The sequence below is a fragment of the Phaseolus vulgaris genome, chromosome 9 (assembly GCF_000499845.2).
Source record: "Phaseolus vulgaris cultivar G19833 chromosome 9, P. vulgaris v2.0, whole genome shotgun sequence".
Taxonomy (NCBI): Eukaryota; Viridiplantae; Streptophyta; class Magnoliopsida; order Fabales; family Fabaceae; genus Phaseolus; species Phaseolus vulgaris.
This window is the reverse complement of record NC_023751.2, coordinates 28825015-28896587: the sequence shown is the minus strand read 5'-3', so window position 1 is coordinate 28896587 and position 71573 is coordinate 28825015. Positions and strand designations below refer to the sequence as shown.

Here is a 71573-nt window from a genome sequence, read left to right as displayed (position 1 = left end):
CTCTAATACAATAAACTAAGAAAAAAATTAAAAAAAAAATTAAAAATTATTTAAACCAAAACATGTTTAAGTACTTACAAGCAAATATAGTCCCGTCTTATTTTAACTCTTACCACTTGTTTTTATTAACTTTTATCTATGGTGTTTTTAAGTAGTTGTTACCTTATTGTTTTTTTTTATCATGATGGTTTTTTTTTTTACCAAAATGGGGTCCGTTAAAAAAAAATTACAAATTTAGACACGACTTCTGCCATGTCATACTAAAGTCGTGCCAACTTGGTACGACTTCTGCCCTGTCATACTGAAGTCGTGCCAACTTGACACGATTTATGTCCTATCATACTGAATCCGTGCCAACTTGGCACGACTTCTGCCACGTCATAATTTTTTTTTTTTTTATTGTTTATATATTGGGTAATAAGTTATGTAATGTTAAAAATTAATTTCTTCTCATCATTACGTGTTCTGTAAAATCATTACTTCTCAAGCTATTTATTTTGCAAATTCACAACAATAATTCTCTATTTATTTTCCAAATATAATAATTTTTCATTTATCTATTTATTTTCAAATTCAATAACAATTTTCTTCATTTTTTAATTAATCAAGTTATTGTATTACATTACCGTCAAACATGATTCATACACGATTATCCAATTTTTTGTTCCTTAAAACTAACAATCTTAGAAAATTATGTATCAAATTATTTTTTAACATTACATAACTTATTATCCAATATATAAACAATAAAATTAAAAAAAATAAAAATATGACGTGGCAGAAGTCGTGCCCACGACTTCTGTATGACAAGGCAGAAGTCGTGCCATGTTGGCACGACTTCAGTATGACATGGAAGAAATGGTGCCTAATTGGAACGATTTTTGCATATGAAGTCGTGCCGAATTGGCATGACTTGCCTAAATTTGTAATTTTTTTTAAACGGACCCCATTTTGGTAAAAAAAAAATAAAAAATAACCCTATCATGGTCAAAAAACCTACCTTATTTCTATTTAGTTCAATATTAACCTATTAATAAAAAATAATAAAGAATATTTTTAATTTAAATAATTAAATTATTTTTAAGTGTAGGATTAAATTAAGTAATATATTTATTATTCTATAAATATAACATAATGATATATAATTTAGTTTGATAAATAATTTTTGTTTTTAAATTTTTAATATATTATGAATAATAATGTTTATTATTTTAAATATTAATTTATAATTTTGTATCATCATATGTTTTCGTTTCAAAACACAAATTTGATAACTAAAAATAACACATATAACTCTAATGATAACTAAATAAAATAAATGTACAAAATAATTAATCACTCTGAATGATAAACAACATTTATCTAACTTATTTAATCAATTCAGCCTTATTTATATAAATACAAATGATTTATGCAATTGCATAAAGTAATAATATCATAAACTAACATTTTTCTAATTTACCAATAACACAACTTCTAAAAATATCCTTTTCACCTTCATCAACTTCTTCCCACATGATAGTTACATTTATATAATAAAAGTTATCAATGAAAATTGTAATCCCAATAATACTTAAAGTAATTTGATGTTGGCACTATATTATTAAACATAATTTTATCTTTGTACTAATAATTAATTCTTTGATATAAACATAATTGTATCTTTTTGTATAATAATCAATTCTTATAAATTATTTGTGATTTAACATCATCACACGTGATTCATCATAAATCATTCTTCTAAAAGTTATCATTGAATCACCTATATGTGATTCTTCAACTACAAGAAAATCATGAAATAAAAACCAAATTTTAAATACAAAAAATAATTAGTTGCTATATAGTGACTAAATTAGAGACTTTTTTAGAGACTAAAAAAAATTGGTTTCTAAATTAGTTTCTATTATTGTTAGATGGTTTATAAATTAGTGTCTAATTAGCAACCAAGGTTTTTCCTACCAAATTTAGAATCTAAATAATTGGTAGCAAAAACCTTGGTTGCTAATTAGACACCAATTTAGAAACCATTTAACAATAATAGAAACTAATTTAAAAACCAAAAAAAAATTTAGTCTCTAAAATGGTCTCTAATTTAGTCACTATAACAACTAATTATTTTTTGTCTCTAAAAATTGGTTTTATTTCATGATTTTATTGTAGTATTCAAAAACATTCTCATTCTCAAATGTTCATTCCACATAAAAAAAAAAAGAGTCATTAAACATCATATAATACATTTACACAACTCATGAAATTTGAGTAAAACAATATAAAAGAGAAGTTTCTTAAATAAGGGTGGTAGCTTGAGCTCTAGTTTCTTCAGCGTTATCCCTTCAAAGGAGAGAAATTTTCTTAACCTATTTCTTTTAAATGTCCAATTGTTGCTTGAGTATCACCAAAATGCTTAAGTGTCATCAAAATACCCAAAAAAATAGATTTTTAGAAGAGAGAATTGATATGGTTACTCTCTTGCTTAGCTTGAGTGATGGAATTCCTCTATTGAGTGACATATGATCGTCTGATCAAATTGGACAAACTTCACAAACCAACATCTTTGATATCAATTAAGCCAAAATAAATAATTTTCAATCTAAAACAAGTTCTCCTTAATATATACTACTCAAATGTACTTATTTTAATTCAATTGGATTCAAAACAATTCAAGTTGTCAAATAACATAATATTTGTTCCGACCGGTTGACCTGGGACGTTTTTGTGCGCAACCTCACCCGACAGCTTGAGACTCCTTCCCACTGGTTACCTGTGGATTACTGCAAAGAAGGACAAAAGGGCGCCCTAGCGGCCGTTTGCACTCCGACGCTCAAGTCAGCTAGCAAGAAACACCAAAACTCTACACCTCCGTATCGGAACACCGTGGATGGCACTCTGAAGGTGGTTAAAAGAAACTGTGTCTATTTTCTCGTTCTGGCAAACAACCCCTCTCCCTAGTCCCTTGTGCGTAGCCTCAAGACTCGAGCAAGCAACTAGAGTGTGTTCTAGGAAAGTCTGCCAAAAGTTCCAACCTCGTTTCCAACATTCAAGGTGCTATTTAAACTACTCTAGCATTTAAAGCGTCTTAAAGCGCATTTAATTATAAAACGTTCAACGCCTTTAAGACATTTAAACCGCTTGGAGCATTTAAAGTACCTTAAACGCTCGAAACGTAAACTTTATTAAATAACTTTAATTACTTATACCTGACAAATTGACGTTTCTATTCTGACTTGGTTGCTATTACACGTGGAGGGCCTCACAACACCGTGACCCCACTTGGGGGTGTTCCCTCATGTGAGCCCTCCTACCTGGGAGTGCATCTGCGCAAGGGGTGACCTTTTAGGTGCCAACTCATGCCCCCAAACCTCTAGTCACTCACTTTGAGAGCGTATCTACCTTCCTCTCGTACCCTGCACCTGGCTGCCCCTGGGCGTGACCCTTCTCATGAGTCGTAACTATCCCAAGGGCTTCTCTGGGGCGGCGTGGGCACTTCACGAGTCAGATTGTTCTCCACTGGCGCTATTATTATGGCCTTGAAGCCACCTTTCTCTTTTCTTTAATGCTACCCCGGGTTATCGGGGTTTGAGGCCTTCCCACGGCGTCACTCCCTCCATGGTCTTTCCTACCCATGGGTATCGGGGAGCAACGCTGTGGTTGCCTTGCTTTTGTGACATTTTACCTGGGCGACGCCCTACCTTGGCGACGCCTACTCTAGGCGACGTCTTATCTTGGCAACGCTTCCTCTTGGCGACGCCCCGCCTTGGCGATGCTTGCACTGGGCGCCACCTTACCTAGGCAACGCCTTATGTTGACTTTGACCTCGACGTTGACTTTGACCTTGACTTTATCAACGCCCGGGTACGGGACGATACAATATTCTAATATCAAATTTAGATATCTAATAAATTAAAACTATATTAATAAGTCAATCCAAACTAACAAATCTTATTAAAAAAAGTTTACATAAACCTAATACACCATCCATCAAATATACACGTGCACAATTAATTTTCATCATAGATAATCCCTGTAAAAAAATACTTCTCATTTAATCATCAAAATCCACAACACTCCAAATTAATCATCCAACAACTAAAATTCCAATTTCAAAACAAAATCAACTAAAATCCACAAGAATATATCCTAGGGTTTTAATTCTTTAAGGTTTTATTCACACAATATAAATTATTTCCCAAATAGAATAAGGTTAGCTTCTCTCACCTTAAACCTAAACTAATATAGATTCATCACTTCAACTTAGATCTTGTCGAGAGATAGCATCATTAGGGTCAATCATTGCATCTAAGGTATTGTCCGCTTTAGAGGTCAGTGCTCCATCACATTTTTGTCCTTAAAAGGTGCCTCGGTGGGTTGGAGAATGAAGGAGTTTATAAATTGCCCTTAGCCTCGACTCTTGAGCGATGTGGGACTATATTGGCATATCAAAACAAGTCCCCCAATTGAGTTCTAAGGGGAGGATTCCCCTTAGTTGAGGGGCTAAGGAACCTTTTCAGCTCCACGATGGGCGCCAATGTTTCGATCTCAAGTCTGAGAGATAGCATCGCTAGGGTCAATCATCGCATTCGAGGTATTGTCCACTTTGGAAGTCGATGTTCCATCATGGTTTTGTCCTTAAAAGGAGCCTCAATGGGTTGGAGGAGGAAAGAGTTTATAAACTGCCCTTAGCCTCAACTCCTGAGTGATGTGGGACTATATTGGCGTACCGGAACAGATCTCACATGCAATCTCTAGAGAGCTTATTGAAATGGAGAAATGAGATTTTCTTCTCTTTTCTTTGCTTGAGCTTCATCAGTTTACATGGGCTCACGTTGTTTTTCAAGCATCTGAACTTGTCTTTGTACATCCATTGTTCACCTCTTTCCACCATTCCCATTTTATGAAGAGCAACTTCCTCAATCTTATTATAAGGGTGCATTGTAGTAGTTTCCCCTTAAATAAACTCCATAGTGCTCAAAATATTTTGAGAAAAAAAATACAAAGAAAAATTTATACATAAAATATTTTTGCCTTCAATTCATAAATCATATCACGCGAATGCAATTGAATGTCATTCTTAAAAACATAATTATACATCATGTCATCCTTAGACAGTTGTGCATGGTTGCTCCCTCTTGGAGCAAAAATCCAAACAATGACAAAGGCTAGAAGTTTTTCATCCATCTTCTTACCTCCTGTATTAAAATTTTGGAAGTTGGTTCCTTGATCAGATTTTTTCAAATAATCCAGTTATACTTATTAAAATTTCCTAGTCTTAAAAAAAAGCAAACTCACATTCTAACTTGAACTCACCAATGTTGGCCCAAGTATAATTATCAATTATAATTTCAGTACCCTTAAAATTTGAAATTAATATTCCCCTATACTTGTGACTCAAGAAAAAAAAACTCTTACCAAATCAAGATAATATTCATCTTATACTTCAACAAAATTTTTGTGTCATTAATATCTCAAAAGTGTTTGAAAGTAAATCTTTCATTTTTAAAGAAATATAGAAGAATAAACTTATGAATGATTTTTATGTCATTCCAAAATCCAAAATCTCCTGTATTTTTCTTTTTCTTCCTCTTCACTAATCCATCCATCATTTGATGTCGGAAGCTTTGATAGTAAAATGTTTTGCCTTTTTAAGTTATGAAGGATATGTCATTATCTAGAGAATTTTAAGAAAAAGAAAAAAAAAGTGCAAAAAGATAAATATGCTTACAAATATTATTTGATTCCAATAAATAGTTGAATATGTGACATAAACATTGTCATAAATACGAGAAAATAAAAAATAAAATAATTATTAACTACTAATCCTTTATCAAGCTATTGGACAACTTGTTCAAACAAATAATCTTTATATAAACATTGTGAAACAAATAAATAAAAGTAAAACTTTAGCTTGATTATAAATTCACTCTGAGACTTCAACATATTTTTACCAAACCTAGTTAGTTTGTAAAAAAATATGAATAATTTATTAAGAAAGAATACTTAAGATTTTAAACTTAAAATTTTAAATTGTTGAAAAAAGTTATATTGAAAATATTTATAAACAAAAATAGTAGTGGAAAATTCATTTATAATCTATTGCAATTAGTAAAATCTTTATAAACTAAAGAAGTATTAAAAATAAGTCAGAATTAGAATGAAATAATATAAAATGATTATCTTTTATAATCTTTTTCTATACTATTACTTTTTGGTATTACATCTAAGTGATTTCTTCTAGACTTTGTAAAAGCATTTAGATAACACTTTTCTTTATTAATTCAGTCCTTTTATATCTGCAAAAAAAAAAGTGTGAAACTACCATTCTGAAAAAAAAAATCATATTTTATCTAACTCTTTCAATCCTTGGTGATTTTGTTATTTACAATCAAAATTAGTATTAAAATATGTACCGATATGGTCGACCGACATCATGACGTGTCTCGGTCTCCCTGTCCGAGATGACTGAGACATGCGCTGATGTATCTCAGTCTACCTGGTCGACACACCACGCACAATCAGACCAATCGACACATATAACCATTAACGCTCAAATCAAGGTTAGTGAAGCTAAACTATCATTAAAAATTAGATAATGTAATCCTAAGTGTGATCCATTCTACTAATCAGACCCAATAAGGTAAGTCCATTAAAATAATATAAATAGCACACATTTCAAGGAAAAAGGTACGTCATTTATTACTGTGCACCTACCCAAATGTCGATCACCCGCTTTACTGACTTGAGCGTTAGAGTGCCTTCTGCAAGTACCTCCCCCATTTGGCATTCATCCGAGACTGAGAGGCGAAGGAAAAGTACGAAGGTGAGAAGGATCCCAACGAAGCCCTAGTAACCTGTCCAATCGAAGGAGGAAGACGAAGACTTCAATAATTCTCATCTCCCTACAGGAACAAAATATAAATATTGAAAATACTGTATGTCAAAAACAAATTGTAAGTGTCGAAATAATATATATATATATATATATATATATATATAAAGAGTACAAGACTAAAAATAAATTAGCGAGTTAAAAAGTAAGAAAAAATTTAATGAATGACACAGTATTGCAATCTATTTTTTTTTTAAGAACTGAAAAACACAAAACTGTATTTACATACTTAAAAATATTTTAAAACTTGTTGAATAAAAATAATGCTAGAAATATGTATGAAAAAAATATTAGTATTACGAATAACATGAAATCCAAATGTCCAGGTATGCTTAAATTTAGAATCTGATTTAGATTATTCAAATCTCTTATAAAGTTGACTTTAATCGATTTTATTGCTTCATTTGTATTTATTTAATGAATTGATACACTAAGTTTTTCACTATAGGGCAACAAATTTATCAACAACTTCCTCACCTACACTAATTAAAAGGGTACCATTCTATTGTGTCAAAAGTCAACTTTTCCCCCAATGTTTTGGTGTAGAGAAATAAAATAAAAAATAGAAGAAAGTTTTTTTGATGAAAAATTCTGTCATGTAAATAAATAGTAAATAAAGAAAAAAATATAATAAATAATCATTTTAAAAAATTTCTTAAAAGTTTTTATACACTTTCAAATTTATTCCCTTAATTTTAAAAATTCAAAATTATATATTTTAAAAATATTTTGAAATGAATTTATTTTTTTACCATACAATAAAATCACTTTTAAATAGAAATAGACATGTTTTATAAATTTTGGTTTTAAAACTAATTTATAATAAAATACTTTTCTTCTCATAATTACTTCTGCTCAATTATTTTTGAAAACCCTATTTGTTTTTTTCAATTAATGAAGTGACAACAATACCGTACAAGTTGATTTTTCCCCGCGCATATGTCAAACGATCACAGAATTTAAATAAAACTGAAAATCTGAGCGGAACTTTCTATGTTTTCTACACAAAACTACATTAAATACTGAAATTACAAGTTTACCTTTCAAACCAATCAATGCTGTCCACGTGGTAAAGGCATTTACTTATGGACTAAATTTAATCCCTCTTTATAAATTTTATTTTTATATATTCTGAGGGTAATTTTTTTACAACAGATTAACTATTTTGTATAAATAATTTACGTTCGTATTTTATTTTTATTGTATTTTAATTTTTTTTTATTTCAAATCTAACAATAGAATAAAAAATATTTTTTTATTACAATTAAGTCCAATATATATATATATATATATATAATACCTATATTTCTGCTAGTAAATGTATAATCAGTTTTTTTTAAATATGTAATATGTTTTGATAACTTTACTGACTAATCAGTTTTCTTTAGGCATAAAATATATATTCTCTATTAACTTTGCTACATTATCCCGTTTATTAATAAGACACGAAAACAATGTGAGTGTCAATTAAATATTTATATAAAAACTAAATTCTTATCTTTTACATGAAAATTATTTAAAATGACAACATACAAGTTTTTGTGTGTGTCTAAAGTCTCAAAGTAAATTAATATATTTATTTATGTTTAAAAAATAATTGTGTAAAAAAGTAATTTATTTTTAAGTGATGATAAACAAATATTTTACTAGAAAAATTAGTTATTCAAGTTTCATTTTATTATAACTATCTTTCTAGAATTTTTTTTCTCTTTTCTCCTTTGTCTTCTCTCTAAATTTTCTACCCATTCCTTCATCATACTAACAATTGAAGCCATCACTAGACTCATGACAATGAGTAGGGTATTGCCCATTCAAAATTTTGGTTAGAGTAAATTCATTTTTGCTCTTGACATTGAGTTTTATGATTTGTCTGGGTAAACACGTTTTCAATAGAATCCTAAGTTAGAAGATCTAGATGTGAAAATGACATGGTCACAAACTTCAAATTTTCCTGCAGGGTTTATGTTGGTGAATTAAAATGATTTGACTGATATTGATTTTAAAAGTATATATAATAGACTCTGATAGTTTGGTAATGTACATGTTGATTGTGATGTTGACGAAGTTCTTGAATGTTTTTGAATTATATTATGAATCATTTGAAGTGTAAACACTGATGAATGTTGGTTGTTGAATTGATATTTTAATGAATCTTATCTATAAATCATAAGTGTATAGATATATACATGTTGACATAGGAATTCAATAAGAGTACATGTCTAATTATGATCAAGGTAATATCATTTTATCTTATGTTTTATAAAATACAAATTGGAGTATTGGTTTTTGGCAGAAAAGGTTGAAAAATAGTCAGTTTTATAAAGTTTTATTATGATATTCTCGTTCAACCGATAATATAACAAGAAAAATTATCTTGCTCTTGGGTCCATCTTTGCTCAAACAAAAAGAGTATTAGAATTGAGTTTGGTCTTAGCCTCATTTTCGCTCAAACGATGTCATTTTCATTCAAGCTAGATTATTTTCGCTCAAGCTAAAAAACCTTAAACTTTGAATTTTGTTTTTGGAATGCTATTTAATAATAGTTTACTGTTCTAATTAAATCATATGTAGATTTTTATTTATATAGGTAGTTTAAACAATTAGTTTATGTATTTATGTGATTTTCTTTTATATCTTGGGATTATTTAAAAATCTAAACTTTTGTGTGATTGAAAGATGTACTTATAAGTGATATGAAATATGAATCATGTGAAATTGCGATCGAGATATAGTCTTTTCAACAAAGAAAATATAGTGTTGAGGTTGTTAGGATATGCATTAATTAGGGATTCGTTTAGAATGAGGTATCTTATCTCTATCTAGTGGTGATAGTTGAATGAGGTTTATCTGATTGGTAGTTGAAAAGATAATTAGTTTAACCTGTCATATGAATTAACAATATCATATGAGATGATTTAGTACTAAGATTATTATGCACATGATTATGTGAATTCCACAACGGTAGTACACTAGGTGCAAATCTCTAAGTCTAAGTCAATGCACGAGTCTTCCGAAAGTAGAGTTAAATGTTTATGTAGGTTGGTCAATGGATTTCTAGCATGATAATGTTGAACAATAGATATTAATAGACATTTGATTATTTAGTACACGGATATGGATGAAATATTGTGATTCATAGATTTATGACATTGAATTGGATGAAGCGTGATGATTGATGTGTTGTGATGTAAAATTAAAAGATATGTGAACATTGTTGAATGAATACCGATTATAATTGCAGTGAAAGTTTTAAAATTGTAAGCTTACCTTATTTTGTTGTATGTGATTGTTATTTTCTTTTTTAAACCTACAACATCAAAGCAAAATTACATGTAAATGGATCTCAACACTTCTTGGAAGTTGAGGAGTTATTGGAGAATATTTTTTTTTTATCTTTTGATATATATATATATATATATATATAATTCTTATATAAAAAAATAATATTCACATACTGTATTGTAAGTATATAAATTAGATGTATATACCTATTTATTAATTAGTATAATGTAAATATTCATATCAATAAAAATGAAGATGTTACATCGTAGTACGATCGTTTTCTTTCTCTGATTCTCCTAAATAAGATTATTCAAATATTTAAAAATTTGATTACTCAATTAAAAAAAAATTAAACAGACAGATCCAATATTTTAAAACTAGTTATGTTTATAAAATATTTTGACATAAATAATATATATTTTTATTTTCTCACTTTACACATTTTCAAGAGAATTAAATTCAAAGTTATTACGATGATCATGTTCCGAAAACAAACTACTTTATTAAACATAACATATAAAATCATGATTCTAAGAGTATATTATTTTAAATTTTATTTGAAATACCTGGGAATTATTAATATAGATTCAAACTTTGGTTACTATGTTGTATTAGAAAACTAACCTTTTATAATTGAATACTATTAAAGTTCTTGCAAGTATAAAAAGATTTAACACTTATATCTAACAAAAACGCTCCTTTATTTTGTTTTATTTGACGTTGAACATTTTTACATAAAATTGTGGTAAAAAAACTCTTACATAAAATAAAAAAAATGTAATAAAATGTTTACAATTTATACATTTTTAATATATATATATATATATATATATAATAGATTCTTTCACATCTACTTATTTTTATTTTCTCATTTCGTAATAGATGGTCAATGAGAAAATAAGAAAAAAATATTTAATGTTTTGTTAGTATTGTAATAAAATTATATTCAAAATGGAAAAAATTTGCTAAAATGTTTAACAAAGTGGGGTTAAAAAGATTTATAATTGTTATGCTCATCATCGTGACTCTCCTATTTAATTATCAATGGTAACTCAAATAGTAGTTTTTTCATAAAAATTACTGTTTGAAAAAAAATAGGTGAATTAAACTTACGAAACAATTTAGTTTAAATGAAAGATAAATACATCTTTATTTATATATTTTTATAAGTTTAGTATTTATAATTAATATTAATGCAAATATTTTTGCACCATTAATTGTTTTGAAATAATTTTATATTATATTTAAATGATAGTAAATTTTTTGTTGTGTGTGAATAGAAGACATCTGTCTAACCGTTTTTATTTTAGAAAAGTGATTTTTTTTTTATAAAAAACAAAAAGTAAGAAAATTCAATAAAAAATAAATATAAAATTTTCTTATCTTTGCCTTTTAATAAAAAGTTAACCATTTAAAAATGTGATACAATTAAATATGTATTTAATAAAATTAATTACAATTGAAATAGTTGATTTTTTTAATAAAAAAGTATTAATGTACTGTATCATAATGAAGTGTTACAACAATTTATTTTATATTATATGTTAAAGTAATGCATAAACTTAATTTATACACATACAAATTTAAATAATAAAGATTATCCATTGGTGTTAAAGTTGATCTAAATATATGCTAAGAGGTGTTTATATTTATCATCTAATCATAAATCATACTTTAAGCATTTTCTTTGTACAGTAACTACTCTGAACACGTTTATCTCTGAAAATGAAATCTGTTAAAAAAAAAAAAAATACAGATAAAAATCTGAAGATTGAAAAATAAATGAGAAAATAAAACGTGCAATTAATCTTAAAAATATAATGGAAGAGGAGAAGACGTTTTAACAATGCTAATCGTGATTAAAAAGTAATCCAGTTTAATTAACACGCGGGGTGACATTCATTCTGCATCAGGTCTTTTATGATGATTTTTTTTTCGCAAATAAATAAGAAATAATAAGTAATAAGTGTAAGAACAGAAAATAAGAAAATTCTATAAAAGAAAAGGAAAAAGAAGAAGAGAGAAAGTGAAGTTGAAAGGGTGAATGAGTTGTGAGTGGTTACTGACTCACTCTGTGTTTCTCCTACATGCTTACATTTACAGTTGCATTTGCAAAAACTGTTTCTGCTTTTGCCATCTTGCTTCTGTTCTTTAGCAGCAGTTGTTGTTTTGTGTTTTCACCTGCAGTTTGAACATCACTTCAGTCTTGGATCCCAAAATTTGGTGTCACAGCCATTAAGGTTGTCCAACTTCACTGCAAACATTTTTCTTTTTCTTGTTCTTTCTTTCTTTATCTTTCTTTGTATACTATGCAATATGCTTTAGTGCTTGTGCTCTCAGCTCTCACTGGTTGTGCTGTGCACGCCTTCTGCTGATTTCTGAGCTGTTTTTTTATTATGTTTGCAGTTTGACAAAGTTGGGAGGGGAAGAGGAAGTGGTTTACCATGGGAGACAAGTCCCAAGTATTGGAGGCTGTGTTGAAGGAAACTGTAGATTTGGTAACAGATCTGAAACACTCTACGTCTCTTTGAGTCTCTTCCACGCTGTGCCTTTTTTGGTTTCATTGATGGGTTGTGCTGTTTTTCTTTCTTTCTTTCTGGTGTTTGTGTTTATTTCTCTGTCGAATGCAGGAGAATATTCCCGTTGAGGAGGTTTTCGAGAATCTTAGATGTAGCAAAGAAGGTCTCAGCAGCGAGGCTGCTGAGGAGAGGTTGGTCATTTTTGGCCACAACAAGCTTGAAGAGAAAAAGGTTCATAGTTTTAGTCTTCTTTTTCTCTTTCCTCTTCCCGTTCTTGGAATTTCCTTTTGTCAGACGTAGAATAAGTCCCACTAAAAAGTTTGAATTTTGATGCGAGTGATGTTTCTGGGTGTTTTTCAGGAGAGGAAATTCTTGAAGTTCTTGGGGTTCATGTGGAATCCTCTTTCTTGGGTTATGGAGGCTGCTGCTATAATGGCAATTGCACTTGCCAATGGAGGGGTGAGTTGAGCAAACTCAGCTTTGGGAGTGCTTAATTTCCATGATGGTGACTTGTTTCTGATTAGTTGATTGTTCCTTGATATTTTTTCTTTTGCAGGGGAAGCCCCCTGATTGGCAAGATTTTGTTGGTATCATCACCTTGCTTGTCATAAATTCAACAATTAGTTTCATTGAGGAGAACAATGCTGGTAATGCTGCGGCCGCTCTCATGGCTCGGCTTGCTCCGAAAGCTAAGGTGTCAAGTCTAGCTTCTTTTAGTTTAATACTTGATGCTTTTGATATTTATGTTGTAAAATCTTTTCTTTGCAAATGATTTTCCTTTTCCCCTCATAGTTTCATTCCTTTTTGTCTTTGTTGGATAGGTTCTTCGAGATGGTAGATGGAGTGAACAAGATGCCGCAGTCCTGGTTCCTGGTGACATAGTTAGCATTAAACTTGGTGATATTATACCAGCTGATTCTCGTCTACTTGAAGGAGATCCTTTGAAAATTGATCAGGTGTGTGGACTATTCTTGCCTTTTTCATTTTCCTTTAAAATCATTAGTTTATTGTTATATCTGTTATATATTCCAAATGGTTCAGTTACACCATGCTTTCCCCTCTGCTGTGCACTTTTTCAGTCTGCTCTCACTGGTGAGTCCCTGCCAGTTTCAAAGGGCCCTGGTGATGGAGTGTACTCTGGTTCTACCTGTAAACAAGGAGAGATTGAAGCTGTGGTCATTGCCACTGGCGTTCATACTTTCTTTGGGAAAGCTGCTCACCTTGTAGATACCACTAACCAAGTTGGACACTTTCAAAAGGTAACATGAAGGCAGGCACCATATTTTCAGCATCCTAAATGTTGTTTTTGTGCTAAGGGATTTCATTTGTTCTACTTTCTGCTGCTCCTGAATGCTGTTTTTGTAAAGAGAATTCATTTGTTCATTTGTTATTTTTTTCTGCCGCCGGTTATTTAGGTCTTGACTGCTATTGGGAACTTCTGCATATGTTCAATTGCTGTGGGGATGGTTATTGAGATTATTGTTATGTATCCCATCCAAGATCGAAAATATCGCCCTGGAATTGATAACCTTCTTGTGCTTCTCATTGGTGGAATTCCAATTGCCATGCCCACGGTTCTCTCAGTGACTATGGCCATTGGTTCTCATAGGCTATCGCTGCAGGTTAGTTAGGTTCAATTGAGTATGTTTGGTGGACATTAGCTAGATATAGGGTTAATTGGTTATGATTTTTGTAGGGGGCTATCACAAAGAGGATGACAGCTATTGAGGAAATGGCAGGCATGGATGTGCTTTGCAGTGATAAGACAGGGACCTTGACATTAAACAAGCTTACCGTTGACAAAAATCTTATCGAGGTTGGATGCTGAATTGTTTTACATGCACTGATGAGACTGTGACTATTGAATCACATGCACATTTTCTAATTATTTTTGTAAAACCAATAAGGTTTTTGCAAAAGGCGTGGATGTGGATACTGTTGTTCTGATGGCTGCTCAAGCTTCAAGACTTGAGAATCAAGATGCAATTGATACTGCCATAGTTGGGATGTTGGCTGATCCAAAGGAGGTTAGTCATTGATATGTGTTATTCACCATGATTCCTTTGCAGAACATCTAATTTTTGTTCTGTATTCATGTTTGTATATTCATTTTCTTTTCTATCTTGCTGTTATCAAGGCTCGTCTCGGTATCCGAGAAGTCCATTTTCTTCCTTTCAATCCCACTGATAAGAGAACAGCATTGACATATATTGATCGTGATGGTAAAATGCATAGAGTAAGCAAAGGTGCACCAGAACAGGTACTTAGTGGCATTGTTCTCATGAATTTCTGTTGAAGTCTTGTTTATTCTCATTCTGATTTGTACAATTTTCCCTTGACTGCTAGATCCTTAATCTTGCACACAATAAATCAGACATTGAACGTAGAGTTCATGCCGTTATAGATAAATTTGCAGAACGTGGTTTACGAACCCTTGCAGTAACATTCCAGGTAATTGATTCATTGCATACTCGATTACATGACACTTGACTAATTTATGTATCTGTACTTTGTGCTTTAGATATTTACTTGGGTTTCTCCATTTTATACAGGACGTCCCAGATGGAAAGAAAGAGAGTCCTGGTGGCCCATGGCAGTTTATTGGCCTTTTGCCTCTGTTTGACCCACCTAGGCATGACAGTGCCGAAACAATACGCAGGGCACTTAACCTTGGAGTGAATGTCAAAATGATTACAGGTATGATCAAAGCCCTAAGTTTCTTGTATTTGTGGCATTTAAATCGCTTTTCTTCAATCTTTATAGATAGTTAATTATTTAAATATTGGGAACAAGAAGTTGTATGTTTTTTTGGATATAGACAAAAGGACTAATTGTTTTTGTAATTCAGAAAATGTTCTTGGGCGAGTGAACTTATCATGTGAATTGGTCAAGAGTTAATTGATTCAAAACAAACATGCTAGTAATGATTTTGCTTTGTATGGGGAACTGAAGGGTTTAACTTTACAATCATGTTATTATGAACGTGCTGTTTCCAATATTATGCACTTGGAGAAAATGAATCTGATTTCCAACATGTCCACACCTCGTGATCTCATTTATTTCTTCTTTGTTTTTTCAGGGGATCAGCTAGCCATAGGGAAGGAAACTGGCCGTCGGTTGGGAATGGGTACCAATATGTATCCTTCATCTGCATTGCTTGGACAGGACAAGGATGAATCCATATCAGCTTTACCCATTGATGAACTGATTGAAAAAGCAGATGGGTTCGCTGGTGTTTTTCCTGGTATGTTTGCAGTTGATTGTTTTTTTAATACTGTTGGTGATCATATATTGGATGAAAGATTATTATCAATTGGGGGTAATTGAGCAATATACGTTTATCTTCTCATATTAATTTAATATTTGGCCAGAGCACAAGTATGAGATTGTGAAACGTTTGCAAGCAAGGAAACATATTTGTGGAATGACTGGTGATGGAGTGAATGACGCACCTGCACTCAAGAAGGCCGACATTGGTATAGCTGTTGCTGATGCAACTGATGCAGCTCGGAGTGCATCTGATATTGTTTTAACAGAACCTGGCCTTAGTGTTATTATTAGTGCAGTGTTGACAAGCCGAGCTATCTTCCAGAGAATGAAAAATTATACAGTGAGCAATTGAACTTTTCATCATTATTTAATCACTTGTTACTTGTGCCATTGCAGTAATTCATCATAATTTCTATTGATTTTTGAGGAAATTTGTTTTGTTCTGGCCTAGTGCACTTGGCCCTACACTGGTGCTTATAATACCCATTTTTGACCCATTTTGTTATTATTTCATGCAGATTTATGCTGTCTCAATTACAATTCGTATAGTAGTAAGTGAACTTGCAGCTCTGGAATATATTTTCTACCTTAGGTGTCATCGTTGACGAAATAGGTCTTGGGGATTGGTCCAATATTCTTACTATGTTTTGCATCTTTGACATGCTTGCAGCTTGGTTTCATGTTACTAGCTCTCATATGGAAGTTTGATTTTCCACCTTTTATGGTTCTTATTATAGCCATTCTAAATGATGGTTAGTTGTTTCTTCTCTCCCTCAGCTTGCATTTTTGTCTGTAGTTCATTCGCAGTTAATGTTATGGTCTCTATGACATTAAAGGTACTATCATGACAATTTCAAAAGATCGAGTAAAACCATCACCTCTGCCTGATAGCTGGAAGTTAGCAGAGATATTTACTACTGGCGTTGTGCTTGGAAGTTACTTGGCAATGATGACTGTCATATTCTTTTGGGCAGCATACAAAACTGATTTCTTCCCGGTACATCTTTTGACTGTCATTAGTTTGTTCTTTAGTTTAATTAAATTTGGTCATTCATATTCATGCATGCTATGTAACTTCATCTGTTATCCTATGAATGAATCTCATGATTCACTGAGTGTTACAATCTAATGTTTCCTAATTAATTGGGTCAATGCCATTTTATTCCTTGGCTTGATGATTTTGGATGGTTCATTGATTTAACTTACCTACCACTTGTGCAGCGAGTATTTGGAGTCTCTACACTAGAGAAAACTGCTCATGATGATTTCCGAAAACTAGCCTCTGCAATCTATCTTCAAGTGAGCACCGTTAGTCAGGCCCTTATATTTGTGACTCGGTCTCGGGGTTGGTCCTATGTTGAACGTCCTGGTATTTTGCTTGTGACAGCTTTCATCATTGCTCAGCTTGTAAGCCATTTAAGCATTTATTTATTTTGTTACAATTTTTGCAATCACATGAAAGGTTCAAGTGATTGATCTGTTTTTGGCAGATTGCTACACTGATTGCGGTATATGCGAACTGGAGCTTTGCTGCCATTGAAGGCATAGGTTGGGGTTGGGCTGGTGTAATATGGCTATATAACATAATATTCTACATCCCACTTGACCCCATCAAGTTTTTAATTCGATATGCTTTGAGTGGGAGGGCTTGGGAGCTTGTGATCGAGCAAAGGGTAAGTTGAGATTTGTTATGGTTATTACTTGTATCCTTGGACTTTTGGTTCCATGTTCACGTATTTCTTTCATGTAGATTGCATTTACAAGACAAAAGGACTTTGGAAAGGAACAAAGGGAACTTCAATGGGCACATGCACAAAGAACATTGCATGGATTACAGCCACCTGACACCAAGATGTTCACCGAGCGCACACATTTCAATGAACTCAATCAAATGGCTGAAGAAGCTAAAAGGAGAGCCGAAATTGCAAGGTAGAGAAACATTGCTGATGTGACAAAAAGTCATATAAGCTTTGTCACTGCAGGTGCATTTAAGTTAAATTCTTATCTGTTGCTTCCTAATTGTTTTTGCAGGCTGCGAGAATTGCATACACTAAAGGGTCATGTAGAATCAGTTTTGAAACTGAAGGGGATTGATGTAGACACAATTCAGCAAGCATACACAGTTTGAAGATGCATATTATATATTTACATTTGCATACGGTTACTGTAAAGAGAGCACAATTCAATGGTACTGACTGGTGGGAGTAATAGGAACATAACGATGGTTACACTCTACAGTTGAGTTGGGTTCAGTGTCCTCTCACCGTTTTGATAACTTAAAAGGAGTGCTATATAAGGTCTATCTATATGCCTCTTGTTTCCTGCTGTCAATTTTTTTCTCCAGTTTCATAATGCAACATCTTCTATGCTTTTTTCCTATCTATATCCCTTTAGATTCAACTTCAAGTTATGAATATAAGAAAAGCTTAGTTTATTTAAGGTTGCATTGGTTTGTTTTGGAACAAAAATATTAAGGAGATAGCACTTTGATGAGAATTCAGTTTTGATTAGAGGAAGTTCGAATATCTTTACCATATATGCAGCAGCATACAGCATGTTGTGTCTCTGCGTATGTGAATGAGTAATGCAAGAGTTTGATATGTATTCCAAAGACAACTGTTAAGAAAACTTGAGAGAGTTTTCTCTAAGAAATTAATGGGTTAGTGATCGCTCTTGTTTCACAATCAAATTAAAGTCATTTCATTGTTAAGCAGTCTAATACCTTCAAAATTTATCTGCAAATAATAAAAGTTCTAAGAACAATAAACTAAATGGGAGAGTAAGACTATTGTGTAGAAAAAATAATGTAGGTGATTGAACAAATTCAGAACATATTGAATTTTATGTTCATAGTGAAAATGTCATTGGTTATTATAAGATTATCATTCCCTCAATTTTTACACCGAGATGAAGTTAATCAAACAAACTTTAATTAAATTCAAAACTTATCAACAAAACAAACATTTATTGACGTATTTGGTATCTCATTTGTTTCCAAGCATCTCCTCATAGAATGTTTATCTTCTATTTCTTAAATTAAGCAAACAAGAGATTGAATTAATCAAACTAACAAAGAACTTCAATTAAAAAAAAACTGAATTCTCAACAAACATTAAAAACAATTCCTTAACGAAATCCAAAATTCAAAAAGATCATATCGTCTAACATAATTTGCTATATAAAATTTAAAAATTGAATAGAAACTTCAGAATTCATTGTAAAATTACAAAACAATCAACCCAAAAAAATTTACCCTTCCATAATGGAATAATTACAAAGAAGATAATAGGAAAACTTAAGAAAAAGTTGGTGTTTTTTTATGAACTTATCCCAAAGTGGGACTTAATTAAATTCAATCTCCTTGATATTTGTATGGATCTCAAAATTACATTTTGGTTCATACATTGTTCACGAATTCTCAGTTTTCAACTTTTCAGAAATTTTGGATTTTGTTATCTGTTTTGTCGCAATTATCTTTCTTCTTATTTTTTTCCAACTGATTAGCTTCCCACTATGTTTTTGAGATATTGTAAATTTTATTCTCTAATTCTTTTACTTAGATTTCGTTTCCCGTCTATATTTACAAAAACAACTTGAACTTTGCTTGATCACGCCCACTCGCATCAGTAGACACTACTATCAAACTTGTGCATCAATGTGATATATGCTTCCTTTACTGTCTAATCCAAGATATTCACATCAGATTCTTTTTACACTCTTGTCTTCATTACACATTTGATGTTGTTGAGGTGTTTTCTTCAATTAAGTCTACATATAAACACTGAAGCGTCTAGTCTAATTAGACTGTTTAGTATGATAAATATTAAATTATCTAATGTGACTAAAAATACAATATTATCAATAAAAAATATATAAAACTTAAATAAACTCAACTACACTAATCTTATTTATAACATTGGATTTATTGATAATTAGAGTCTTACCAAAGTTATGATTAAAGAATTATGCTCATAAGTTAGATTCAATGACCTACCATATGCAAACATGAGATTAGTAAAAAATCCCTCAAGATGAGTTTCTAACATTCAAATAGTCATCGATTAAAGTATACATGTCTGAAATCGAGAAGTTATACCGTGTATAATTGTATTGTCTTATCATCTCAATATTTAGCTCACAAGTACTTGTGTTTAAAATGTTTACAAAGTGACAACGAGTCCAAATCAATGTTTTTTTTCAATAATTATTTATGATAAAACAAATTAAATTGAAAAGGACAAAAAGAAAGAGACAAAATAGATTAGACGAAAACCAATAATTTTGGTGTTGTATTAATTACAATTATGAATGGTTTTGAGAATCCTTCCTTAATTTAAAGGGAGTCCATGACCAATTTATATTGGTAATATATCCATTGAGTATATTCAATGATGGACATTCCAAAGTCTTAGAACTATATCTCTTTGAAGACTTTGAAACTCAGCCTAGAAAGTTGAAGATATTATTTGCAAGGTATCTTGAAAATGCGACAAACATTAATTATCCATTATCTCTTTATGAAGTAGTCTTTCTTTCATTTTCCATACAAATAAAACTTATGAGGAAGAGAAAGGCAAGCAAGGAAGGAGAACAACATAGAGAGAAATGAGAAAATAAATATCTACCATAATGTGAGATTAGAAATCGTAGTGAGATGCTAAAAAGATTTTGTATTTCATCATTCTTGGGGTGAAATTAAGTGGTATCCTCACAAAGTGAGAGAAACAATAATGTAATTCTACTTTCATATTAAAGACATTTTCTGGACTAGGTCCCATGAGTTTTTATTTTTCAACTTGAGAAAGTTTTCTCATGTCAAAAATTCTCGTGTCATTATTCTATTTTGTTCTATTTTCTTTTGTTTGTTTATTTGCTTTTATAAATGTCCATTTTGTATCTATACCAATGAGAAAAAATTAGTTCTGATTTTTCCAATAGGTAGTTTTAAAAAAAAAAAAAACGGATTTTAGAGTTTTAATGTTGTTTATAGTGTCTAACTTTTTTTTACCAATTAAAAAATCTATATAATCTAGTTAGCAGTGTTCGATAATTTAGTTTTGTAATACTTTATAGCGTTTTTCTTATATAATACTTAAAGTAGTATTTTTTAACACATTAGTTTCTAAACTTTTGTATTTATTCCGCCTTTTTATGTTTCAAATATTCATTACATGTTCTTATTAATATTTTTGGGCAAGGAAAATAATTTTTTTATTTGATTTTTTCTTTTCTTTTATCCTTCTCCTTTTTTTATTATACTATTTATTTTTAGCTATTATATTATTTATAATTTTATTTTATTACTAAATATTATACTTCAAAGAGAGTTATTTATGTTTCCTATTCTTTTTTTTAATAGTATACTTAAGCATATATGATCTTTACTTACTTTTAAACTTGATTGAATAAAGTTTTTAAGGTATAATATAAGATTAACAGTAAAATATAAATATGAAAAAAATGAACTAATTAAAACAGTTCACATATAAATAAAACATTTCAAGAGTTAAAAATTAATTTTAATCATAAAATTAAATAAATTTACACAATAAAATATTATATAAATATGTATATTTTTTTTGTTTAGATTTTTATCTTCTTCAATAATTACTTTTCTCAAATTTTTACAATTTAATAAATTAGTTTAACAACTTTCAATTATATCTATTAATTAATTTTTTTAGTTTTTGACTAGCTTTCCAGCTTAGTAATTAATATGGTAATGAATATAAAATGTTAGATATTGTAAGAATATCTAATAATTTATGAGACTTTAATTACATTATTTAATTTTTATTATTTTTTTTTTCTTTTAGGGAGGGATTACTTCTCCATTCACATCGATTAAGATTTTTTTTATTAATGTTTCTAGGAGTTATTTTTATTAATTTTTTTTATTGATATAGATCATTGTTATTTGAGTTATGAACTAGATTTTTTCAATTTACATCTATGGTGATTATTTTTATGGTTGATGCTTGCGCTGATTATTTTTTTTTTATCATCAATATAAATGTTATTTTTTATCTATAGTTATTTGTTAGGATTTTTTTTCTAATGTTGATTGGAAAAACTTTCAACCAAGACTAAGTAGAATTATTTTTTATCAATGTTAATTGAGAAAATTTGTCAGCATGTTGAATGATAAGTCAACATAAAAATTCCTATAATCAGCATCATAAAAATAACCCTAATTAATATCAGCCTAAATAATTATGGTGGACGTCAACTAAAAATAATCTTGTTAACATCAATTGATAATTTTTTTTTGTTAGTATTATAGTTAAAGAAATGATGAACTATGACCGAAAAGTGACATAAAAAATAATCAATATTGATATTTTTGAAGTATTAACTATTTGATATATAAATACTTTTTTTATATTTGATAGTAAATAATTAAAATATTTTATTAAAATAAAAAAATTATAATTTAGTAAATTTGAATCAATTTATTCAAATAAAATATTAAAAAATAATTTAAAATGAGATTGATTCAAATTTAATATATTTAAATATGATAAAAATGATGAAATTTGCTACTATAAGGAAAGGAGTTTGGCAAATGACATAGTAAATAGGTAATGAGTCGCAATCAATTGGTGATAAGAAAGCAACCTCTCAAATTTATTGCAAGGAAAGACCAAAGTGAAGATACATTTGTAAAGGGAAGCCTAGTCAATGTTTAATCCACTTTCATTTATTTTTTTGGACTTTAACATGCAAATTTGAGACTATAGTGCAATCGTGTTAAAGTTTAAAAGTTACGCAGATAATATTAAGATTTTAAGATTATACGGAACTTCACTAAAAATTTGAAAGATAACAAAAAAAAAAAACCTACTTTAATTTAAAGATTCACCACGACTTTATTAATAAAAACACCAATCAAAATAAATATATGTATTAAACAATATTTATTAAACTCAATTGCTTCGTATTGAACATTAACTTAGATATCATAATACTTTTTATAAATACACTTGCTTATATTCCAACCGAAATCAACAACAATTTTAAGAGTTTAAAATAGATCCAAAACCTTTCAAACATTTTTGTGAATACATAATTTTTTAATTTTTCGTTGGTGAACAAAAAGTGACAATGAAAAAAGTAGTTATGGATAAAACCCTTTATAAGTGGGTGTAACATTTTAAACAATAAAAATAATAGAATGCGCATATTTTTATAGAATACTGCTATATAGACATCTTAAACTTTATTAAGTAGAAAAATAAAAAGGAAATCAAAGATTAGAGAAAGCTAAGAGGAACCCTAAAAGCATAGGTTAAGGGATGGAGAAACAAATCACTAAAGGAAATAGGGGATGGAGACTATTTGCACTATTTAGGTGAAGATTATGAAACTCCAAGCTTCTGTATCTATATCATCGAGGTTCTTCACTTCTCCATATTGTTGGGTATAAAGTTAGGACCAATTAGGTTGGGCGGAGTAAACACTATGTTTTAGTGAGTGAACTTAATCAATGTGTTCCTTTATTATCTTTATTTATCTCTATTTAAAGAGATCATTGTACTTGTAATTGGTGTGTAACAAAATGAAAACCTAATAGTTACCCGTGTGGATGCAGATTGCAGTTGGCGATCGAACCACATTAAATCTGGTATCGTTTTACCTATACTTTGAATTTTTCAATATAGTTAAGAATAAGACTTATATAATTCATTACAAACATAATCAATTAACTGCTTGTATAATTGATTATGTTTTAAAATAAATTACATAATCAATTTTGTTTCAAGTATAATTAATTATGTTCACTTTAACACATAATCGATTATATAAATAGCTAATTGATTATTTTCAATTTTCTTCTACTTCTATGAATGATTCATTTTCACTTGTATAAGAATATTTATATGCATATAAAATGAAAGATAATTTTTTCTTATCACTCCAATTTGACTGAATTTTGTACCATTTTTTCATTATAAATATTCTTTCTCCCTTTCTTCATCTAGTGATACCCCTATTACGTTGCTTATAAATAGATCCAAACAACAAAATTTTTCTCAAATCCATCCGAATAAACAATATTTATCTGAATTAAAAAATTATTACTTTTATGTTAAAAAAAATTCTTTAAATTAATATTTACACTCTTATTCCTTATTTTTCCCCTTCTCCCCTTTTCTCGTATTTTCATACTTGTATTTTGTTTGATGATAAAATAAAAACTTTCTCAAATCCATCCCACTAAACAATACTAATCCGGATTAAAAAAGATATTATTTTACATCAAATTAACTTGTTTCAAATTAAATTTTACCGAAACGGTTCAAAACGATATTCATATTTTGAAAAACTCACATAATGAGAGGTCACAGTCACATCTCATGGCGTGATATCAGCATAACGATGCTCCATGTCTGAGGCTGTCATTACCTTAAGCACCCCGTAAAATGTTCTACGTTTTTCGAACATTGTACGCCGATTTCCCGATAATACGGAGCTATTCTTAAAATTCGAACCGAACAAAACCACGCGCTCATCATCATACTTCCAATACTCTCCACCTTTACCTCACACGTGTGACACCTATTCCACAATCACTGGCGAGTACTCTTCTTCACCCCTTACGCGCTAATATCATGTAACCTTCAAATTTAATGTTTGAATTTGCAGTGTGGAACGGCTACTTCACTCTGCATCACTTTTTATGCCACCTTTCAAACACTGCATTTTCGCTTCACTCTTTGCACGTAAATATCATATTAAGTATTATTATTTTTTATTCATTGGAGTGAAAAAGAAGCATTCCTATGCTTTCTCGCTCTACATGCTTCTAAAGTTCAAATTATTAGCTTTGCTAGTTTAAAGTTTAATCATGCTGACCCATTGAGGTCCATATTTTCATCACAACTCCACCAACTGGAATCATCATCACTGTTGACACTTTCCCACAGTGAGGGTAGCTAGTGAGTGATTCCACTCCCACCCAAATAACTTGTGAGAAAAAGAGTGCATTTTGAAGGCTGGAATGGAAATGGGTCGTGCAGTGTTGATGCTGTTGTTTTTTTCCACCATTGTTTTATACCCTTCTTCTCTTGCACTCCCGCAAGATGGTGAGAACCATATTTGAATCGCTTCTGGGTTAAAGTTTAATCCTTTTCTATTTGGGGTTTTCCTCACTTTCCTTTTATATATTGTCTTTGTTTGTCATTGAGTCACAAAATAAACTAGGCATCGATTATAGTGTGTTTTCATTTTTGTTGTTTGGGATGAATGATTTGCTTCTTTTGGGAAGTTTTCAGCTTTCACCACATCTCAAAGATGGGACTAAATAATACCGGTTTAAAGTTTCGAACTTTTTTTTTTTTATTCATCTATTAGGACATACATTGCTGGAGATCAAAAGCACTTTGAATGACACAAGGAATTTTCTGAGCAACTGGAGAAAGTCTGATGAGTCTCACTGTACATGGACTGGTATCACTTGTCATCCCGGGGAACAACGAGTTCGCTCAATGTATGTAAGCAGCATACACTCTTCATTTCCTCATATATAATGGTTTGAGAAATAAAAGAGAATTTTCTTCATCAATGATTATTTCCTGAAACTGAAGGGCACTTAACTTTCTTCTTTTCTCTCCTGAACTGAGTATGAGAAGTTGACACTTTTGTCTTTGTTGTCACTCTTGTGCTTCAGAAATCTACCTTATATGCAACTGGGGGGTATTATATCTCCCAGCATTGGCAAACTCAGTAGACTGCATAGACTGTAAGTAGTACAACTAACATGTTTCTCCCCAATTCATTAACTTCTCTAAGTAGAGAGATGTAACATCTTCGAGTTGTGTTTGAAATGAATCAGGGCCCTTCATCAGAATGGTTTACATGGAGTTATTCCTAACGAAATTGGCAATTGTACAGAGCTTAGAGCACTGTAAGTGAAAATTAGTATAGTTTTGTTAGAAATTTGTGTGTGGATAATCATGCTTTTATTGTAATGTTTGGACATGCTTCATCTGATTCCATCTATAGGTACTTGAGAGCTAATTATTTACAAGGAGGCATCCCATCAGATATTGGAAATCTTTCTTATTTACATGTATTGTAAGTCCCTCTCCCAAGAAGTTTTGCTCAATGGTGTTTATCTTCCGTTGGGAACTTTTGATTGGGCTCTTCACATTTTATTTTTCAATTTTCATTTTAAAGAATTTAATAGAAACCTTAAATTCAGGGATTTATCAAGTAACTCATTAAAGGGTGCTATACCATCTTCTATTGGCCGTCTTACACAATTGCGACTTCTGTAAGTTCATTCAACCATAACTCTATCATAGCTTTGGGATTCAGTATATGCTAATTTATGTGCTTGTCTTAGGAACTTGTCAACTAATTTCTTTTCCGGTGAAATCCCTGACGTTGGAGTACTAAGCACCTTCGGGAACAATGCGTAAGCGTACTTGCCCATAATGTTGTGTCTTGGCTGACACATTTTGCTTAAGAACCGACATTTAAAAAGCAACTGAGAGTTTAACTTTCTTTTTAATCAGTTCTTGTTATGTTGTTAATCCTTTTAGTTCTTGTACCAAGTGGGGGAAGGTTGGTTCCAATTTTTCTCTGTTTATGCTTCTGTTTATAAATTCATTGCATATGAATAGGTTTATTGGAAACTTAGATCTTTGTGGGCAGCAAGTTCAGAAACCTTGTCGGACATCACTTGGGTTCCCAGTGGTGCTACCACATGCAGAAAGTGATGAAGCTGCAGGCAAGTCAAATCCAATGCTTTATACTTTTAGCAATAATGCTATACCTTCCTACAATATAAACATATTAATTCTCTTAATTTTAAATAAGGGTAATGCTAAATAAAAAAAACCAATGTATTAATATCTTGAAAATTCAAAAACATTAAATATTGTGTTCCTTTAATAAGGAGGGAAATGTTGTATAAAAGTAAAAAAAAAATCTATTTTTAAATACCATTTGACTTAGTAGTTCTCTTATAACCAAATTTACCAATTGAGCAATCATACTTTGATTTTGTATGATGCAGTTCCTGCCAGAAGATCTTCACATTATGTCAAGTGGCTGTTAGTTGGTGCAATAACAATAATGGGGCTTGTACTTGTTATAACTCTTTCGTCACTATGGATTTGCTTGCTATCAAAGAAGGAAAGAGCTGCTAGAAGATACATAGAAGTTAAGGATCAACTCAACCCAGAATCAAGTAGGAAGGATGATGGTATTTTGAAATAGCACTCTCCTATCAGCACAGAAAAAGTAATTTTTCTTTTGTCTTTGTCTTCTTTGTAAAGGCTCACATGTTATTGTAGCAGGTGCCAAACTTATCACCTTCCATGGTGATCTGCCATACACATCATTTGAGATCATAGAGAAGTTGGAGTCTCTCGATGAAGATGATGTGGTAGGGTCTGGAGGATTTGGTACCGTATACCGAATGGTGATGAATGATTGTGGTACATTTGCTGTTAAGAGGATTGATAGAAGCCGGGAAGGTTCTGATCAGGGCTTTGAGAGGGAACTAGAGATATTGGGCAGCATCAAGCACATAAATCTAGTTAACCTGCGTGGTTACTGCAGACTTCCTTCTACTAAGCTTCTAATCTATGATTATTTGGCCATGGGAAGCTTAGATGATCTCTTGCATGGTATGGTCCATTTTGTATGAAACCATCTATCTTTTTTCCTTACCCTGAACTGTTTATAACTGTTCTCTTGGAGGGTCCTCTGGCACTGATAGAAATGGAAATTTTATTTGGTTTATTATGGTTGCATCTCATGATGACATGCCCTCAATTCTGCATTTGCTATCGTTTTGATAAATCCTTTCTGATTTAGAAAACACTGAACAATCACTGAATTGGAGTACTCGCCTTAAGATAGCGCTTGGTTCTGCCCGGGGCTTGGCTTACTTGCATCACGACTGCTCCCCGAAAATTGTGCACCGCGACATAAAATCCAGCAACATCCTTCTTGATGAGAACATGGACCCTCGTGTCTCTGATTTTGGTCTTGCAAAGCTTTTGGTTGATGAAGATGCTCATGTTACAACAGTGGTTGCTGGCACCTTTGGTTATCTGGCACCAGGTATGTATTTAGTCCCACAAACCAGCAGAGTGTCATCTAGATTAGGCCACTGAAATTTTCTAAAAGAGTGTTTATGCTTGGATGTAGACTATAAATGTAACGTTTTTATGTCCTTTTTCGTACTACTCTAAGCATTGTCAGTGTATTTCTATTGTAGTCGCTAATCTAATGAGAAATCACTTATATGGGTCATGACTTTTTACTTGTGCCAACATTAGAGTATCTACAAAGTGGAAGAGCCACTGAGAAGTCAGATGTGTATAGTTTTGGAGTTCTATTGCTAGAACTTGTAACTGGAAAGAGACCTACAGATCCTACATTTGCAAGCAGAGGTGTAAATGTTGTTGGTTGGGTAAGGCCTAACCCATTCAATGCTCAAACTCTTTGTTCTCTCGTGTCAAAAAACTCATAACCGAGGGTAATTGTTTGCAGATGAACGCGTTCCTGAAAGAAAATAGATTGGAGGAGGTAGTAGACAAAAGATGCAGTGATGCAGATTCAGAATCTGTGGAAGTAATTCTTGAAATGGCAGCAAGTTGCACTGATGCAAATGCTGATGAACGTCCAACAATGAACCAAGTGTTACAGATACTAGAACAAGAGGTTATGTCTCCTTGCCCAAGTGACTTTTATGAGTCACACTCAGATCACTGATAAGTGACTCAACCAACTTCAAGAAGCTATGCTAACAACCTTTGCGTTCTGTTCCTGGCCCCATTCCGTGGCTCTGTAAATTTGTTGTAGTAAATGACAAATGTGCAACCTTAGTAGTTTAACATTGCAATGGTTTTGGTTCTTTGGAAAGACCTCCATTGAAATGATTGTGGTTAATCAACTTGAATCTGTTGATTACAAAACAGAAGGGTTAATCAACCTTATTTAGTGAAGTACTTGTTAATGTTTTTTTGCTTAGAAATGAATTTGAGGAGGACCTAATTAATTTATTGCTTCAGAAATCATCATCATGTTTCTGCAACTGGGACAGATATTAGGCATTTTTTATGATCTTAATGATTAATAGTTAAATATTGGCACAATTTCTCTCTGGCAAAGAGATATGCTTGGCAAAAGACATCTTGGGTGGGATTCTACTTAATTCTACAAAATATTTGTCCCAGGTGTTTAAAAGTTAAAATATAATAATTGGTTAATTTGGGTTACATTGGGTAACACTCGACGCATTAGATCGCAAAACCCTCTAGTCTATTCATCTTCTCTTCTTTAGATCAAGAAAGAACGTGTCTACTATACTTTAACTAACAAAGATCCGATCTAATAATAAATTATCATAGCAGCAAAAATCCAGACCTAACTAATGAATTTATCTCAAATTTAAATTTATATTTTTTGGATATTAAGTTTAATCTATTTAATTAGATTTGTATTGGATAGTTTTTTATACTTTGAAAATTCAAAATAAAGGTTATGTTAGATCAAACCTATGTAAGGTAGAATTGGGTCGGGTTAGGGTTAAGCTCATACAAGGTTAAGCTAGATTAGACCTAAGACAAGTTGGACAAGTCATACCATAGTTAGGCTAGACTCACTGAGAGTTTAGTCTTAAGTTAAGTTGGACACAAATCAAGTTGGGTTAGACCAAACTTTGGTAGTTTTGACCATGTTGGACCTAAGTAAAGTTAAACCGGTTAGAATCATGTGACATTGGTCGGAGTTGGGCCTAAGTTAGGTTAGGTCGATTCAGAACTAGGTTGGGTGAGTCAGATTGGGTCCAACTCAAGCCAAGTTGGGTTGGCCCACATTAAGGCTAGTCCAAATTTGACCAAGTCGATGCGACTCAAGTTGAGCTGAGACAGGTTGGGTCAACTTGAGCCAAGTCAAAATTGGGTCGAGTCTAATCAGGTCCATGTCAGTCGAGTAAGCTCAAGCCTAGGTCAAGTTCAATAATCTAGGTTCCACTTAAGGTCGAATCCACATGGCCCACTTTAGGTTGGATCTAAGGCCAAGTTCGGGCCAAGTCAACCCGAGTTCACGTTAGGCGAAGTCAGGCGGGTTAATGTCAGGTTGACTCATGATAGGCCCACGTCTGGTTGAATCAAGCTGATAACAAAGTTGGGCCAAGCCACTAAGGCCTAGATCAGGTTGAAAAGGGTAAAGTCCAAGTCGAGTTGAGTTGGTCAAGACTTAGATTGAGTTGAGTTAGCACGAATCCAGATCAGGTTAAGTTGAATCGAGCCATGGTCAGACTAAGTCAGCCTAAGTCCATGTTGAACTGAGTCGGTCTAGGCCTAAGTTGAGCCAAGTTAATCTAGTTCACATAAAGTCAAGTGGGGTAGACCCACCTCAATCTGAATTAGGCCAAGGCCATGTTAACAAGGCTTGGTTCGAATCGAGTTAGCTTGGGTCAACATCGGGCTAGACCTAGGTCAAGTTGAGTTGGTTCGAGTCCACATTGGCTGAATTCACCTAGGTAAAGTAGAGTCAACCTAGGTTCATGTCAAGTCGAGTTAGTAGGGGTTTAGGTTTGATTGAGTATGGTTAGGGTTGAATCAAGTAGGGTTGTCAAGTCTTGGTTAAAAAAGGTCGGGTTGGGTTGAATCAAGCCTAAGTCAAGTCACGTCGAACTAGGCCTATGAAGGATAGGTTAGGAATGGCCCATGTTAGACTAGGTTAGGTTGGGGTTAGAACTTGCTTAGATTGAGTTAGTTCAAACCCATGTTAGGTTTGCTCGAGCTCATATTAGGCGTGGTTGGGCGTAACCTAGGTTACCATGGGTTAGACCATGCTTATATCAAGTTAGGCTTAGTTGAGCTTAAGTCAGGATAGATCGAGTTATGTTCCAGTCAAACTGAGCCGCTGGACTTAGTCTGGCAAGGGCGAACCCATGTTAATATGAGTTTAACCAAGTTAAACCCAAATCAGAACAATTCAAATATAAATTTTAATCAAATTTGAAAAAATTATACAAATTAAATTTAATATAATTTAAATTAGATAAAAAATATCCATTTCTTTTTTATTTAGTTAAAATGGATACAAATTTGTATCCAATCTATTTTATCATATCTTGATTGGACGTATATTGAATTTTCAAAGTCTAATTAATGTTCCCATACTTATACACATAAGAAAATCTTAAACATCATATTCTTAGTACATACTTATATGTACTAAGAATGGATAACATAAATGAAAGGGACTTGCAAAAATATATTCAAATGTTTTGTTAAAGTCATTAAAGTATAATTAAGACTATTAATGAAATAGTTACTAAAGATAACTAATTAAATACATGTGTCCAACCTATTTATGAGAATTTAAAATTCATATTATAATTAGGTATCTACATATGAGTAAGAATGAAATTCTCAATAGAAAAGACATCTCATTGGTTTAGGGAGGAGAATGTGATGAGAACCAATAGTCTTCAATTAAAGAAAAACTTAGAGAAAATAAATTAAAAATACAAATCAAATAATACAAAAATGTAAAGTATATAGAAGAAAACATCACATTAGAAAATAATAGTTTGGATAGAGTCATAGGTTAATAATTCTTACAATTGTTTTAAGAATTAGGAGGTGTGTTAACACCTTAGATGCGAATTCAAGTCCCAAATTTGTAAATTAGACCTTGGATGCTTATGGTTAACACCTTACAAATAGGAAGTCATACACAATAGAAGCTTTTGAATAGCATTTGTATGTTTGAGTGAAAGTGTTTATACCTTAGTTGACTTGTCCTAAGTGGTTTTTCCTTTTATTGTCTTCATGAAGAATTAAGAAGTGTAACTAGAGAACTTGTGATACAAACCAAGCCTACATGAAGATGACCAAGGATACAAATGACCATCCACACTATGAGAAGTCATCTCAACATGCAAGTGAAGACCTCACCAAAGGGAGAAATGGACAAAGACCAGAGCATCTACTGTTCTTCCTGCTGGTCTTCTTAAAGATTAAAATATGTTGTAAATAACTTGGGCTCACTTGAGGGGTCCAAATAGTAGAATAAGTTAGGGCAGGTCCATATAGCATAAATAGGAAGTGTAGTTATCAAATTGGGCCTATGAGAAGTCCTTTAGGGCGGGAAGCTTAACCTACCTTCTAGAATGTGAGTAATGGTGCGACATTGACCAAGGGCAATACCCTGGCCGCACCATATATGCCCTTTTCCCATCATACCCTTCTCATTGTTCTCCAAGGCTCCTCCTCTTATAAATAGGAGGCCTCCCTCATTGTTTTGAGAAGTTGAATTGAATAGAAGAAAAGTTACTCAGCACAAATTTGTGTGTGATGCTAGTGAGACTTGTTCCTCTTAGTCTTTAGTCTTATCTTGTGAGTTTTTGAGAGATCTCAAGTGGCGGCTTCCAACACTTATCTTGGAGTAAATTCATCATCCAAGTGGCGTGCTCACTTTCTCAACGCCATTCTCATAAGCTTTCTTACTCCTTCATCTTTCCATTCCATTTGTCATTCCACTTTATTCATAAATATGTTCTTGATTCGTGTTCTTATGTGTATTCGGTTGCCTTTTATTCTTCCTTTCCATGCCTAATTCCTCACCTATTCTTGGCATCATATTCATCTTATCAATATCTTTTCCTTTTGCCTTTGAGAAATGCACTTTCACATCTACTTAACCACTTGGTTAAGTTAATGTCCAGTGGGAATTTTCCTAAGGTTTTCACTCATAAACCCCTCATTATCGTTTCCATTTCTTCTTTCAGTTTCGGTCTTCCTTAATTTGAATTGTCATTCCATTTCTTGCATATATTTTGTGCTCTCATTAAACTTTCATCACTTCTTCTCTTTCCACCTCTCAAAATCTACCAAGAACCACCCAAAATATTCGGCCAACTCACTTATTCACAACAACACCAGAAATCCACCAAGAAACATACCAAAAAAGTGCCCATATTTTCCAGCATAGTATTATTTCACCTTCCTTCAAGAACCACCCAAGAAAGGTTCCCTATTTTTTGCTAATCCATTGTTAATCTCCTAAGACATAACCAAATCAACCCTGAGTCATAAACAACCTAAAACCCAAAGTTTGAACTAATAACTTCTACCTATATAACTTTTGTGAAGCCTTGTTTGATTTTCTCTCTAAGAAACTCATAAAGAACCAACTAAACCATTCAAGAACTGATGTGAGTTGATTTTAGGATTGCACATTTTATGGATTGCACTTTGTTTAGGATTTTTTAAATTAGCAATTATAGTGAGAAACCCAAAGAAGATTCCCACTGGACACGGACTTAACCAAGTGGTTAAGTATATGTGAAGGTTCACTTCTAGAGGACAAAGAGAAAAACATAATTATATGGTGTTGATGATGATGAGGTGCAAAAATAAAAACATATAATGGAAAGAAACAAGATGGAAGAACCCAAGGACATAAAAAGGAATGGAAAAGGCGCAAATAAGAAAGAAAAAAGATGAAGAAATGAAGAAAGCTTATGGAAAATGGAGCAAAGAATCACGCCACTTGGAATGGTGGATTGTTCCAAGATGAGTGATGAGGAGCCGCCACTTGAGGTGTACTACACTCAAGATAAGACCCAAGAACTTTAGGAGACAAAGTTCACTAATCACTCAAACAAAGTTTCTTTTCTATTCAATTCCAATTGTAAAAAATACATGAGGTAAGACACCCTTTTATATAGGAGAGAGTGACTTGAGGAGCAAGAGTGAAAGGGGTAGGGGTGTCATTTTTGAGAAATCTTCTAGAAGGTAGGTCAAAGAAACCTTAAACCTAGGTGCACATGTCATGAAAGGTGGGCTTGGCACAAACCCAATTTACTAAGCACACCCAACTCTAGCTTATTCTTCTATTTGAACCCTTAAAGTGAGCTCAATTTATTTATATAAACTGGTCTTTTAAAAAGATCAGAAGAAAGAACATCTGATGTTTTGGCTTATGTCCAGTTCTTCTTTTACTGAGGTCCTTGTAAAGTTTGACGGGACATTGTCTTGGATGCTGAGATGGCTGACTTAATCGTGAAGTGTCTGTTGTGTCCTTAGTCATCTGTTTGTCGAGATGGTTTGTATCAAGAACCCCTATAAGAACACCTTGACTTTTGTCTTTGTCCATCCCCTCATAAATCTTGATTAGGTTAAGAATATTTCTTTATGGGTGATCAGAGGTTGATCAGATGATGGTGGAGCGAATGAAGTAAAGGTTGTGTTTAAGGATGGTCCAATGGGGAAAAGGTTATCTAAGATATGTTGATCAAACATGATCAATGGCAGAGGTGAGGATGGAGGATTTGGAAGGAATTTGATTTGGTGAAGGGTATTGAAGATAATGGTTTGAAAGACCTTTCCTAAGGGCATTGGAATCGACTATTTCATCTGTTCCTACTTCCAATGCACGAGTTCAACAAACTCAAAGAGAAACAATGTTCTACTCTCAAGCAGTTGAGGACCTAGAACAATAGTTATAGACTTTATCCGAGAGTAAATTTTATACGTAACTTTTTCTTTGTTTGCGGGAGCTGTTTCTTCTAACATGCTGATCTCCAACGTTTGATCAACTACATCTGGCATGCGTTGTTGGAAATTAGAATCCTCCAGACTTATCCATATTGCAACTTCGAGTTGCATCTTCTTAGCATTTATCTCAAACTAAGCTTTGACAACTTCCTTCTCTGATAGCATCAATCACCATCATATCCTCTTCATCTGAAGTTGGCTTGGTTGGTGAAGGCTTATGTTTCTTGGATGCTTTGAATTTGAGAAGGGGTGTTGTCCTCTTGTGCTCATGAATGACCCACTTTCGTATGTGGGTAAGATTGAGGTTATGGTTGGCTTCAGATAATAACTTGGAGTACATCTAGCTAGGAGGTGGTAGGTATGTGTGTGAAGTTGGTTAGGTTGATTGAAAAGCTCAAGCTTGTGCTTCTTTCTACACAAACTTTAAAGTTTTCTAAGAGCTTCCTGCACTTTGTCATCTACATGCATCTTGGCCAAGGCATAGGTGTTCCACTCACTCACCACCACCATGTTGGATATTTTCCTCTAAGCGCTCTCAGACGCTCCACCCTTTAGAGGTTAAGGTAAAAAATAGAAAAACAAAAGAAGATATTATTGAATTATATTTTAATAACTTTTTAAAATTTTTCATAAATATCATCTGATGATGATTATTTAGAAGATATTTTTGTATTGCAAGTGATCTATTAATGGCCTTTTAACCTATATTGTGTCTAATGAAATGCAACAAATACAACTTTATAAGTGGGTGCAGATAATAATAATATGCAATGTAAAGAAGATAGGGAGAAAGAGAGATACATAAAATATTTTTAAATTAGTTCATCTGATAAAGCATAAAACATTAGTTCCCAATCAACAATTTGAATTTCACTAAGCAAACTAATGTTGTGAAGTTACAAATGAGTATAGTTTTGGATCATAGTCACTCCTAGCTAACCCTTGAATATTTGGGCTCATAACCACTCCTCACTAACTCGTTGAGTATTCTTTAGGCTCATAGTCGCTCCTAACTAACCCCTTTAGTATTCTTTGAACTCGTAGTTACTCTTTGCTAACTCCTTGAATATTCTTTGGAATGCAACCACTTCTAACTAAAACTGAATATTCTTTTAGAACATAGTCATTCTTGGCTAAAATGTTTAAGAGTTTTTTTTAACAGAGCTACTCCTGACTAATAACCAAGTATCCTTTGCCAAACAACCACTCCTGACTAAGATAAATAATTTGTCTGAATAGTGTGAACAAATCATATGGTTGCTTAAAGAGAAATAACGTCTTTTATGAATGTAAGATTTATGCATTATCTTCTAATTTTCGAAATGAACACAAACAATGTTCTCTATGAAACATTTTGTGGCATAGAAATCCGAGCAACATTTTTTTGTTGTGCAACATGATCTCTTTTTTCTTCTTGATGGATGACTTTTAATAGGAATTGAAGAATATAGTTGCTGCAAATCTATTTTTTTGATGTTGAGTAATTTCAACTCACTTGAATGCCGTTCTTCTATTTAATGAGTTTGAATGTGAAGAATTCATTAGGTGCATTTCATGCAACATTAATTGTTCCTTTTTTCTTTACAAATATTTCAATAGTTGGATGTACTTATCTCCTTTTGGACGATGTATTTTTAGTTGTAATTTATTTGAAAGACAAAGTTATATAAAACATAAATATTTTAGAAAATTATTAAAAAAACAATTTTAGTTCTATTAAAAAAAACAATTTTAGTTCTATTAAATGAATCTTTTATAAAAAAAAAAAGTAACTTTTGATTGGATAATAATTTTTATTTTAATTTAAAATTTATACTAAATTTAATTTATATTTAAAAATTATATTTACATCAAATTATCTCTAAAAAATTATTTCATGAATTATCTTTTAAAAATTTATTATATTACATAAATTATAAACGTTTCACTTAATTCCTATTCTTTTAATTCAAATAATCTCTTTTTAATTTTAATTTGTTTTTTCTTTTCATTTCTACTTTCCCTTTAAGTCAAATCTAACATAAAAGAAAGAAAATGATGAGAGTGAGTGGCTTACCCCAAAGAGGAAATAATAAGTGTGATCGTCTCCGAGAACTCACTATATATATACATACATCTATATATATATATGAGCATATGAGATCAGGCTTTTACAGAGGAAACAATAAAGAAATGGCTAACTCAGCTCACTCAATGGACAACACTGCCCAAAAGTTGGCCGGAAAAGTTATTATTATCACCGGAGGAGCAAGCGGCATCGGCGAAGAGACTGCGCGTCTGTTTGCCAACCATGGTGCGCGAATGGTTGTGATCGCAGACATCCAAGATGAACTGGGCAACCTAGTCGCAGCTTCCATTGGATCTGACAGGTACAACAAAGCAAATTCTTGCATATTCTCATTAAGCAAGAGAAACTGGATCACAAATATACACTTGTTCATTGATTTAGATCTTTGTGGTCGACAAATCTATTCACATCTCTGTTTACAGTATCAGTCATCATAATTTCTTTGATAATAACAAACTGCTTTCGTACGTGCCAAAATTCTGTAGGATCCATACTGCGATGCCACCAAACAAATAAATTAAAGTTTAATCACTAAAAATTATTAATAAAAGAATTAGCAATGTATTGTGTGAAATAGTTGATGATAAACTCAAAAGGAGAATTAATTTGATCTGTAATACAGGTGCACCTATGTCCATTGTGATGTGGGAGAGGAAGAGCAAGTGAAAGAGCTTGTGGATTCAACGGTCAACGGTTATGGCCAATTGGACGTCATGTTCAGCAACGCCGGCATCCTTAGTCCCTCTGACCAGACAATCCTCGACCTCGACTTTTCCCACTTCGACCGTCTTTTAACCGTCAATGCGAGGGGCATGGCGGCGTGTGTGAAGCACGCCGCGCGCTCGATGGTGGAGCGGCGCGTGAGGGGCAGCATAGTATGCACAGCGAGCGTGGCGGCGTCGCACGGCACCAAGTCGCGCACGGACTACGCGATGTCAAAGCACGCGGTGAAAGGGCTGGTGCGTTGCGCGAGTGTGCAGCTGGGGGCGCACGGTATCAGGGTGAACTGCGTCTCACCGAGTGGGTTGGCCACACCGTTGACGCGTGCGACGATGGAGATCGAAGAGCTGCAGAAAGTGTATGCGCAGAGCTCCAGACTGAAAGGCGTGGTTTTGAGTGCCAAACATGTTGCGGATGCGGTCCTGTTTCTGGCGTCCGGTGACTCCAACTTTGTAACCGGACACGATCTTGTGGTGGACGGTAGTTTTGCGGTTTGAGGGTATTTGGTTTGATGAGTGTTTGTTGTCTTCATCATCTTTTGCTTTGTTCCTCTCTTTGTCAACATTCACTTGAGAACTTTTTTAATAATATAATATTATTTTTAATTAAGAATAAAATAAATATAATTAAAATATTATTTTCTTAGACACAAACTAAAATCGTGATCTCCCAAGTTATTAATTACTATTATATAAAAAATTAATTGTGTACCTGAAGGTTAAAATTCAGTTAATGACGGACCAACTTCAACATGAAAACGAAAACACAAATGGAGCAGAAAAATTAAAGTGAAGTTGTTAGGAATTTTCATGATTTCAGTTAACATAATAATTAATTTTAGAAATATTTAATTCAAGTCATGTTATATTCACATAACTTCACTAAATTCATTACACGATTTAATAAAAGTCATTTCATCTTACCACAATTTCAGTTGAGTGAAATAATATCATGCTAATACAACTTACTTATACATATAAGAAACAAAGTTTTTATTCCAGTAATATATAATTTAAATTAAACCAGTCAAGTAAATTTTCCATGATAATAAATCTGATATTTTACTAGTGGTAGTAGAATTTATTGTTTTAAATTAAGTGTCCATCACTTGATTTTTGTCTTCCAACACAACTTCATTTATAAATAAAATTTAAAATATTTTAAAAACATATTACTAAATTATTATTAAATATAATTGAATATATTGTGAATTACAAAAGTAAATTGGTTAATTTAATCACTTATCATATAAACCATAATTAATTATCTATCTAAAACTTGTTTACAAACAATTGATTATTGCTCAATTAATTAATTAAATTATTCCTATTAAATTTATAGATTCAGTTAAATAATATAATCAATTATATTTTATAATAATCAATTAGATTTATTAAAATATGTATTTTCTAGATATTATGAAAAAAATAAGAATCAATTAAGAATTTTGAAAGAAAAAAAGAAAAAACTTATGTTAGAAAAATATTTGACAATAGTTTTATTTGAAGGTAATTAAGAAAATATTACATAATCTTTTACTTTTATTTTTTTTTTGAAATATTTATTATTTCGGGTAATAATTTTCCTTCGTCATTTTGTAATTTTATTTGAACTTTTTGTACACCTAAGTTTGATGTGTTCATGTGTTAGGTTTATACATGGTGTTGTAACACTCTTGTTGATAAGTTTTAAAAAATATTTGTACATCTTAAATGTTTGCATGTTTTACAAGTGTGATTGTAATATAATATCTTAAATAGTGGAACAATCTTACTAAGGTTGTGATGTTGAAATTTAATGTAGATTGAGGTATAAGGTATAAAATATATGTGACATCCTTCTTAACACTCTCTCATATATTTCTAGTACTTCATATATTTTTGATTTTGTTTGTGCTCCTATTTTCTACTTCCATATCTTCTTGATAAGTGTTACAAGAAAAATATTTTCAAATTTATTAATCGGCCAAAAATTTTAAATACTAATTCACCTTTCACTTAATATTGTATAACCTATTTTTCCTTACAATTAATCTCAAGGGATTAGTTATTCCCAAATGTTTGTTGAAGGTGCTTTGATTTATAAACTTCCACATTTATTATGGGATAAAATTTGGAAAATTAGAATGAAAAGCTTTCTAATTATTATATCATAAATTTTGGTGTTCCTAGTAGGAAGTATACATGGATTCTCAAAGAAAGCCACAAAGTTACTAACCCTAACGAACCAAAAATGATTAAGGTAGTTGAATCTTTTCTTTAATTATTTTGATGGAGTGGTCAACAACCAAGAATATAATGTTGTATTTTGATATAATGGATGTTTGAGGCATGTGGTCCGTCAACATTTTTTTTTTTTTACAAAAATCAAATTTAAAGATGTTAATCATGTCGCCTACGAAGATAATAAAAATGGAAAAAATTTAGGTGTACAAAATGCAAATGTTTCTTCTATGAAAAATTCAAAATGAGCTACTTCTTGAAGGTTTGAAGCATAATTCAAGTATTAATCAACTATGTGATAAAGACTTAAGATAAATGTTGAGGTGGTATGCAAGGGAATTTTAAACAACCACATCAAACATTTATAAGCAAAATGTTGATACTTTTCAAAATGTCGTTGATTTCATACAAATCCACAAATTGTTAAAAAAAAGTTAGAAATACTTAATTTGTTTATTTGAGAAGGTTTTGAAAACCATTTTGTAAAAGTAAAGAATATGACACAATTGTGAAAGAAAATTATGGTAGTACTACAAGAAAATCATTAAATGTCAACTAATTTAGAGAAAAAATAACAACTACTCATTATATTAACTAAGTTAGAAACAATTTTATAAATTAACAAATTATTGTTTTTTTAATCAGCAAAAAAATTATTGGTATATGAAGTAGTTCTATTATTAATAAAAATTTCTAAAGTAGTTTTTAAATTGACAACTAACGTTAGCTACTAATTACATCAATTTAAAAATTAGTTTATGTACTGGTATGGGCGAGACCGAGACACGTGGCACCCTGACTGAGACACGTGCCATCCTGATCGAGACACGTTCCACCCTAACCGAGACACGTGCCATCATGGCCGAGACTCCAGAGGTCGTCATAGCCGGCCTCGCTGGCCGACCGGCCGACACATACACCCATTAACACTCAAGCCAAGGTCAGTGAAGCTAATCCGTCATTAATGATTAGGTAATGCAACCCTAATTGAGATCCACTCTACTAATCGGGTCCAATAAGGTAAGCCCACTAATATAATATAAATAGCACACATCCCAAGGAGGAATGTACGTCATTTATTATTGTTCACCTACCCAAATACTGATCACCCACTTTACTGACTTGAGCGTCGGAGTGCCTTCGCAGGTACCATCCCCCCATCCGGTGTTTGCCCGAGACCGAGAGCCGAAGGAGAGGCACGAGGAAGAGAAGGATCCCAGTTCATCACCCGGTAACCTGCCCGACCGAAGGAAGAAGACGAAGACTTCAATAGTTCTCTAGGTCCCATCTCCCTAGCAGGAACAATTTATAAAATTTTATTAATAAAAGAAACTACTTTGGATATCAATAACTTTTTAGTTTATAAAATTGTATTTAACTTAGTTAATATAATGACTAATTATTTTTTATTTATAAATTAATTGATATTTAAAGATTTTTATATAGGGTCGTTTGACATACGAGAGTTGGTATATGATAGAAATGTATGGAAGACCAATGAAAAAGTTTAGGAAAAGTTTGATTTATACTTTAAAAATATTTACAAGAAATTAAGAGGAGATTAAGCATGCACTAATTAATTAATTGAACAATACGTATGTAATAATTAACTCACTAAATTAATTACTTTTTGCTTAATCAAATATGTATTCCTTCAGTGTTTAAAGTTAATTTTGATTTAATTAGCCTCCAACTATCTATGAACAGATTGAATTCCACTAAGCAAACTAATGTTGTGAAGTTACAAATGAGTATTGTTTTGGTTCGTAATCACTCCTAGCTAACTCATTGAATATTTGGGCTCATAACCACTCCTAACGAACTCATTGAGTATTCTTTAGGCTCGTAGTCACTCCTAACTAATTCTTTTAGTATTCTTTAAGCTCGTAGTCACTCTTGGTTAACTCCTTGAATATTCTTTGGAATGCAACCACTTCTGACTAAAACTGAATATTCTTTTAGAGCATAGTCATTCCTGGCTAAAATGTTTAAGAGTTTTTTTAACAGAGCTACTCCTGACTAATAACCAAGTATCCTTTGCCAAACAACCACTCCTGACTAAGATAAATAATTTGTCTGAATAGTATCAACAAATCATATGCTTGCTTAAAGAGAAATAACGTCTTTTATGTATGTAAGATTTATGCATTATGTTCTAATTTTTTAAGTGAACACGAACAATATTCTCTATTAAACTTTTTGTGGCATAGAAATTTGAGCAACATTTTTTTACTATGCAACATGATCTCTTTTTTTTTTTTTTCCTGATGGATGACTTTTAATAGGAATTGAAGAATATAGTTGTTGCAAATCTAGTTTTTGACGTTGAGCAACTTCAACTCACTTGAGTGTCGTTCATTCTTCTATCTAATGAGCTTGAATGTGAAGAATACATTAAGTGCATTTCATGCAACATTAATTATTCTTTTCTTCTTTACACAATATTTCAAAAGTTGAATGTACTTATCTCCTTTTGGACAATGTATCTTTAACTGAAATTTGTTTGAAAGACAAAGTCATAAAACAAATAGTTTTTTCGGTTAACAATCCTAACATCAGAAAATTGTTAAAGAAAACAACTTTAATTCTTCATCCAAGAAATAATCTGATAGGACTCCTGCTTAAACAAATTTTTTATATAAAAAAAATGGTAACTTTTGATTAGATAATAAATTTTTATTTTTATTTAAAATTTATAGTAACTTTAATTTATATATAAAAATTATATTTATATCAAATTATATATAAAAAATTATTTCACGAATTATCTTTTAAAAATTTATTATATTACATAAACTATAAACTTTTCTCTTAATTTCTATTCTTTTAATTCAAATAATCTCTTTTTAATTTGTTTTTTGTTCATTTTTTTCCCTTTAAGTTAAATTTAACATAAAAAAAATAATAATGATATTTTGACACCTAGTGCGTCTTATATCACAATAAAATATTATTATTTATAATAATAAAAGTTTTAAAATAAAGAAAAATTCTTAGTTAAAAAATTAATATTTATTGGAAGGTGCAGCATGTGTCAGTATACATACATCTATATACGAGCATATGAGATCAGGCTTTTACAGAGGAAACAATAAAGAAATGGCTAACTCAGCTCACTCAATGGACAACACTGCCCAAAAGTTGGCCGGAAAAGTTATTATTATCACCGGAGGAGCAAGCGGCATCGGCGAAGAGACTGCGCGTCTGTTTGCCAACCATGGTGCGCGAATGGTTGTGATCGCAGACATCCAAGATGAACTGGGCAACCTAGTCGCAGCTTCCATTGGATCTGACAGGTACAACAAAGCAAATTCTTGCATATTCTCATTAAGCAAGAGAAACTGGATCACAAATATACACTTGTTCATTGATTTAGATCTTTGTGGTCGACAAATCTATTCACATCTCTGTTTACAGTATCAGTCATCATAATTTCTTTGATAATAACAAACTGCTTTCGTACGTGCCAAAATTCTGTAGGATCCATACTGCGATGCCACCAAACAAATAAATTAAAGTTTAATCACTAAAAATTATTAATAAAAGAATTAGCAATGTATTGTGTGAAATAGTTGATGATAAACTCAAAAGGAGAATTAATTTGATCTGTAATACAGGTGCACCTATGTCCATTGTGATGTGGGAGAGGAAGAGCAAGTGAAAGAGCTTGTGGATTCAACGGTCAACGGTTATGGCCAATTGGACGTCATGTTCAGCAACGCCGGCATCCTTAGTCCCTCCGACCAGACAATCCTCGACCTCGACTTTTCCCACTTCGACCGTCTTTTCGCCGTCAATACGAGGGGCATGGCGGCGTGTGTGAAGCACGCCGCGCGCTCGATGGTGGAGCGGCGCGTGAGGGGCAGCATCGTATGTACAGCGAGCGTGGCGGCGTCGCACGGCACCAAGTCGCGCACGGACTACGCGATGTCAAAGCACGCGGTGAAGGGGCTGGTGCGTTGCGCGAGTGTGCAGCTGGGGGCGCACGGTATCAGGGTGAACTGCGTCTCACCGAGTGGGTTGGCCACACCGTTGACGCGTACGTCGCACGCGACGAAGGAGATCGAAGAGCTGCAGAAAATGTATGCGCAGAGCTCCAGACTGAAAGGCGTGTTTTTGAGTGCCAAACATGTTGCGGATGCGGTCCTGTTTCTGGCGTCCGGTGACTCCAACTTTGTAACCGGACACGATCTTGTGGTGGACGGTAGTTTTGGGGTTTGAGCGTATTTAATTTGATGACTGTTTGTTGTCTTCATCATCTTTTCCTTTGTTCCTCTTTTCGTCAACATTCACTTGAGAACTTTTTTAATAATATAATATTATTTTAAATTAAGAATAAAATAAATAAAATTAAAATATTATTTTCTTAGACACAAACTAAAATCGTGATCTCCCAAGTGAGGAAATGGCAAACATTAATATATAATGTAATTCGCAAGTGTATGGAATTCAAAATCACGAAAGTGCTTGCAATAATTTTTAGATATAGAATTAAGTCTTAATTTAAGTGGGAAAACTTTTTTAAAATATTTCAATTTGTTTCATTATCTACAAAATCACTCTAAATATTAGTTAAATAGTATTATTAATTACTATTATATGTAAAATTAATTGTGTACCTGAAGGTTAAAATTCAGTTAATGACGGACCAACTTCAACATGAAAACGAAAACACTAATGGAGCAGAAAAATTAAAGTGAAGTTGTTAGGAATTTTCATGATTTCAGTTAACATAATAATTAATTTTATAAATATTTAATTAAAGTCATGTTATATTCGCATAACTTCACTAAATTCATCACACGATTTAATAAAAGTCATTTCATCTTACCACAATTTCAGTTGAGTGAAATAATATCATGCTAATATACAACTTACTTATACATATAATAAACAAAGATTTTACCCATTTCCGTAATATATAATTTAAATTAAACCAGTCAAGTAAATTTTCCTTGATAATAAATCATATATTTTACTAGTGGTAGTAGAATTTATTGTTTTAAATTAAGTGTCCATCACTTGATTCTTTGTCTTCTAACACAACTTCATTTATAAATAAAATTTAAAATATTTTAAGAACATATTACTAAATTATTATTAAATATAATTGAATATATTGTGAATTACAAAACTACATTGCTTGATTTAATCAATTATCATATAAACCATAATTAATTATGTATCTAAAACTTGTTTACAAACAATTGATTATTGGTCAATTAATTAATTAAATTATTCTTATTAAATTTATAGATTCAGTTAAAATAATATAATCAATTATATTTTATAATAATCAATTAGATTTATTAAAATATGTACTTTCAAGATATTATGAAAAAAAATAAAAATAAGAATCAATTAAGAACTTTCAAAGTAGCAAAGAAATAACTTATGATAGAAAAATATTTGATAATAGTTTTATTTGAAGGTATTTAAAGAAATATTACATAATTTTTTATTTTTATTTTTTTTGAAATATTCATCATAATTTTTTTTCGTCGTTTTGTAATTTTATTTGAACTTTTGTACACCTAAGTTTGATGTGTTCATGTGGTAGGTTTATACATGTGTTGTAACACTCTTGTTGATAAGTTTTAAAAAATATTTGTACATCTTAAATGTTTACATGTTTTGCAAGTGTGATTGTAATATAATATCTTAAATAGTGGAACAATCTTACTAAGGTTGTGATTTTGAAATTTAATGTAGATTGAGGTATAAGGTATAAAATATATGTGACATCCTTCTTAACATTCTCTCTTATATTTATAGTACTTCATATATTTTTGATTTTGTTTGTGCTTCTATTTTCTACTTCTATATCTTCTTGATCAAGTGTTACAAGAAAAATATTTTCAAATTTATTAATTGGCCAAAAAATTTAAATACTAATTCACCTCTCACTTAATATTGTATAACCTATTTTTCCTTACAATTAATCTCAAGGGATTAGTTATTCCCAAATGTTTGTTGAAGGTCCTTTGATTTATAGACTTCCACATTTATTATGGGATAAAATTTGGAAAATTAGAATGAAAAGCTTTCATACATTAAATGGTAAATAAATATGGGATGTTTATGTTAATGATCTTTTACTCTTATTAGAATTGTTGAAATATGCAAGTACCTAAGTATTTTTCTTCTTGGATTGTAGATGAAACAAAGTGTTCACTACAATGTGAGAGCTAAAAACATTATTTTATCTCTAGATACATTTTGATGAATTTTTGTAGAGTTTCAATATGTACCAATGCAAAGGAAATATGGGATGTTCTTGAGGTTACACACGAAGGAACATAAGAGGTCAAATCTGCAAGGAAAAATACTTTTATACAAATGAGACTTCAAGAAGAAAACATTTATAATGTGTACAAATGGTTCATTGACATAGTGAAACACATAGAAAAGAAGTACAACAAAGAAGGGTCAAATATACAAATTATGGAAAGTTTGAATAGGCTATGACATTCAAAGTCACAACAATTTCATAATCAAGAAACCTCACAATCATGAACATGACTACATTTTTAGTAAATTAAGAGAGAATGAGTTTATGCTAAAAAGAAAGAAAGAAGAAGAAAATGTGAAAAAGGAGATGACTTTCAATGATGAAAGTTGACTTTAAAGAAGAAGGGAAGGAATCACAAAATTCAAATTGTGAGAATATGAATATTTTAGGGTAAGTTCTCAAGATTTTTGAGAAACAAGAACATGAGCTAGCCACTTACCAAAGAAAAGTTGTAGTAAATATGAACTAGGGTCAACATCATCATTAAACTTGATTGTCCTTTGTTTAACATGAAACAACATGTTGAAGAGATAAAAGACCCTCTAAAAAGGAGAAAACTCACATTTCTTAAGAGGAAAATGCTTCAAGTTCTTCAAGAAACACAAAGTCAGAGTAAAGAAGAGACAAACTTACGTTTCATGGTTGATTTTCAGTTTTCTAGTTGCAACATAAGTAGCTTTAACTTTGAAGTAGAGTCAAATTATGTCAATTACTTTATGCATTTAATGAGTTGTATGAAGAAGCAAATAGACTTACTTTTTCAAATAATCGATTTTAAAGTGAGAAGAAATAGCTTAGAGTAAGTTGACACAATTACAAGATGAAAATGGCAACTTGAAAACCAATATGAATTATTTGGAAATGGTTTATCAATTTTTTTCTTGGGAATATGCATCCACTTCTTAAGTAAAATATTCAAGTTGTGAAAATTGCAAGAGTCAATCCTTTGAAAACACTTAAAGTTAATACATTGAAAGATCAAACCTAGATGCATTTCTTAATTCTCAAAAGCGTGTAATGGATATGGCTATGACCTATGCAAAGAAAGAAAAGGTTTTAAAAAATTTCATCTATTTCAGAAAATCATTTATTTCATCTTTAACAACTTGTTTGTATCTATCGAAGAGCTGCAGGAAGTGTATGCGCAGAGCTCCAGACTGAAAGGCGTGTTTTTGAGTGCCAAACATGTTGCGGATGCGGTCCTGTTTCTGGCGTCCGGTGACTCCGACTTTGTAACCGGACACGATCTTGTGGTGGACGGTTGTTTTGCGGTTTGAGCGTGTTTGGTTTGATGACAGTTTGTTGTCTTCATCATCTTCGTCAACATTCACTTGAGAACTTTTATAATAAAAGTCATTTCATCTTACCACAATTTCAGTTGAGTGAAATAATATCATGCAATACAACTTACTTATACATATAAGAAACAAAGTTTTTACCCATTCCAGTAATATATAATTTAAATTAAACCAGTCAAGTAAATTTTCCTTGATAATAAATCTTATATTTTACTAGTGGTAGTAGAATTTATTGTTTTAACTTAAGTGTCCATCACTTGATTCTTTGTCTTCCAACACAACTTCATTTATAAATAAAATTAAAAATATTTTAAGAACATATTACTAAATTATTATTAAATATAATTGAATAGATTGTGAACTACAAAAGTACATTGCTTGGTTTAATCAATTATGATATAAACCATAATTAATTATCTATCTAAAAATTGTTTACAAACAATTGATTATTGTTCAATTAATTAATTAAATTATTCTTATTAAATTTATAGATTCAGTTAAAATAATATAATCAATTATATTTTATAATAATAAATTAGATTTATTAAAATATGTATTTTCTAGATATTATGAAAAAAAAATAAGAATCAATTAAGAACTTTCAAAGAAGCAAAGAAAGAACTTATGATAGAAAAATATTTGATAATAGTTTTATTTGAAGGTATTTAAGAAAATATTACATAATCTTTTACTTTTTTTTTTTTTTTGAAATATTCATCATTATGGGTAATAATTATCCTTCGTTGTTTTTTAACTTTATTTGAATTTTTTTACACCTAAGTTTGATGTGTTCATGTGGTAGATTTATACCTGGTGTTGTAACACTCTTGTTGATAAGTTTTCAAAAATATTTGTACATCTTAAATGTTTGCATGTAAAGTGTGATTGTAATATAATATCTTAGATAGTGAAACAATCTTATTAAGGTTGCGATGTTGAAACTTAATGTAGATTTAGGAATAGTCAATCGGTATAAAATATATGTGACATCCTTCTTAACACTCTTATATTTTTAGTACTTTATATATTTTTGGTTTTGTTTGTGCTTCTATTTTCTACTTCCATATTTTCTTGATCAAGTGTTATAAGAAAAATATTTTCAAATTTATTAATCGGCCAAAAAATTTAAATACTAATTTACCTCTCACTTAGTATTGTATAACCAATTTTTCTTTACAATCAATCTCAGGGGTTATTTATTCCCAAATATTTTTTGAAGGTGCTTTGATTTATAAGCTTCAGCATTTATTATGGAATAAAATTTGGAAAATTAGAATGAAAAGCTTTCATAAATTAAATGGTAAAAAAGTATTGGACGTTTATGTTAATGATCTTTTACTCTTATTAGAATAGTTGAAATATGCAAGTACCTAAGGATATTTCTTCTTGGATTTTAGATGAAACAAAGTGTTCACTACAATGTGAGAGCTAAAAACATTATTTTCTCTCTAGATACACTCTGATGAATTTTTGTAGAGCTTCAATATGTACCAATGCAAAGGAAATATGGTATGTCTTGAGGTTACCCACGAAGGAATATAAGAGGTCAAATCTGCAAGGAAAATTACTTTTATACAAATGAGACTTCAAGAAGAAAACATTTATAATGTGTAGAAATTGTTCATTGACACAATGAAACACATAGAGAAGAAGTACAACAAAGAAGAATATTTACAAGAAATTAAAATGAGAGTACGCATGCACTAATTAATTGAACAATATATGTAATAATAACTAAGGGAATTTGACCATGATAGGGTTATTTTTTTTTGTTTTTTTACCAAAATAGGGCCCGTTTAAATGAAAATTACAAATTTAGGCAAGTCGTGCCAATTCGGTACAATTTCATATGCACAAATCGTCTCAATTAGATACGATTCTGTCATGTCATACTGAAGTCGTGCCAACTTGATACGACTTCTGCCGCATCATATTTTTTTTTAATTTTATTGTTTATATATTGGGTAGTAAGTTATGTAATGTTAAAAATTAATTTGATACATAATTTTCTAAGAGTGTTAGTTTTAAGGAACAAAAAATTGGATAATCGTGTATGGATCATATTTGTATAATCAGCTTATTCAAACTTTGAGCCATTAACTCCTAAGGACATAGTCGCCGGACATAGTTTCCCACTAGCCAAAAGGTATATTTTGATATTTAATGTCTCATGTATGCAAAAATTTTGATATTTTATAATAATTTTCACTTTAACATGATGTAAATGATGTCAACTTTTTTTTAATTATATGCCAATCGTATTTATTTTAGAAATGTTTAAAAAATTCATAAGATTTTCTTACAATTTACTCTAATTAAATATTTTCTAAGCAATGTTATGATATGTACATGTCTTTTAATTTATCAAAATCTTATATCCCCCAACATTTGGCCTTGAGTTCCACAAGTACAAAGTCAAGTTTGTGTAATTGATATATAAATCTCTTTTGAATATTAAAATTGGTATTCTCTTCTTTGTTTTGAAAATGTTCTTCTTTAAAGTTTTAAAATTGTTATTCTTTGAACTCTAAAGATGACCATGGAACACTAAGGTTTTTTATTCAATTAAAATATTTCACTAAAGATGGTTGGAGTTTGAGTTTTATATTGAATTTATGAGTTTTATATGCATTTGTTCCTCTTTCTTTTCCCTTCAATTTTAAACTCGTAGTTTCATGATTATGATTAGGGACAAAGACATGTTTAAGTCTTATATTTTAGTATTGTTTAATTTGTAGGCTTTCGATTATACGCATTCCTAGTCTATGCTTATTGCTTATATTTTATTTGTAAAATATTGCTTTTGTTTTCTTATGACGTCCATAGTGCATATGAGGACAAGTTATAATTTCTCTCTCTCTCTGGCAAAGGTCTTTGTAATCACCTATCAACAAAACCTTTCATTTCTTCCTTACTTCCAAAGGAAACAACAAAGTCATGGTCCCTACCCTGGGCTTCGACCCCATCCCCACACTCAAAAATATCATTCTCCTCTCTCCACCACAAATCTCAAGGTTGGTTGAATATTCGTTTCAAAAATATTCATTTTAGTTTAGATTAGAACATTGTCTTTAAAAAGGTGTACTTTAATTCTAAATTTAATTTATAAAATTAATTTATAAGATGAGGTTTGTATTCACTTATATACTATGAATTGTTTTTAGTTGATTTGAAATCTCCAACACTCCCTTACGTCAAGACTCTCTAGTCGTACGTGAGACTATATATTTATAGGTGATCTGATAGCGAGTGACATGATAAGATTAACAAATTCTCACAAAGATAGACTCTAAATAACTATGATATTATCTTAACAATTGAACTTTAAACTTAACTCAACTTTATAAAATCAGCCTATAAGTAAGATTTTCACCTACTTATATATTAAGAAATACTTTATCTCTAGTTGATAAGATAAGATTTGCACCTACTTATATATTAAGAAATACTTTAGCTCTAGTTGATATAAGATCTCCAACAAATTATTCCAAAATGATCACATTAGACTAATATTTCATTTATTTTTTTTATAGTAAAATGATTTTAACTATTCTTTACTTAGTTGAAGTCATGCAATTACAAGACTGGTTTTTCAAGAATCAGGAGAGGTGTTGGAGATCGCACATCGACTAGAGATTAGAGCCTTTCATTGTATATAATTGGGTGCAAACCTCAACCCTATGAGCCGGTTTTATGGGGTTGAGTTAGGCTTAAAGTCCACTCTTTCGTAACCAGAGGTATGTAAGGACTAGGCGAATTGGAAAAGAATATTAAACTCATGTATCATTATTTATGTCTATAAATTAATCAACTAAATGAGTGCAAGTAAAATGATGAACTTAGTTTTAGAAGAATTTATAATAAAATATTACATTCATGTGTATGTTTGTGGGTTGAAGATTAATACAATGTGAAAATGAACTTGATATCTAGAACCACTTGGAAAACTTTTTCTCAGAAGTGTGTGCAAGAGGGTGAGAACAAAAAGTCTGTGGTTCTCCTTAATTTGTTGGAAGCCACTACTATGATTGTTTCTGAAACAGCATGGACCCATGATCCAAGTGAACCGAGGAATCACCCAAGTGCTAGAGGTCCTCCACCAATTAAATGTCAACAACACAATGAGCACAAAACAATAGAATAGAATCATGCTAACTGGCCTCAAAGGAAAACATAAACTCTCTTGTTTAATTTTTATTCATCTAATTTCCTATGTAAACTCATCCCTGAAATGAAACTGAGAGTTACATCCTCAACAAGAAGATGTTATTTAATTACATTTGATCCAAATGTAGCATTGCAAAGTAAAAAAGTAGAGTGCCATTTTTCTTTGGCTTATTATTCACTCAACCATGTCTACCACATGATCTCAAGTCTAAACAGAAGAACCTGAGAGTAGAAACTACTACAGAAAATTCAGTAAGACCAAGACCAAATGGCTTGATCTTCCTCAGGAATTCCAAAATGACATGAACTATGAGGCCGGTCGGAGTAACCAACATCTTCAAGTTTGGGAAACATGTAATGAGGCAAAAGCGTCATGCTCAGGTTATCTCCTTCATCCTGAGACACATCAGAGTGATCAGGTTCAAACACATAAGAAGAGTCACCGGTCTCAAGGAGAGCAGAGTGCACTCCATCAGTGTAACGTGGGCTTTCTGATGAATCAAACATCTCACTCTTCGCTGAACTAATGTCTTCCCGTTTACAAGCTACGATGGACACTTTGGACCCTTCACCCTCAGAAGCTGAATCAATCATAGACTTCTGCACCGGCTCCTGAAAATATCCCTTGGTTTCAGCCTTTCCAAAGTTCTCCTTCTCCATTTTTTCTCTCCCAAGCACCTTCTCAGTGAGCTTTGCTACCTAAATAGAAAGACCACAATCACAAACATGGTCATGAATCATAAAATGGGGTCTAAGTTAACATACAAATTGGTAGAAGGACAAAATTATTTATAAATTGACAACTTGGTATGGTAAATCTCTGCATTTGGGACAATGAGTCAATGAACCAGCTATGAAATTCTAACCAACACACGTACATTGCTAGTTCAAAACAATTTCCCCACAAACTTACATGCAGATTGCAAATTGGAAGACACACACACTTTACCAAATCAACAATTTAACACAAGTTACTACTTTCAAGAGCTAAATTGTATGTTCATCAACTGAACTCACCTCAGCTTTGAGTTTATCCTTTTCCCTGAGAAGATCATCATAGTTGGTCTTGAGATCATCATAGCAAGCCTGCAGGGAATCATAATCCTTCTCCATCTGCTTGGTCTTCCAACGCGCCCGGCGGTTCTGAAACCAAATCGCCACCTGCCGCGGCTGCAACCCGAGTTCTTTAGCTAGCCGAATCTTTCTCTCGGGTTCGAGCTTATTCTCCTCATCAAAGCTCTTCTCAAGAAACTGCACTTGCTCAACGGAAAGCCTGCGTTTTTTCTCAGGCTGATGAAAGTACTCGTCCGTGTCCTCATCCCCATTATCATCATAAGGCAGGAAGAACGACTCGTTGCACCCTTTCCCCCCTTGAACATCTCCAAAGCTCACTATAGATCTTGAACCTGAACAAACAACGCCACCACAAAAAAAAATCATTACCTTTGTATAAAAAAATGACAATTTAGACTGCTTAAATCCTATTCCATCCACCCAGGTTTGTAAATTATTGTAGAGTGATTGGCAAACCCAATCACAACTTGGGTAAGTGCAAGTTATAGTTTTTATTCACTAATTTTTGTTCAGATTGCAAAAGAGATTATTTTTATCACTCAAACTAATGCGTAGGCTAGGACTGCTTGTGCTACAAGCCTTTATTGTAAGAGAGAAGAGATAAAAGGAAGGTACCGAAAAAAGGGGAAGAAGAAGAAGAGTGGAAAAGAGAATCGATAGACTGAGAGGCTGAAGGAGGTGTTTGGTTGGAAAGCAAAGTGGTTAAATTTGAAGCAGCGGAAAAGACAGTCCCACCCACCATGTTGGATCCTCAGAGGAAGAGCATTGAGGTGTGGTCAACGGTATTGAAATACGGGGATGAAGTAAAAGTGTAAAAATCTAAGGCTTGTGGCGGAAGAAGCTGGTGATGATGATGGCGGTGATGTGTGAGGTGTGGGAACAGCGACAGCATACACCCATGTGTGAGACTCTCAAAAGATGGGGAATTGAAAGACAAGAAAAACTGATAGTGGAAGAGATTGGAAGAGGAAAGGAGGTAGGAAGATACAGAGAGAGAATTTGGTCTGTTGGGGTTCCTGGAAGAGGAGGGAATGGTGGGTTTATATGAGGCACGTGGACGAAGACGGTGATGACGATGGTGGTGGTGGTGGTGAATGATGCTTTACGATGATGCCCTTGCGCTTTTACCCTTCTTCTTCGCTTTGTTTGATCCTATTCATTTCGCACGTTTACCTTGCCTAATTAATTACTGTGCACATGGCAACTCATGTGGGAGATTCACACATCTTTTTAATGTTGTTTAGCTTTAGTTTTGTAAAATGATATTTCTTGCAGGGTAAATTTTTATTTTGTTCTATGATTTTAATCATTTTTAAATATATTTATTAAGTTAATTATATAATATATGAATAAGTTGTACTTCACCTATTAAATAATATATTAGATTAACGTAACTATTTTATTTCAACTATTTTGATATGATTACTAATAATATGAAATCTTTTAAATTTTTTATGTTTGGAGTATTATATTTTTTTCTATAAAATATAATTTTTATATAATAAATCTTTGGAAGTTGCAAATAATTAACATTTGATGTTATTTAATTGCAGCTAAATTATTTTGTATTGAAAATTGAAATTTTAAATTACAATTTAAATTAGTTATTTGAGTTAATAATATATATATATATATAATATTATCAGTTAAGTTTCTGTTATTAAAATATAAAATGACAATTAATAATTAATATGATAAGAAGGTGGACATATTTAAAATAACAATTAAACATAACAAACTAGTTCAAATTGGAAAAAAACATTTCAAATCATTATAGTTATTTATTTGAGGTGAAAAGTATGAGATATATTGTTTCTTCGTAATGAATTTTTTAAATGTAATACATAGTTCAATAGTTATGAGGAAATGTAATTGAAAGTTTAGATTAATAATGTGTGAGAAGTTGATATGTCACATAAAATAGTAATATGTTATTTTTGGTTGACGAAAATGCAGTTAATAATTTTTTTTTTAGAAAAAATGCCTATTAGTAACTCTTTACTTCAAACTTTTCAAACTTTTCCATATGTATTTATAAAGTATCTTAAACATTTTTACATCTTATAATTAAAATTTCTTATTAAAATTTTGTACATTTTGGCATTAGAATAAACAATTGAAGTTGAAAAATAATAATTTAAAAGCACTAGTAAGGTTCAAATTCTTCATATTATGGTAAGTTGTGTAGTTTTGTGTTTATTATGTATCTTCATTTAGATTTCTGTTTTGTTATTTTTATAGGTGATGATTGTGTTTTTCATATTCATGTTGTTCGAAATGTATGATCTAAGTTTTGACAACAAATTGAATGGTATGGATTGAACTTGCATATGAAGAAACATTTATCCATAAAAAATGAGAATGTGTTTTTGATGTAGGATTCTACATGCATAAAAAATAATCTCATGTGGCATGATAATTTTATTGTCTGCTTGAACAATAACTTGTTAATGAGTAGTCACATATGTGCAACAATTTGGTATGCATGATTGGCTAATTATGCATGAATAGTATATTTGTTTGAATTGAGAATTAAGGGGATTGTCACATGTCAGACCTCCAAATAGAGGTATATGTCACATGTTGAACAAGCAAATTGAGGAGAATGACACATGTTGAACATGTGAATTGATGTGGGTGAGACATGTAGATTGATTTGAGTATCACATGTCTGACTTGTGGATTGAGGTGCGTGTCATATGTCTAACATGTGGATTGGAGTATCACGTGTCCAACATGCAAATTGAGGTAATTGCTACTTGTCTAACATGCAAATTGAGGTAATTGTTACTTGTCCAACATGCAAATTGAGGTAATTGTTACTTGTCCAACATGCAAATTGAGGTAATTACTACTTGTCTAACATGCAGATTGTGGTGATTGCCACTTGTTTAACATGAAAATTAATGTGAGTGTCACATGTTGAACATGTAGAATAAGGAGAGTGTCACATGTTTAACATTTGGATTAAAGCAATTATCACTTGTTTTGACATGTAGATTGAGGCAATTTTACTAGAATTAACACATTTATAAATTTCAAGCATGTGCACAAATAAATGTTTTATTATTTCCATTGTGATACATTAAAAGAATACAAGGTTAACATCTAATGTAATGTTATTAAATTATTATAACTTAAAGCTCCAAAGTTTGACATTTTGGGAAGTTATTACACGATTAATGTACGTGTCATAATCAAAGTGGGCATGTTGCATGTGGCAAACACATGTTAATAAGGTAGGTGATTTTTTTTTTTTTAACTTTCCATAATCGAACCACATTTACTTAATATAAAAAATAATTCCCAAATTAGTCACACATTTATTGCATCAATCATCCACTCCACAAAAATCATTTATTATTTCCATGATCAAATTAAAGTATTTTGTGAGTGTGTGTTTGTCTTTGATTAAGAAGTTTTTAAATTCTTTTTTGGTACTTTGGAATAAACATGACCAATATTAATAATTTTTTGTACCTTCTTTCATCTCTTAGTAAATAATTTGTTGAACCTAGTGTAAGTAGCGTTGGGTGTCATGTGTTCCTAATATCTTCTCTCATCTCATGTAAATTCTCACTTATTCCTTATAATAATGTTAACCTATTATGTTGTTTTTTTATTGATATTTCTTATTAGGTAGAAGTAGTAGTTGAATCAAGGATTACCCATTACATATTTTGTACACAAGGCGTACTTATTACATATTTTGTACGCAAGATGAAACAAGTGAAGTCATAAAATGGAACATATAATTTAAACATATAATGTGAAAAAGATTGTTGTTGTCCATATTTTGGAGTAATGCGTTTTTAAAATATTTCATAAAGTTTTGTTTAGTTTTGTCAAATGTAGTACACATGCACAAATTTGTCTTCAATCCAACCATTTCTCTCTTTTGCATACACATTATAGATGAAGTTATGACCGTTAGAAATTAATTAGGCACAAACCATGTTATGGTGTGATATATAAATATTAGTGGTCTCACATTCAACCACAACAAAGATGATAGAGAGTAACTCCTACTCATGTTAGCACAAAAGATAATTGTGCTATAGATGACTTAGAGGAGGAAGAAACACATTGATATTTCCTGTAGGTTGTTTATTTAGTAAGTTCCTCCTCTTCTAATGGTCATTGGTAGAGTGTATCTAGGAGGTTCAACAATGCACATCATTGTCATGAATGATGATTTCACTAAAGTGGTGGTTATAGATGTTGGAGATGTAAGTGTTGCAATTCCAGTGCCCAGAACAGAGGTTAAACTAGTGAGAGAATCACTTGGAACATTCATTGCATGTCCTACACACCTGATTAAGGCAATTTCAAAAAATTATTAGATATTCTTCATTAATTTCTCTTAATGTTATTAAGATTGATATAGAATGTTTGTTATTATGTTTTGTAGAACCCGATGAGTAGAGAAAATGCCCCAAATTGGTGGTGATTTAAGCCTTGAGTCTCAGCCACAACTCCAACAAATTGTTTATCCAATTCAAGAGTTTGTTAGGGTTTAACATGATTTTTTTAGACATCTTGTGACATTGTGTCCTTCTTTGGAATGCCACAATGTTTGGTATTGACTATGGTAATATACCATTGTACGTAAACATGCATGATATCTTTCAAATCATCTAGGGTAATCAAACGTTGAACATTACACTCATTCAGCTATGGGTGGTTACATGTTAATTAAATAAAGTAATGTTTCGTTAGATCAACAATTTTTATTGATATTTATGTTAACAGTGAAGGTATGTAAATCAATTAATTATAAATTTGAGAAGTATTGATATTTATGATTTTCTTGAACCGCAATTTATTCAAAAGTTTTGAAATAAAAAAATGGAATGTCAGACCTACCTTGATGGATTCATGAATCCTAAAAGAAGATTTACATGATTTATTTTCTTAGATTTTAAAATTAAAAAGTTCTCTCATATTTTTTATTTATTTATTATAAGTTAAATGTTAAATTGAGTTAGTTAAGAATATGCATTTTAATATTTTTACATTTTTGAAAAAAAGAAATAAATGTGCTAATAAATTTGTTACCTGCAATAGTATAGAGGGTTAGAATTGGTGGGACTAGTTTCTAGATTGAACTATTTTAGACATATATTTAATTTATGTACTTATATGATTTTGTTAACTGAGTTCAGTTTCATCTCCAGTATTTTCTGTTCCCATTTTTCATTTATGTAAGTAAGTGTTAGTTTCATTGAAATTGTAGTTTTGTATAATATATAACTCTATATACTTCTTTATTAAATAATTTTCATCAAATATATAATTTTATATTTAAATATAACATAAAAAAGTGTTTAAGTATTTTTTAAATAATTGTCTTACTCTAATAATCTTGTTACATTTAAACTAACGGTTCAATTCTCTCTCTCAAATAATATTTTCTCCTATCTCTTTCAAAAAAAATTGTATTGGGTTAGTGACATCATTCTAAATTAAATGCATTTCTAATCTAAATAAAATGCCAAACAAATTATGAGTTCACTTTTCGATTTAACGGGGTTTAATACTTAAATGCAAGAGTTTATCATAAATAACTAAGTATTTCACATAAATAATTATTGTTATTAAAGATATGGAATCGAAAATACACCATATTAGAAGAATGAGTCATTTTTAAATAAAAAAAAGTAAACAATACATCTATTTAACATTAATTTTAATAATAGATTAACGATTACTCAGTTTTTAAGTTGAATAAGTTTGTTCGTTATTATTATCTCATTCACTTGTTAAAAAATATCAATATATCTGCCAGCATAATATATATTAAAACTTATTAAATTTTACTTATCTTACATATGAATATGAATAAGTACCTCGCAATGCTGTTATTAAAAATCATAAAATATTTCTATTAATAATTAAATTACTTTTTCATTGCTGGTGAAATAAACTGATGTAATTTGAAAAGGTTGAAAGACTACAACGTATTTAGATAAAAAAAAATTTGCGTAAATTTAAAACAAAGTGAAAAACAAAAACTTTTTCACAAGTTAATCTTGTAAAAGTTGAAGAAGCCAATAACAATCTTATAAAAGTTCTTTAAATTTTTTTTTAAAAAAATATTTATACATTTATTTTTAACTAAAAAAGTCAATTCCATTATTTTTAATCGCTATTTTTAATTATTAATATATTTTAACTAAAAAAGTTGTTTTTTAATTATTATTACAATATTTTTTACAGCACAACAGACTACCAATTCTAAAACTAGAAAGGCAGAAAAAAAAAGAACAAAATTCTAAAATTAATCAGCCTCTTGCAATCCGCCGAGCACGACGGAGCCAACGAAGAGCCCAACGGCGCCGACTCCGAGGGCGGCGGCGACGACGACCTGGACGGCGACGAGTGCGGCGGAGTCATCGGGGATAAGGACAATGGCGGCGATGGCAGCGACGAAGGCGGGGAGCGCGGCTGAAGCGAGGAGGGAGGGGGAGAAGCTGGCGGCGCGTTCGAGCAGGCTGAGCAGGCCGAGCTCCTCCGCCTTGGAAAAGACGCCGAACTTCTCGATGGAAGAGAGCGTGAAGCCCAACTCCTCCGCTTTGGAGAGTAAACCCGCTTTCTCGACGTTGCTCAACACCTTCCTCTTCTCCAGCTTCTTGAACACGTCCACCTCCACCTCCTCGCTCCCTTCGTAGAATAGCCCCGCCCCGAACCACTCTTTCTTCCATTTCTCATCGTACTTGTTCACCTAACTCAACAGCTTCTCAGTTTCCAATTCAATCCTTCAAATTCAACCTCAAACCAAACACACACAGTTACAAAGAGTTTTTACCTTTTTTGTGGGAGCCATGGCGAACACGGTTAGCGGCTTGGTGGCGCTGGGAGTGGGGAGAGAGCGATGGCGGCGGATTAGGGAAGAGAAGGAGCGGTTGGTGGTGGAGAGGCGTGGAAGAACTGAAGCGGAGGATGTTGCAGGAACCGCCATGGTTGTTGTCTCGGAACTAGTGCTTCTCTTCTGCTTGTTATCTCCACGAAACTGCCACGTGGGACGATGATGAAGAAAGAGAGAGATCCAGAGGACATTTCTGTCATAATAATAATAATAATAAATAAATAAATTAATTAATAATATTTGTGGTGTTTTTTTTATGTGACGCGATCTAGACTGTGGATATCCACCAATCGTATTGGAATAGCTTTATCCTCTGATGGAAATTAATATTTTAAATTTTTTTCGGGAATAGTTATGTTCTTTTTCCCCTAATAATATACTGTGCTAATTATTTATCCTAATAACACGATTTAGTGTATATGTACAGAATTTGGTTTTTGAAAATTGTGAATTTTGCAGGTGGGAATTCCAACTAAAACTCTGTTCCATTAAATCAGATTATTGATTTATTTTTCCTTTTGCATTTCTTTTAAAAGAAAGTAAAAAGAATTTTTAATAAAAACTTAAAATAATTTAAATTATAGATAAGAGCATAAAGTAGTACAAATTAAATAAATATTAATTTGTGTTGTTGTAAAAATGTAGAAGGTGGAATCTAAATTATTATTATTTTAATAATTATGTATATGATTATAATTAATTTTTTAAATGATGAAAAAAATACTAAAAAATTAATTATAATTAATTTGAAATAAATAGTAAAAAATTAATATTATGTTATAAATTTGGTGATAAAAAAAATATTAATAATAAATATAGCGAGAAAAATAAATTTTAAAATTGTAAAAATAAGTCAATTAAAAAACTGAACCTGTTTAACTAGAACTTATTTTATATATTTATCGCAGTATAATAATAAATTTATGTAATAACATTTCAAAAAATTTATCTAAAGTATATATTTAAATTATATTTACTAAAAAAATATTATAATATTTAGGTAAGGGTAATTGAAATGTCATTTATCTTAAAGTTAAAGGTGTATGGAAAGAAATATAAATCTGGAAGAATATAAATATAATTGAAATGAAAATGATAGTCCAATGTTAAGTTTGTTATGCGATATTGGTTGATATAGGTATTTTCATTTGTTATGTGATGTTGGTTGCTATTGTCATGCAAGTTATATATAATTTTATTATGGGTTGCTATAAGTAAGTCTTTGGTTTAGTTAAATAATTGAATGTTGTTTATGATTTTTCAAGTTGTATGTTTGGGTAAGGAAGTTGAGTCATTTTTCAACAATTAATTATTTGTGTGACATTAATGACTATTTGGATTTGTATTACACGATTTTTTATTAACAACTAGAATCGGACATTATAGTTGGTTTATGTGACTTGTTTAAAGTTTATGTATTGTAATACTTTTATTATGCTGTGAAATAATTTATTGAAGGACGAATTCTGTTGGATTGTAATTGTTTTAGGTTGTCCAAAATCTTTAAGAATTAAAACTAAAATAGAATCTCTAAAAAAATTCGCTCAAATGTTCCTATATATAATTTGATCTGCTGCTTTATTCTCTTAACATGGAAAACTGTATTATTATGAGTATATAGTTGTTGCTAGTTGAATCAAATGAGAATGCAAAATGGGATATAATTAATGAAGTTCGGATACGTCTCTTAAATTTGTGTGTCTGTACGACATTTGTATAAGACGTAACAGTCAAGTGTTCAATCTAAAAAAATATTTGTTGGGTCTCTCATAATTTAAATACGGTTCTAACATAATTTTAAAAATGACAAATACATCGATTTTCTAAAACCTCAAATCTATTATATAAGTTTTTATTATGATTATAAAAATAAGGAACAGATCATTTTGACCCTATCACAGGAAACATCTTTCTACCACACAAAAAAACTTAGTCATATAAATCTTGATTGTCAATTTATATAATTAATAATAAATAATATATAAATTTGTATCCATGCGCGTACTACATCTTAAAAATTATGTTAAAGTGTTCAGTGTGTATGTGTCAGTGTTTGTGCTACATATCAAATTGGTATGATAAACGAGTATTCAAAATAACCTTTCAAGTAATCATGATTTGACTTAATCTTGTGTGAATTATGCTTTAGTTAAACAGCCAAACTGGATACGGTATGGAGTCTTAACTTATTTGGATTCAAATGATTATTTATGTACCACACTCTCTGCTATCTGTTCATTGCTGTTTTTGTTTTCTTTTAATGACAAGAGGATTAACCTGGGCGATCAGTTGGTCATGGATTTGAATCTGAAAACAACATCTTTGTATATTGGAGGATATATGACTGCGTATAATTACCCCCACATACCTTTATGAACTAGTCAATGTATATGTACCTGGTACAACTTCATACAACTGCAAGAGATGTCCTTGACATGATCCTTGTCACTAGTATTTTGACACTTAGAAAGAACTTGGTGCTTCCCCCAAGTCTTCAGCTGCTTTCATTTCCCTTGGACCTAGTTCTGTTAGTGATTATAGCTACCCATATTCATTAATGGACATTTTATGGGTTATAATCAGTAGTTTCTACTGCACCTAGCTCTTGTATAAGCCATGTGAGTATGATGAATGCTGCTATTTATATGAATGTGTGGTTGTCTTTCAGAGCATAGTGTGTTCAGTGGTATTTTTTAAATTGACAATCAATTTGCCACTACCACTGTTAATAGGAGTATTCTAAAATGTGAATGATGCAGAACCAAGTTCATATTATCATTGCAGATACAATTTTGATTAGCAGGAAATTAAATTTTGACCTTTCAACTAACTCATTAGAGCTCTTCATGCTGATTGTTACATGAAGTATTGTTGACATATTTTTCCTGCAGGGAATAGTATGGTTTAGATGCTTTTACATGTAAATGATTATTATTTACAAAAGTAAATATAACCCTACTTCTCTCTATGAACAATTAGTTCTCCAAAACCAAATAAAGCATAGAAATATATGTTGCTACTACCACTTCATCTTATCTTGATCAGCAAAGGCAGAAATTAATTCTTGCAAAATGCATTTTGTTTTATAGAGAGTTACCTACATAAGAAACAGAAGTCAATTTGAATTTTACTGGTACAAATCTTTGATAAATAGATGTCTAAATATTTCTAGCACTAGTTATTCATGAACTGTGTATGACTTCTTTTCAGTCCTCAAAAACATTACTCTCAGAACACTGAACAAGGATATGATACCGTTCTCCAATGTTGAACAAAATGAACGGGGCAAAACAAAATATCCATGCAGTTTACATCTTTTGGAAGTCTTCATGACATCTCATTGTCTGTTTCTACATGAAGAGCTTTTCTTGTTGAAATTATTTCATAGCCATGAAGACTCCAACCTTGGGAAACTTTTCTTTATCTTTCTCATTCAAATTGACCTCTCCTGCCACAGTTATGGAAAACTTCCTCCCTAACTTCTGTTGAATAAGAGCGCCTACCCTGCCACTACTGCTTAGTCGAGCCTTTAACAGCGTCCAAGGAAACAATGCATGCTGAGCACCAACTGTTACACCAATAGTCTCATCATCTGCAAGGTCATACTTCACCTCTGCTGCAATTGCAGTCTTGGACAGGGGATTCACTTCAAAATAACAGCAACCTTTCAAAGTTTGAAAATAGTCATGCCTGCATAATTAACATGCGCCAAACTTCAGCATGCACAGTCATTTGGTCTAAAGAAAGAAACATAAGAATACCGAGGACAAAAACATTAACCGTGCTTAACTTAGATGTGGACCTGCACATTGCAAAGGTATCTTAAAATCTTCGTCAGTATATTTTTTTGTATTCCCTATAATTGAATAAGTTGGACAGATTTTATTTTTATTGTTTTGGAGATGATGGAATACCAAGTTTGTGGTGCTCATCTAAATATATGTAGTGCATACATGCACCTAAAGTAAAGATTGTAAGTGTTGCTCTTTATTTACCTTGCCAAAAACAAAAGTTTGCAACATGGATAGTTGAAGTTTGGGCTAACTTTTAACTTCTATAATTTAATATACTCTTGAGCTAGAGTACTGATCACAAATTTGATGTTAGTGTAGATTTTCTGACAAATTTAGCCTCTATTAAAGGATACTCACAAGGTCACGGAAGCAACAAGGTAGGGACTGTTCAGGCTCAACCCAGCATTCAGATTGTTAGTTGTCCTTGTTCCTCCTCCTGATAGGTCATAGGCAAGATTAGCTCCCAGGTTGAGAATTCTGGTTCCTATAAGACCAGAGAGGTTTGCTACAGGGTTATATCCTTTTTCTGCCTCTCCCAATAATCCAATGCTTGCACTAAACCCACTGAATCTACTCAAGTGTCGAAGTTCCAACTGTAATCGAAAGTTTTGATCCCAGAAGTAGTTAGATGCAATGAAAAATCAAGACTCAATTATTGAAGATGAAACTATTTAGACCAGTAAACTGCAGTTGTACCTTCCCAGAGCCAGGTATGTTACATGCGAAAATGCCCTTTAGTCCATGCAAAAGTTCTTCTACTCCAACAGATACACCATCAAAGGAAGTATAGTCAGATATGCAATTCCATAATTTTTTTAGGGTTGAGATATTTGCATTTATATTATGATGTAAATGTACATCTTTGAGGACTAACTGGTTCCTTCTATTTGTATGCTCAAATAGCATACCAAACTGGGTCTACAGGACTTTTGCATACTAACCCAATTAACATTGACAAATTTCTCTTCTTCACAGAATTATTATTTTGGAGTGAAGTTATGTAGTTGTCTTAAATATGCAACTTTGTGCAGTAGTACAAAAAAAAGAGTCTCATTGACCAATGTGTGAGTTCCCTAATTCCACCTAATGGAAAAAGAACATAATGAAGCCTTGAGTAGACTATAAGTGCATAAAAAGAAGATAAAAAAGGAGAGAAGAGGGTTTGAGGTGATAGATTACCTTCACAGGAGAGATCTAAATTCCAATCGAAGAATCTGTAGTTAAAGTGAATTGGTGGTTGTTGACAATAGTCCTTATGAAGAACATCTAACATCAGTGCAGAGGAGATGTTAATGAAAGATTAAAATGGAAACAGAAAGAAAAATAATAAGCAGAAAAGAAAATTGTAAAACCTCTGGCCTTCTTTCCAATATCAAAATATAAGCCCGGACCCTGGTTCATTTTGCCATGAAGAGTGATTACAAGTATTATACTTGTTTATTGGGAAGGAAAGGTATGAAGAGTACGCTTGGTTCTGCATCAAGCGATGCTTCCTCGTGCGAGAGAGGACAAACATTTGAACACCAAAAAGCGAAATTTCCATCAATCAAATTGCAACTATCGTTTACAACTCAAGAAGGGATCAAATCAAGTTGAGTTATATTTTCATAGTACTACACCAGTACCTTTCAATGTCCACTTCTCAAATCAACATTTTGCAATCAAGTTAAATCATTGTTGCTTCACTCTTAATCTGACTTCACTTATTAGAGATTTGGTACATTTTTGGAAACATTTACTTAACCCAAAATCATTATTCAAGTTCCGTTCCTTCCGTTGCATTCAAAATGGTTTTCAAATTAAACCATGATATATTAACAATTTATTTTTATCATTATTTTAATTATTTTTCATATTATTTAATTACAAATTTTTTTTTTAAAACTCTCACAGTAGAAAGTTTTATACAACTTCCGGGTTGTTGTCATACTATAATTTTTCTTTCAAATTTCAATTTCTCCGACATGAGCTTTCATTTGTTGAGTGTAAGGTAAAAAAATGTGGAAATTCTGTGAGGGGCAAATTTCATTAACCTAGGAGCAACTTTTGTCCATGTCCCCACCAGCGCTGTTCAATATTTTAGGATATTTTGTTTCAAATTTTCGTTGGACTACTATTCTAGTTAGAACTTTTGCCACACAAACTTTATCAAATTTACCTTGTGCTAAAACTGGAAGTAAGGAATAAATAAGTATATATTCGAGTGTTTCAATAATAAAAACTAACATTAGCATCTAACATTCTGTTTATTCAAAAACATTTCATACGAAGATAAATATCAGAAAAATAAAAATATTGTAGCAGAATAAAAGTGGTATAAAGAATACCACAACTACAAATTTAAAGAAAAACACTATAAACAAAAGAATTTAAGCCAATAAGTAGGAAAAAAAAAGGAACAATAGAAGCCTAAAGGAAAAGACAACATAGAAAGGTGAAAGAACATGACTACAAAATAAAGGCGACTAGTAGTACCGTTGGGAAAAACGGGTAATTTTCCCACTAAAACAAAATCCTAACAGAGCTACCCGACAAATAATATTGAATAAATAAAGCGGAATAATAAAAGAGATAAAGAGGAAAGAACACACCCGAAAATTGTTAACGGAGTTCGGCCTGTTTAGCCTAATCTCCGAGCACAGCAAAAAGATATTACAAATTGGGATATTTAACAGTGAAGGGGGAGAGTTTAATTTATAACCCTCAAACCTCCTTCCCAAACAATGAACCCACCGATGTGGGACTTGGGATTAAGCCAAAATCAACAAATCTCCACCTTGGCTTAATTTTAAGTCTCACCTAAAACAAATCTTCTCAAAACATAACAAAAACAAACTTTACAGTGCTTCAAATTTGCGCCTCTGGGCGCCAACTTCAAATGTGCAAAATATTAACCAAGTCTAAACAATGTTCAAACTTGGCCCTTGTAACCACCTTGGTGAGCATATCTGCAGGATTCTCCGTAGTGTGAATCTTCTGGAGAACAATCTCCTCTTCTTCGAGAATCTCACGCACAAAGTGATAGCGAACATCAATGTGCTTCGTCCGTGCATGAAAGACTTGATTCTTTGCTAAATGAATAGCACTCTGACTGTCAGAATATAACTCAAGTTGTTTCTGACCAACTCCCAAGTCTTTAAGCAACCCATGAAGCCAAATTGCTTCCTTCACAGCCTCTGTAATCGCCATATACTCTGCCTCTGTCGTAGACAAAGCCACCGTAGACTGCAAGGTAGACTTCCAACTAACTGGCGCTTTTGCTAAAGTGAACAAATAACCAGTAGTAGACCGTCGCTTATCCAAATCACCTGCATAATCAGAATCACAATATCCAACTATGCATTGACCAAGTGATTCATCTTGCTCAAATGTCAATCCAACATCTAAGGTATTTTGGAGGTACCGTAGAATCCATCTCACAGCTTGCCAATGACCCTTGCCCGGATCATGCATGTACCTACTAACAACACTCACAGCCTGTGAAATATCTGGTCTTGTACACACCATTGCATACATCAAGCTTCCAGCATTTGCATATGGGACTTTCGCCATGTATTCTCGTTCTTCATTAGTCGTCGGAGATAAACGGCTACTCAATTTCAAATGAGGAGCAAGTGGGGTACTTACAGGTTTTGTATCTTCGTGTATACCAAAACGTTGTAGTACCTTCTGCAAATACTGCTTCTGTGACAGCCAAAGTTTTCCCCTCTCTCTGTCCCTGTTTATCTCCATGCCGAGAATCTTCTTGGCTTCCCCCAAATCCTTCATCTCGAACTCTTTACTCAACTGAGCCTTTAACCTGTCAATCTCAACTTGGCTCTTTGCTGCAATCAGCATATCATCAACATATAAGAGTAAGTAAATGTAGGAACCATCTTCAAGTCTGCGCAAATACACACAGTGATCATATTTGCTTCTCTTGTACTTCTGATCCTTCATGAACTTATCAAATCGTTTGTACCACTGTCTCGGAGATTGTTTCAGTCCGTACAACGATTTGCTAAGTTTACAAACCCAATCTTCTTTACCATCAACCTTGTATCCTTCTGGTTGAGTCATATAGATTTCCTCCTCCAAATCACCGTGTAGGAACGCGGTCTTTACATCAAGTTGAGCAAGCTCCAAATTCAACTGTGCTACCAAGGCCAACAAAATTCGAATGGAGGAATGTTTTACAACTGGAGAAAATACCTCATTATAATCAATTCCCTCCCTCTGAGCAAAGCCTTTAGCAACCAACCTTGCCTTGTAGCGAACATCTTCTTTATTAGGAAATCCTTCTTTCTTTGCAAATACCCATTTGCATCCAATTGCCTTTTTACCTTTTGGTAATTGTGCCAGCTTCCACGTCTTGTTCTTATTCAAAGATTGCATCTCCTCTTTCATCGCACCTGCCCAATTACCACTCTCTGAACTCAAAATGGCTTCTGGGTAAGTGGATGGAATGTCATCAACAACTGGAAGTGCATAGGCAACCATATCCATGAAACGAGCAGGCTTCTGAATATCTCGTCTCTGTCTTCTAACTGCAATTGGCACTGATTGCTGTTGAGATTCTTGGGTAGGAACCTCTTCCTCATCTGACTCTTCTTCTGCCATAGGAGAGTCACTTGTGGTATTTCGTGTTGGGATCACCACTGTCGGCTCAAACTCCACCTGCTTCCGGGCACACTCCACCTGTTGCGGAGTACTATCAGCTCCTTCTGGATTTACCTTCTTTAACATGGCAGATTCATCAAAGGTAACATCCCTGCTGATAATCGTCTTCTTTGCCTCTAGACACCACAAACGGTATCCCTTCACTCCAGGACTAAAGCCCATGAAAAGAGCTTTCTTTGCCCGTGGATCCAACTTTGATTCAATCACATGATAATATGCAATAGAACCAAAAACATGCAAAGAATCATAATCAGTTGCAGGTTTTCCAGACCATACCTCTAACGGGGTTTTGCCATCTATAGCAGATGATGGCAAACGATTGACGAGATGTTGAACGTATGTCACAGCCTCAGCCCAAAACTCTCTGCCTAACTCAGCATTAGACAACATACAACGAACTTTCTCCACAAGTGTCTTGTTCATACGCTCCGAAACCCCATTCTGTTGTGGTGTTTTTCTAACAGTGAAGTGCCGAACTATGCCACAATCTTGGCATACCTTCAGGAACGGATCACTCTTGTATTCTCCTCCATTATCTGTTCGGAGAACCTTAATCTTCCTTCCTGTCTGGTTTTCAACTTGAGCTTTCCACTTAAGGAAAATTCCAAGCACATCATTTTTGTTCTTCATAGTAAACACCCAAACTCTTCTGGAAAAATCATCAACAAAAGTGACAAAATAATGCCTACCTCCGATTGACGGAGTCTTGGCAGGTCCCCACACATCTGAATGCACATAATCCAGAATACCCTTGGTATTGTGAATTGCAGTGCCAAACTTCACTCTTCGTTGCTTTCCCAGAACACAATGCTCACAAAATTCAAGTTTGCAAGCCTTCGTACCTTTCAACAATCCTTGCTTGGTAAGAATTTGCAAGGATTTCTCTCCAGCATGTCCCAACCTCATATGCCACAACTTCGTTGCCTCAGCATCCTTCTTAGTGCTAGAAGTTGTTGCCGCTACTGTCCCCACCACTGTACTACCTTGGTAGTAATACAAATTGTTCTTCCTCACGCCTTTCAACATCACCAGTGCTCCTGAAGTTGCTTTAAGAATTCCATCTCGCATCGTCACAACTAGGCCTTTAGATTCTAAAGCCCCCAATGAGATGAGATTCTTCTTCAACTTTGGCACGTACCGTACATCCCGCAAAATTCTGGTGGATCCATCGTGATTCCGCAACTTGATTGAACCTATCCCGACTGTCTTACATGGATTATCATTACCCATGTAAACAACCCCGCCATCGAGTTCTTGAAAATCAAAGAACCATTCCCGAATGGGACACATATGATAGGTACAACCTGAATCCAATATCCACTCATCTGGATGCAATGATGCTGAAAGCGAGACAATCAACACATCACTTTTGCTTTCTGCAACATTTGCATCTTGCAGAGCCTTCCCTTCTTGATCCGAATTTGCCATTACAGACTCACAATATAATATTCAATATTACAAATAATTTCAAACAACCCAAGGCGAACCTTCGGCTCTGATACCACTTGTTGGAAAAAACGGGTAATTTTCCCACTAAAACAAAATCCTAACAGAGCTACCCGACAAATAATATTGAATAAATAAAGCGGAATAATAAAAGAGATAAAGAGGAAAGAACACACCCGAAAATTGTTAACGGAGTTCGGCCTGTTTAGCCTAATCTCCGAGCACAGCAAAAAGATATTACAAATTGGGATATTTAACAGTGAAGGGGGAGAGTTTAATTTATAACCCTCAAACCTCCTTCCCAAACAATGAACCCACCGATGTGGGACTTGGGATTAAGCCAAAATCAACAAGTACAAACATCCCATATGAACAAAATGATAAAAATTTGATAGACTCTTCACATTTGCAATTAAATGTAGCTTCTTATTGATAGGTAAAAATTCCTTTTTCACAGGTGTTTATATTTGGTGTTTTTTGCCATCTCTTAGTATTGGGAGGTTCGTCTCATTTTTCTCCTCCAAATACATTAAATCATATTTTCTTAGCTTCTTATTCTTCAATAAAGCACGTTTTCGGATTAACTTGCCAACCATTAAATGGTTGGTTGAAGGATTTATCTTTAAATTTTATCCAAAATTAAATTGAGAAACAAATACTTTGCAGCACCTTATGAACACCTCATCTATGAAAACAACATTGTTTCTCTTGATCCAAATACTCCACATTGTTGTACACCAAAGCGTATATCAGTTTCCTTTCAGCAGTCTAAAGCCCATTCCTAATCCGTGCTGCCAAAAGTGGTCAACATGAGGGATGGAATCAAGCCAAGTTTCCTAGAAGAATAAGTGAGGTGGTTTTGATGATGATGTTGATAAAGATGGTGCTAAAGATATATTGATTGTTAAGATTTTGACATTCCTAACATTGAGGTGGTCAAGAAGAAGATATTACCTATCATTGGCACCAGATGAAATGATTTCAAGACTTTCTTAACACGAAAGTATATGACACTCCTTGTGTGAAGTACCATATTGGTGACAAGGACCATATGCAGTTTCGTGCCATTCGATTATAACTCTTGGCATATTAGACTCTGTCTCGTTCTCTTCAAGAGATTCAAGGAACACCTTGTACAGTTCTTGAGATTGTTTGAGTGAGCAGTAAAGAGAGTTGTGTTGTTGCTATCCCTTAATGGATTATACTCACATTGATGTACTAAACCAGTGTAAGTTATATGTTGAAGATAACCCCCACATCTAGTGGCAATTGGTCAACAAATAGAAATACGATTAACCATTCATTGTGTTCCTCTGCTATTCAAATGGGCATGGGTAGTGGTTGATGAAGTTGAAGATGTTGCTACTCTAATACCTTTGTCCAATACAAATGTTCAATGGATGAGGGAGACTTTAGACACATTTTTGGCTTGACCTAGACATTTGATCTTGCCAATCTTAGTACTAGCACAATATTACATTGTGTTATCTTTTTTTAGTTTTTTTATTATAATTTCTTTCAATGTTGAACTAACACTTTGCCTTTTGTTTAGGATTTTGTCCGTCGTGATAAACAAGTTATGAGAGAATGTTATTGATGACGATCACATTCCAGAAGCTAAGGATGATCTCATATCTCAGCTTTGGACCATATTACCTAGGTTGAGAGGGAAATCCTTGCAGATATAGTAAGAAAACAAAGTATTTAGTGTTAATACTATTGTTGTTTCTCTCTATATTTCCTTACTAGAAGCATTGGAGGTAGTTGGGGAACCTCCATATGTTAAACATTTCAATGATACAATTACGAGCCATGTGAATTATCATATTATCTTGTCTATGTTTTTCATATTATAATAATTACATTTAACCTATAATTCATTATGTTGGGTACATTGACAAATTGAGTGTGAAGTCATATCAAGACTTTACTGTTGGGTTGTCAACACATAAATGTAAATTCTAAGCTTCTATATGTTGGTTTGAAAATAATAGGTTGATGACAGTTAAGTGTGTGATGAGTTGAAGATTTACATCATAGAGGTTCACATATAGTTTTTGGAAAATGTTACTTTGACAATTGCAAATTTGAAGACACAAATTTACAACTACGATTCGACCAATACAATTTCAAAATGGAAAATGATAGTTTGACAACTGTTAGAGTTGTATACAACCCTTGATGTGATAGATTTAGAAATAATATATATAGTAAAGAGTAAATTTGTAATTAAATAATATGAAAAATATTAAAATAATAGTATTGAGAGTTGTAATGCGGTTGTATAAAAAATTGGAGTTGTCAATATATCATTGCCCTTTAAAAAAAAAATTATTTCAGTAAAAAAAAATTAGATGTAATCTGGTTCATGGTTGTTAACATATCATCTCTCATAGTTTTTTTTTTATATATTTTCTTTTTTTTGATATTTTTAGTACTTTTTAATTATTCAAACAAAATGGGTCACTACAAGAA

The 71573-nt window shown here is 32.1% G+C and overlaps 7 protein-coding genes across 11 annotated transcripts; 4 read left to right on the top strand and 3 right to left on the bottom strand.

Moving 5' to 3' along the window:
• Positions 1–12010: 12010 nt before the first annotated feature.
• LOC137820292 (ATPase 11, plasma membrane-type) lies at positions 12011–18388 on the top strand. 2 transcript variants are annotated; one of them, XM_068624282.1, is made up of 23 exons: positions 12011–12216; positions 12353–12405; positions 12572–12663; positions 12796–12915; positions 13045–13143; positions 13241–13378; positions 13506–13640; positions 13764–13943; positions 14100–14306; positions 14381–14500; positions 14592–14711; positions 14822–14944; positions 15031–15135; positions 15237–15381; positions 15764–15928; positions 16056–16294; positions 16473–16505; positions 16625–16706; positions 16791–16951; positions 17176–17361; positions 17445–17627; positions 17705–17883; positions 17986–18388. In XM_068624282.1, the coding sequence occupies exons 3-23, from the start codon at positions 12610–12612 to the stop codon at positions 18080–18082; spliced, it is 2871 nt and encodes a 956-aa protein (XP_068480383.1). In that variant the 5' UTR covers positions 12011–12216; positions 12353–12405; positions 12572–12609; the 3' UTR covers positions 18083–18388. The 2 variants fall into 2 exon arrangements, with proteins under 2 accessions (XP_068480383.1, XP_068480382.1); XM_068624281.1 differs by having other exon boundaries at positions 12034–12405.
• A 6180-nt stretch (positions 18389–24568) lies between these two features.
• On the top strand, positions 24569–28976 carry LOC137822020 (LRR receptor-like serine/threonine-protein kinase FEI 2). Of its 4 annotated transcripts, none has more exons than XM_068626896.1 (13): positions 24569–25040; positions 25309–25444; positions 25625–25696; positions 25790–25861; positions 25960–26031; positions 26159–26230; positions 26303–26374; positions 26583–26689; positions 26978–27166; positions 27258–27593; positions 27784–28032; positions 28251–28384; positions 28465–28976. In XM_068626896.1, the coding sequence occupies exons 1-13, from the start codon at positions 24956–24958 to the stop codon at positions 28684–28686; spliced, it is 1818 nt and encodes a 605-aa protein (XP_068482997.1). In that variant the 5' UTR covers positions 24569–24955; the 3' UTR covers positions 28687–28976. The 4 variants fall into 4 exon arrangements, with proteins under 4 accessions (XP_068482997.1, XP_068482998.1, XP_068483000.1 ...); XM_068626897.1 differs by having other exon boundaries at positions 24597–25040; positions 27261–27593; XM_068626899.1 differs by having other exon boundaries at positions 24597–25040; positions 25309–25448.
• A 7555-nt stretch (positions 28977–36531) lies between these two features.
• On the top strand, positions 36532–37921 carry LOC137820893 ((-)-isopiperitenol/(-)-carveol dehydrogenase, mitochondrial-like). Its single transcript, XM_068625204.1, has 2 exons — positions 36532–36859; positions 37181–37921. The coding sequence occupies exons 1-2, from the start codon at positions 36627–36629 to the stop codon at positions 37773–37775; spliced, it is 828 nt and encodes a 275-aa protein (XP_068481305.1). The 5' UTR covers positions 36532–36626; the 3' UTR covers positions 37776–37921.
• Positions 37922–42542: 4621 nt separating this feature from the next.
• Positions 42543–43755, top strand: LOC137820892 ((+)-cis,trans-nepetalactol synthase NEPS1-like). The gene is made up of 2 exons (XM_068625203.1): positions 42543–42796; positions 43118–43755. Exons 1-2 carry the CDS (start codon positions 42564–42566, stop codon positions 43719–43721), a joined length of 837 nt encoding a protein of 278 aa, XP_068481304.1. The 5' UTR covers positions 42543–42563; the 3' UTR covers positions 43722–43755.
• A 7502-nt stretch (positions 43756–51257) lies between these two features.
• Positions 51258–53435, bottom strand: LOC137820911 (homeobox-leucine zipper protein HAT5-like). Its single transcript, XM_068625242.1, has 3 exons — positions 52947–53435; positions 52275–52663; positions 51258–51956 (listed from the first exon to the last, which is right to left on the bottom strand). The coding sequence occupies exons 1-3, from the start codon at positions 53071–53073 to the stop codon at positions 51507–51509; spliced, it is 966 nt and encodes a 321-aa protein (XP_068481343.1). The 5' UTR covers positions 53074–53435; the 3' UTR covers positions 51258–51506.
• A 5065-nt stretch (positions 53436–58500) lies between these two features.
• LOC137820891 (uncharacterized) lies at positions 58501–59394 on the bottom strand. The gene is made up of 2 exons (XM_068625202.1): positions 59140–59394; positions 58501–59055 (listed from the first exon to the last, which is right to left on the bottom strand). The coding sequence occupies exons 1-2, from the start codon at positions 59290–59292 to the stop codon at positions 58612–58614; spliced, it is 597 nt and encodes a 198-aa protein (XP_068481303.1). The 5' UTR covers positions 59293–59394; the 3' UTR covers positions 58501–58611.
• Positions 59395–62256: 2862 nt separating this feature from the next.
• Positions 62257–64516, bottom strand: LOC137822952 (mitochondrial outer membrane protein porin 1-like). The gene is made up of 5 exons (XM_068627987.1): positions 64346–64516; positions 64173–64259; positions 63690–63748; positions 63351–63586; positions 62257–62889 (listed from the first exon to the last, which is right to left on the bottom strand). The coding sequence occupies exons 1-5, from the start codon at positions 64392–64394 to the stop codon at positions 62577–62579; spliced, it is 744 nt and encodes a 247-aa protein (XP_068484088.1). The 5' UTR covers positions 64395–64516; the 3' UTR covers positions 62257–62576.
• Positions 64517–71573: the final 7057 nt, after the last annotated feature.

Bases quoted from the DNA above. Each gene is read 5' to 3' on its own strand.
- LOC137820292 (XM_068624282.1), top strand. From the start codon at position 12,610: ATGGGAGACAAGTCCCAAGTATTGGAGGCTGTGTTGAAGGAAACTGTA. The intron at 13,641-13,763 runs GTGTGTGGACTA...GCACTTTTTCAG, and splicing joins ATCCTTTGAAAATTGATCAG to TCTGCTCTCACTGGTGAGTC. The intron at 16,506-16,624 runs GTAAGTGAACTT...ACATGCTTGCAG, and splicing joins CAATTACAATTCGTATAGTA to CTTGGTTTCATGTTACTAGC.
- LOC137822020 (XM_068626896.1), top strand. From the start codon at position 24,956: ATGGAAATGGGTCGTGCAGTGTTGATGCTGTTGTTTTTTTCCACCATT. The intron at 27,167-27,257 runs GTATTTTGAAAT...ATGTTATTGTAG, and splicing joins ATCAAGTAGGAAGGATGATG to CAGGTGCCAAACTTATCACC. The intron at 28,385-28,464 runs GTAAGGCCTAAC...AATTGTTTGCAG, and splicing joins GTGTAAATGTTGTTGGTTGG to ATGAACGCGTTCCTGAAAGA.
- LOC137820893 (XM_068625204.1), top strand. From the start codon at position 36,627: ATGAGATCAGGCTTTTACAGAGGAAACAATAAAGAAATGGCTAACTCA. The intron at 36,860-37,180 runs GTACAACAAAGC...TCTGTAATACAG, and splicing joins GCTTCCATTGGATCTGACAG to GTGCACCTATGTCCATTGTG.
- LOC137820892 (XM_068625203.1), top strand. From the start codon at position 42,564: ATGAGATCAGGCTTTTACAGAGGAAACAATAAAGAAATGGCTAACTCA. The intron at 42,797-43,117 runs GTACAACAAAGC...TCTGTAATACAG, and splicing joins GCTTCCATTGGATCTGACAG to GTGCACCTATGTCCATTGTG.
- LOC137820911 (XM_068625242.1), bottom strand. From the start codon at position 53,073: ATGGTGGGTGGGACTGTCTTTTCCGCTGCTTCAAATTTAACCACTTTG. The intron at 52,664-52,946 runs GTACCTTCCTTT...TTGTTTGTTCAG, and splicing joins TTCTTCTTCCCCTTTTTTCG to GTTCAAGATCTATAGTGAGC. The intron at 51,957-52,274 runs GTGAGTTCAGTT...CTTTCTATTTAG, and splicing joins AGGATAAACTCAAAGCTGAG to GTAGCAAAGCTCACTGAGAA.
- LOC137820891 (XM_068625202.1), bottom strand. From the start codon at position 59,292: ATGGCGGTTCCTGCAACATCCTCCGCTTCAGTTCTTCCACGCCTCTCC. The intron at 59,056-59,139 runs GTAAAAACTCTT...CTGTTGAGTTAG, and splicing joins CCATGGCTCCCACAAAAAAG to GTGAACAAGTACGATGAGAA.
- LOC137822952 (XM_068627987.1), bottom strand. From the start codon at position 64,394: ATGAACCAGGGTCCGGGCTTATATTTTGATATTGGAAAGAAGGCCAGA. The intron at 63,749-64,172 runs GTAATCTATCAC...CTGTTGGAGTAG, and splicing joins TTTAGATCTCTCCTGTGAAG to AAGAACTTTTGCATGGACTA. The intron at 63,587-63,689 runs GTACAACTGCAG...TTTCGATTACAG, and splicing joins ACATACCTGGCTCTGGGAAG to TTGGAACTTCGACACTTGAG.